Source organism: Pinus tabuliformis, chromosome 4_1, assembly GCF_031772625.1.
Source record: "Pinus tabuliformis cultivar Carrire ecotype Pingquan chromosome 4_1, CPIR1, whole genome shotgun sequence".
Classification (NCBI taxonomy): domain Eukaryota; kingdom Viridiplantae; phylum Streptophyta; class Pinopsida; order Pinales; family Pinaceae; genus Pinus; species Pinus tabuliformis.
This window is the reverse complement of record NC_142303.1, coordinates 737,325,017-737,397,105: the sequence shown is the minus strand read 5'-3', so window position 1 is coordinate 737,397,105 and position 72,089 is coordinate 737,325,017. Positions and strand designations below refer to the sequence as shown.

The window sequence follows — 72,089 nt, the reverse complement described above, 5'->3', positions numbered from 1 at the left end:
ATCAAAACAGGTTGTTTGAGGAGATTCAGGTTGGGGAACAAATGTACTTGAGCATCATGTCAAATAAAATATCTTTGCAGATTTGATCGTGTGTCAAGCTGGCACCTCAATTTTGTGGACCTTTCAAGATACTTGAAAGGATCAGACTAGTAGCCTATCGACTTGCACTGCCTCTAACAGTCAAAATTCCATGATGTTTTCCATGTGTCATTTCTTAAGAAGTATGTTAAAGTTGTTGATCATGTGATTGAATTGGTTGTATTGCAGGTGGAGCCAGAAGGATAATTCCCATTGAAATTGTAGTGTATATTGCAGAGAAATACGCTCATGCTCCAGAACTGAGAAACCGAGCAGGTTAAAGTGCAGTGGAAGCGATGTGGGCCCGATGAAGCTACATGAGAGATGGTTGATTAGATGCAAGCTATGTATCCTTCTCTATTCGTTGGTTGAGCGAATGTTTTTGGTATGATGTTTTTGGTATGTGTATGTATATGTATATGGATGTAAATACCGCCATGAGATGTGTTATAAAGCTCCAATAAGTGGTATGGGTGTCATGTCATTATGGTTATCATGTAGTTATGTTTTCATGTTGGTTTGCTTCTCAACAGGTTGATCATTGTAAATACTGCATCGAGCTAAGTTATAAAGCTCCATAGGCAGTATGTTTTGCTTCAACAGTCTTGTTGGTTGTAGGTGTCATTGAACACCGAGGATGGTGTTCCCCCAAGGGGGAGGGTTCTGTAACAACCCTGGTGAAAATTCCATGTAATAAAAGTTAATAAAGGCAAAATAATAACCATGGTTATGGGACACTTATTCCAAGCTGAATGTTGGGCAAGACATCTTAGTGTGGGTGTTCATTTGGTTTATTATGGCTAAGGAAATTAGCAAAGACAATGGAAAAGGATTTGGAAAGGAAAAATGACATTAATTGGCATTTTATTTATGAAAATAAAGGAAATTAGGAGAAAAGGAAGGTGAAAAGTCACAGGTTGCATGTGAGGAGGAAAATGAAGGAAAATAATGGAAAATGAAGAAAATAGAGGCCACATTAATAAAAAGGCTTCTGAGGATCAGTTCATGGCTTTTGGTCAGTTCAGTTTTGGAGCTCTCTCTCTATTCTCTCGCTCTCACACTCTTGGAGACTTAAAGTTTTCTTGGAGCACTTCAGCATTAGATCAAGAAAGGAAAAGAAGGCAAGAGGAAGCAAATATCAAGCAAGGAAGAGCAGGATCTAGTAGCTACAATGGGATTATTTGCAAGTATCGATTTATGTGTGATTTCCTTACTAGATTTAACATGCATGGTTATGCATGTGTGTTCTTGGTTCTCTTGTTGTCATGGGAATGGGTTTTGCCAAGTGTGACAACGTTTTTCAACCTAGCCTTGCCATTCCCAGATAGCCATGGTGTGGTGGGTTCTTTTGGATGTGGTTGAGCTAGATTACTGGACAGATTCGAAGCTAAGTGGGGTGGTCTCAGGATTATTCACAATGCATATGAATCCCAGGATGGGATACACGATAAATCATGAAGTGAACACCTCGATTGAGCCTAGGAATCCCTTGACTGGTAATGGCGAGATACATGGTAAATATCAGTGGTGAGTACCCTTGATTGGGCCTAGGAATCCTGGGATGGGATACACGGTAAAGCCCAGAGGGTGGAGACCTCGTAGGCCTAGGAATCCCTTGACTAGTAATGGTGGGATACATGGTAAAGCTGAGAGGTTGGGATAGATAAATTCCTCACAGTGTAGGTGGAGAGATCCGGTGGCATCCATGCTTGTTTTTGGCCTAGTGATCCGGTGAGAGTTGGATAAAGCTTGGTATTGTATGTTTATTATTTATGGCCTAGTGATCCAATGGGGATTGTGGTAAAGCTTGGTTCTATTGTTGAGGGTGAGGTGGTGTAGCCTCGGGAAGCCCTGGTTGATTTTGGTGATAAGTCCCACATTCATGCTTGGAATATGGCACGGGGGTGATTGGCTGAAGAGAGACTTGGCTCAGCCAATCTACGGTCAGGTGGAACGTGGTAGTCCCATACCGGGTTGGCTTTTTCATTCATTAATGAGAACTATTTCTCCTTGGTATTTTATGAGCAAATGTACTGGTTCATATGAGACATTTATGGCTGATGTATCCTTGATATTTTTGTTGGTTATATGTTGGTTATGAGCATGTTTTATGACAATGATGATGTATGGCTCTCATCATGTTTTGATTTGTAAATGAATGTACAATGAATATATGACCTAATATATGATAATTCAACTAATGTGATAAGGCATCAATGCTTCTTAGTGATTCTCAGATAAGTATGAGACCCCTATGCTCAGATCTGTTGTTATGACCTGTAGAATGCATATTTCTGACATGTTTGGTGAAATTTTTGTCATGGCTCGTATGGGTCCAGTTAAGTCTTTTTCCAAGTATTTGTGTTTGCATCATTGTCTCGATGTTACTTTTCATTCCTGAAAGTTTCATGGAGTTTTGGGTAGTGGCCTAAGTCCTGGCCCTTTAAGGTGGCACAAAATCCAAGGTCGCGGGCTCATAACTCGCTGAAAAAGACACTAGTCACTTGCATGCCCATGTTGCGAGAGAGACTGGAGGGCCCTAGTCACATGCATGCCCATGTCAAGGGAGTGACTAAGGCTTTAATGCAGAGAAATGTCAGTTTGTCTCAAGGGCTAGTCACCTGAATGGGGTGGATGGCTCCTATAGGTTCTATGGTATGTGCAGAAGGTCACATTGGTTGTGTTGTGTCAGTTCCACTTCCTTAAGTTGTCCTAGGAGGTTGAATAAGATGATAATAGCCTCTCATCATATGTTTACCCCAACGGACTGGTTAACTTGGGTAAATGTGGGAGAAGGGTGTTACAGAAGAGACTCAAAATGTTGCATAGTGTTACATGAAAAAACTATAGTCCAAAAAATGCCTCAGGTTTTCAAGAATCGCATATTGGCACCAGATACAACAACAACAATACAAAATCTTGTTGTATCAACTAAAGTATATCCAATTAGATCTATTGCAACTGTAACTATAATATCATGTCACCATAACAATAGATAATTTGAAATACATATCAAAGATCAGGTGAAAGTGCACATGATACAACAATTGTAAGTCTGTTTTCCTAGTAAATCACTCCTTACTTTATATTGCAAATGTATCGCCAACCATTGCCATGATTTTGTTTTTGTTAACAACTTGCATAGAAAAAAGAATTAGTGTTCAAACATTTGAAATCAATTACTAGACATACTCATGATCTTCTGTAATGGACAACAACTACAACTCAATGAATACCATAGAGAAAATTTCCTAGACATAAAGCATCAGCTAACATAAAAAATCACACCTCTATTTATTTAAAAACATTGTAAAGAATGGCCCAAAAGGATGTCAAGTGCTACGTTCTACAACAACATTCATTGATGTTCTCAATGATAGTTGTGCAAAAACATATATGTTGTCTCTCATCAAATCTATAATATAGGTATTTGGCAACAATTTTTCTTTTTTTCTTTATGCATCTACTGTATACATGAGATTTGATTCAAAGCCTTGTTATTTTGATCACAAGACCGTCATACTACTCAATAATTAGAATTCCTTTCGAAACAAGTGCAAGGAATACTTAGATAAAAAAATGTCTTCATGCCACCCTATCAACAAATCTATAGCAAGTATACAGATACCATGGTTCCAAAATTCCTTAACTTGCACATCTTGTAAGGAAACTACAAAGTCTTGCTATCACTTGAGCGTGGAATGTACATTGGAAACACATGATGGAAAAATAGACTGCATAGTGTAGATGCCACAACTATAACAATATTGTCCATCCATTGTTGAAACAAATTTCCAACAATATCTCCAAAACATTTCATCTACAGTTTTTGCCCTCAGAAAGCTTTATGTACAAGGCATTTTCATCTTGACACTTGATAACATCATCAATGAAATCAAGTCACTATAGACAATCACGCAACATCATCAACTATTCCAATTTTTTTGTTATTAATGTATTTGTCTTCAGAAAATACTTTCTCATAGTATGTTGGCTTATGGGGGCCTGACCCAGGTTCAAGGTTATTTAGCCAAACAAATCCCTACACTACTGGCCCTTTCGGCATCTGCTCGTGGAGCGCGGACTGATGTCTCACCCGAAGTAGTATGAGGGGATACTGGAACCAATTTTCCGCACCTTTGAGATGGACGTGATGTCGATTTAGTCCAACTAGACCTACCTTCGTGCAAGTTGCTTCACGCTCTGTTCTAACCTTTAGTATCTTCACGATCTATTACAATCGGCTTTCGCGCAACCCTAACCAGGGGTTGAAGTCCTTTCGCACTGCTAGGGCAGCGATCTGCGCTATTTCCCCAAACTATGCTAAGTGTCTTACTTATATTCTTAACAAATCTTTAGTTAACTTCGTGTAAACAAATGTTCGTACTTACATTCACTTAACCAATACAATTATACACAGTCATGCATCATATAAGCATTAAAAGTGAAATTCATACCCAATATAACAGATGCATAAAACAGGAAATAAAGACGCAGAATTGATATAAACTTCTCTTTATTAATGCTTCAAACTGTTACAGACTCGACTCGCCTTGTGCGCTCAGCTGCAGGGGTCCGCGCACTCACCTGCGGGCTACTAGGCCTCTGTGCACTTAGCTGCAGAGTCTCTACCTACGCTACGACCCAAAACTAGACTTCCACTTCAGATATGACTCAATTATTCATCATTGATTGGATTTCATCTATGAATGCCTTAACTACTTAGAGCTTTGCTCTATTTATACAATCCCATGGTCTGCGGACCATGGGTATATCTTCTACAGCCGACACTACATTATCAAAATCAAGGGCGGACAACCCTATGACTCTTTAACAAACTACGCACTCCGCGCCCACAAAATGCGAAGTCTTTACATTGGAATTACAAAATTGACCAAAATTTGGGCTTTAAGCCCCAAAACTTCCCTTGGGGGATCTTGTGCCCAAAAGGCCCCCAACACAAACATCGTGACTCACCCTCGAGTCACTCTGTAGGTGCGGAGACCTTTGCGCGAATACCTCCCAACTCTGATTGGATCGCTGCAAGGTCGACAGCGCACTGAGCGGCTACCTGCTGGACTTCCTTGACGCACTATTCGGTGACCGTTGTCACGGAACTACTGCCCTGAATCCTTTCCTGAGTTGCTTGCAGCTGCGCGAGTTTTGCTTCAATGGAGGTTGTAATGGTATATGCCTCATCGATCCACGACTATAGGCGCGCTTTCAAAACTGCCTCTTTATGCCGAGCGACATCTACTTGCTCCTTGAGCACCTTAGCCTGCTGCATCCTCGCAAGCCTCTATGTAAGGGCAACCGTCTGCGCGGTCCCTTTTACCTTGTTATATCTCTGCTACAGCTCGCGCGCCTCTGTCTCTAGGCGCTCTATGTTCGGGTCCTCATGCAGGGTGGTGAGGACCTCGAACGACTTCTCGAACAGCTTCATGTAGTCTATCACTGCACTGTTAACCACCGCCATTGTTGTTGTGATCGCGGTGGTGTGCTGTTCTCTGACCTCCAGCGGAGTTGAAGGCTGAGCCTTCAACTGTAGCTCTGCTATCTGAAGGTTCAGCTCCAGCTGAACCCTGGCCATTTCTGCTTTGGTGTCGCATAACCCTGCTGCTAACTTATGTATGCGCGCCTCCACCGGTTCCTCTGCTTGGATTGCCAACTCCGAGACCATCTGGAAGGCTTCCTCCACAACCTGTACTATTTGTTTGTTCTGCTCCATGGCCTCATTGTGTTTCAGGCTTAACTACTCAATGTTGATGTGCTGCTCACTCATTACCTGTATCGTGCGGCTCCCTCTGGCCCGAAGCTCTGTAGTGACTCCATCCTGCAAAAGATAGAGCGTCTCCTGAGGGAGCGCAACCATGTTTAACCCAACCCCTTTCAAGCTGCTGACCATAGGCCTGTCAGCCTCATTCTCTGTAACGAGTTCTCCATCTGGCAACACTATTGTGTTGGTCACCTTAGCGCGCGGCATTTCCTCGGTCGCTAAAGTGTCGACTGCAAGGCTGGTGGACATTATGTCAGCCTGTGAAGTGTGCACCTGCAACTCCTATATTTGTGTCTGAAGAACCCCCAATACCAACTGATGTTGCTCCTAAACCGCTGGAGGGCCTCCGCTGGTGACATCCCTCACCGTTTCGCTGATATCATGTAGATCCCCCTCAGTGAAGGTGATAGGGTCAAACGAAGTCTTCGAGGCCTTTGTCTTCTTTCGCAGCCCTACCTGCTCTCGTGGTCGTGGACGTTTTAGCTGGGTGGACGTTGTATGTGGGTTTGCGCCACCTTGTTTTGTATCGGTCTTTGGCTCGAGCGAAGGCGACCTTTATCCTTCACGCTCTTCTTCTGTTGTCTTCTGCTGCTCCTCGACCAACTTCACAGCATCGCATGTCACCTGGGCCTTAGCCGCTACTTCTTCCTTACTGCGCTTTTTTGCTAGCTGCGCCATCCGCAGTTTTGTTTCTTCCTTCTTCCGCTGCGCGGCGGACTTCTCTACTTCCACCGCGGAGCCAGCTGGAGTGCACCACTCTGATGGCCAAGACTCAAGGACTGTGAATATCACATCGTCAGTCGCCAAATATGGTAACTCATGCCACATCTTCGTGGGGTGCTTCCGCGCCCTGATGAAGACATGGTGGAAATCTGCCTTGAACTCTGCAAAGCTCTGCAGACTATTGTAGATCGTGGGCGATAACCAAAGCTTGCGATTAATCCCAATCCTGATGTTCATCTCCATGAGCACCCAACAAATCTTGCTCTCCCTTACCCTTTGTGCATCCCGGGTTGCCCACAATGAAGCGTACTTCGCTGCCTCTGGAAGGTCATGCGTAATCAACGGGAACTAGCTATCTTCAAGCAACTCCCATGCCACCATTACTATCGACAGCAGGAGCCATGCATAATGAAATGTTTTTCCCTGCTCCTATGCCTCGTAGTAGTTCACAAGGAACTCACCGCATAGATAGTTTGCCCAGTTGAACTGGACCCCTTCTGCGCATTGCGCTGCTAGTGCAACCACTAGCACGGGCACCTCATCCGCGCGACACTTCTGCATCACTTTTCCTGCCAATATCTATGTCATGACCTTAACTGCAGGGTTGTTGATGCTGGAGATGGCATACCCTCGCTTCTTCTTCTCCAACTTAAATTTCTTTTTCATGGACTCCGCGATGGCCAAATCGTTGCTCTTTCCCTCCAAAATATTTGTTGGATCCTCCCCTGTGCAAGGGAGCCGTGTGATCCTGTGAATCAGATGGTTTGTGATGGGGATGGGCTCCTCCAGCCACAAGCACCCATCATGCACCAAGCAGAGTAACTGCCTGATGACGAAAATGGTCACTGGGGCACGGTGGTAATGCGACACCCAGAGCAGGTTTAGCAACCCTACTTTCTCAACACCTCTGAGCCATTTGCACGGCTCCAACTCTATCATTCCAGCCAGTGCGCCTGTCTTCTGGTGCATTAGTTGCGTGGTCACTAAATGTGGGAACTTCTCATTGTCCGTGAGGTCCCAATCTTCAATACATGAACCTGTCCTAAGTGCGCTCCTTCAAAAATGATATCATCTGGTAGCAGCGGAGTTTGCAGAGATCTCTACATCCTCCTCCTCCACCAGGATTTCTTCAAACTCTTCCTCCTCATTGGCCTTGAAATTGATGGCATTCCCCTTTTCCTCCATTGTGAGCTTGGTCCTCAACGGATTTCTAGGCGAGACGCGCACCGATACCATGGCCTGCTTATCCTTCTTAAGTCTCAGCGTGTGGGTTGATTTAGGGATCTCAATGACTATTTTGACGCTCTCTGGGGCTTCTACTTCCGCAATTGCCTGCGCGGCTTCCTCAGTTGTCATTGCTTCGGTATCCATGACTTCTTCGGGTGCTGCCATAGTGCGATTCCACAATTCTCTCAGTGTCTCTGGTAATTGCTCAAGCAACGAATTCGCTTTCAGAATATCGAATAAGTCTCGGTTCATGAATATCTGAGTGCACAACAACTCAGTTCTCAATTTCCAAGTGTTGTTTGCTGGACAGAATTTGTAATTTATAACACCTTCTGAATTTGAATTCGACCGTTCCCCTTTCGATCCATTAATTCTAGATTGGTGGCAGATTTTCAAGAATCTAGCCCATAAAGTTCGCCTTAAATGCCTATCGCTTGTTCCATTTGGCCTCAAACCAAGCATCACATCGTGAATAGTGACTGTAACAGTCACTTTCCGACCGACCCGTGCGCTAGTGCAGCTACCCTCACGCTGTCACGGACCCTATGACACTTCGCTACTGTGCGCAGTCCTGACATCGCACAGTCCCCGAGCAGAGTAGTTTATAGTCTCACGCCTTCTTTTAGTTTCCTGGAGCACTAAGACTGTGCTTCTATCAGCCAGTCAGATGGTCGGGCCACCTGTGTATGGCTTCAAACGACTGCCATTCACTTTTCCTGGGAAGGGTTCTCCATTTAGCTTAACCAGTTGTACCACGCCACCATCGGTAATCTCGTTAATAACATACGGCCCCAGCCAATGCATTTTAAGCTTTCCATGGAATTTATCAAACTTAATATCATACAACAGCACCAAATCATTCACTTTAAAGGTGTGCAACTTAATATGTTGATCATGCCATGCCTTTTCGCGCTGCTTTTGTACCTGATAGTGAAATCCAGCAAAAAATTGTTCTTCTTTGAGCTCATCCAACTGTGCAAGCCTCTCCTCCAGGGCTCCGCGATCCGTCATACCTGTGAGCACTGCTATGCGTAGACTAGGCATGATGTATTCCATAGGCATTACGGCTTTCACTCCATAGACAAGCCTAAAAGGTGTTTGTCCCGTCAATTTCTTTCATGTCGTCCGATAAGCCCATAGTACTGCAAGTATGCGTAGGTCCCAATCACTTTGTTGTGCATTGCATACCTTGGTCAGCACGGTTTCCAGTACTTTGTTGAAAGCTTATGCATGTAGAATCTACTGCGCAATTTCTCTTACTACATAATGTCTTCCTATCATTAAGAACCATCTACAACGTCACCCCCAAACACATGCTTCTTGACCAGGTATTTTAGCGTGGAGTACATGTGTATTTGTGCAGGTTGGGGTTCTTCTCCATAGGCCTACGTCCACTTGGCCAGATGTGCGCACGGATCATCTTGCCCATCATACTTGTCCGTCAATCGCATCTTAGGCTTCCCAAATCATGTTCGCATCATTCTCCTACATTTGCGCCAATCATTAAAGCTTCCTTTGTGCATACCCCACCATCTTGCGGGCGTAGCGCGCAGTATTCGGTCCAAGGCCTGAAAGCGTTATTTTCCGGCACCTCCCTTTCAAATGCATCCAAGAAGGTATCTACCTCATTTAGACCATCATAAGTAGGCAGATATCTTACTTTTGTCAACGTGCAGCGTAGCGACCTGGTCATCATATTGCAATTCAGGGTAGTCACTTCGTGTAACCGATTTTGCCAACGTTCTATTTCTTCATCAAAATCCGAAGTGCAGGAGCTCTCGCGTTCCCATGTAATCTGCCCATTCGCGGTGGGATTCACCTAGTCTTGGTCTCGCACTGTTATCTTGTAGATGCAGTCTAGATCATCACCACTTTCGTAGTTGTAAACCGGTTCTGTATAGCGTAATCCTTCAGCAGGGTCCCGGGGTACAATTACGCACAGTGATTTCTTCTCAAAGATCATTTTTGCGCTTCTTTAGAATAATTACCCCATTCATGTCAGTAGCCCAGTCAATTCCCAAGAGTGTGGGGTAGGGATTTCTATCATGAACAATCTTTATCACTTCGAAATCTCCCAGCACGCTCGCTCCCTCAATATCCATAGTGATTCCCTGAAACCGCACCAAGGGTATTATTTTCTGTTGGTTCGCCATCCTTAGTTGAATTGGAGACCATTGCAGAGCTGGTCACTCTATTCTCTCCCATGTCTTTTTTGGCAGAACATTTGCATCTGATCCCAAATCCAAGATGACTTGATCCATCTCATATTCTCTGATCTGCGCAATAAGTCTCATTTCACGTCCCGTTTTTGTCTTATGTTTTCCGATCTTGCGGACTACGCGCGGTTCTCCTGGCACGGTCCTAGTGCATCTGTTGATGAGTTCTTGTAACCCTTTCACAACTCTACTGTCGCGCAGTAACTTCATACAGGTTTCCAGGAACGTTGTGAGCATAGATGGGTCCATTTCCAGCTCTGATTTATCTTTTCTTTCTCAGGTGGAAGCATCAGTAAAGCTCTTCTTAGCTTCCATGAAGGTTTCCCGAGCGCGCTCCAAATCAAACTCAGCTTCTTTCATCGGAGCTTTGCGAACCCAAGTACTATCTTCTGGCTATTTGCCTTTATCATCTCCCGTCATGATTCCACTTCGAAGCACAATGTTTACATTCGGGTCTTCTTCGCGCGGCTCAGATCTCATCATCTGCAGGTTCTGAGTCGGGGGAGGCGGCAGTGCTCCTTTGTCGCGTATCCTAGCTATCAGCGTAGGACAATCTTTTGTCTCATGATCAAACAACATGCAATACTTGCACAACGAGCGTGTTGGATTCGTGCAATCACGGGCATAGTGTCTCGGCCCTCCGCAATTGTAGCAAATCAACAATCTGCGACCTCTTGCAGGTCCTCCTCTGCCTTGGCCTCGTCTGCATCCCTGAAATCCTGTCTGCGCCATTCCTACATTCTGGTCAAGGGGTCACGTTTCGACCTAAACTCTGTAGGTGCGGGTTCTATCCATCATCAACTCATAACTTCTACAAGTACGCTCGTCATGTCCCACCAACCTACAAAAGTTGCAGAACAACTGTTGTGAATTGTGCGTATACTTCTGTAACAAGTGGCACTTGTTGGTGGCATGTATCCCTACTATTTGACAGATAGCGCACCACAAAGCAGACTCCATGCTAGGTCCTATTTGAGCTTCCGGCCTTAAAGGCATCAATCCTCCTCCTGCAAGGTAATTTGTAAAAATCGGGCAGTGGTCTTTGTCATGACCCTGACCCTTACATTTCACACACCATACTTCTTCGTGCACTTCTGGTGGGTCGAACCGTCTTGTGTTGTTTCAAACTTTGCATCTCAAGGCACAAATTCTTTAGCTATGCGTGGATTAGTTGAACTCCTAGGTTAGGATCCTGCATCAGGGTCTCATGTAGCCTCATAGAAATCTCTAAGGCCTCTGCCTGAGTTGTTATCTTCTATTGCGATAGCGCACTCCTTAAATGCGGTAGTAGCGAAGCTACAAACCACTCGCGATGCTGTCCATCTGTCATATTCATATTGGTTTCACGGATCGTACATTTCAGCCTCTGATCTAGTTCCCAAGGTGTCTTTCCTGGTAGCATCGTGATCTCTTTGAATCCCACAATCGACTGCGCTTCAGATTTAGGCCTGCTAAATTCCCTATTTAGTGTTATTTGGATATCCGCGACTCTCGCATTTGGGTTATCATTGGAGTACTTAATATACCAAGTCAGTGCACGATCCTGCAGGGCGCTAACCACTGTTGCTTTCTTTATATGGTCATTTATAACACCTTGTGCTTCCCATACAACCCTGACAACGAACCAATATTGGTTTGGATCCTCATTTCCCAAACCTTTGAACACAGGCAACTTCACTGTGTTTGCCATATTGAATCGCGGTGGTGGCGGAGTTGGTACGGGTGAAGATGGAGGTGATGGCGGTGAAGTTAGTGGTGGTGTGGGTGGAGGTGGTAATCATGGAATTCTTTGCCTTATCAAATGGATAACACTTCGCGAAGAGACCTTCGCGAGCTCTTCATCATCCCCTCGTGGAGGTGAAATCAAGGGGTTGTTTTCTGGACCATTCTTTCCTTCGTTCCTGTAAACCTTTCCACTTCGCGTAGCTTCGAACATCAAGGTAACTGCATAACCCGCTTTTCGCACAACAACATTTTAATCAAAGTATTCAAATATTTTACGCACTTACCTCGCGGTCCTTTGAGAAAGCGTCACTCTACCTCGTTGTATCTGACTGAGGTGTCGACCGCGAACTCAGTAACGAATCCTCCTATAATATGATCGAGCCAATGATCAACGGCACACGCGATCTTATCCTTCGATGCTTTCAACCTTCGCACTAGCTCTGGGGTCCACACAATAGGACCGTCAAGCTTCCACCTTCCTTGGTTATCTGCTAGCTTCGCGATCCACTCGTATAGCTCAGTAGGGAAGGATGCGAAAAAGATTTCGTGGATCTCCGTTTACAAGTAATTGTCTAGCCACTCTTCTTTTGACAGTCACGGGTTTATATTCTCTTGCACTGCGAACTCGTGAATTCTTTTATCCAATCAGCCTTCTAGTTCTTTCTTAGTTGGATTCCAATGATACGACATCGCACATCTCTCATGCAGATTCCGGTCCTGGCAACGAAACCATTTGTTGGCTTATGGGGCCTGACCCAGGTTTAGAGTTAGTTAGCCAAACAAATCCCTACACTACTGGCCCTTTCGACATCCGCCCGCGGAGCGGGGACTGAAGTCTCACCCGAAGCAGTATGGGGGGATGCTGGAACCAAGTTTCCTCACCCTTGAGATGTGTTGAAAATGCAACAAGATGATGGAGCTTAGTGAAAAGAAGTCGCCTTCACTAAGTGGGCCCGCAGGCTATTTTTGGCGCAAAGTCTATTTTTAGACTATGTCTATTTTAAGACATATGGATCATGGTCTATGAGTTGCAGGATTCTATTTGTGGATGATTGGTCATGTTGGTAAAAATAGATGGACTTCTATTTTTAGACATATGGGCGGTTTCTATTTTTAGACTGCCAGGCTAAAAATAGAACAGTCGAATATTATTAGCTCATAATAATATTTGGACTATAAACATTATCTTATCCTCTTGGAGCACTTCAGTTTGAGCTACAGATGTGGCACATGCAGCTGTCAGAAGGAAATATGCTTTTCTTATGAGTGAGTTGAGCTATTGCATGGTGGACTTCAGTTAGAACTCATGTGATTGAGTTGGTGGAGTTGATTGAGGAGTTGATGGAGTTGTGTTCAGTTTGACTTAGTTGAACTAGTTGTATTTAGTCTAACTGCAAAATACACTAGTGATGAGTGAAGTGAATTAATTGTTAATTAATTCACTAATTATTAACTCATAAATCAACTAAAGAATACATCAGTTAACTCAGTGCATGGACAGTTCAGTGGAGATAGGTGTTAGAGGTGAGTGAAAGGGCAAGACAGCTGTCAGTTGTGACTATAGTTGTGCATGAGATTTGCACAATCAATGGATTGAGTATTGCCAATGAGGATTGCATGGTTCAGCCAAGGGAAATATGAGTTTGGATCAGCCATTCTCATCCATTCTCATGCAGGATTGCGTAGTGGAGGCAGACAAGCAGCAGAGGAGATTTGAACTTGTGACTTGATTCAGATCTGAGCTAGTTTGTGTGTAACAGGTGGAGATAGTAATGAGTACTTGTGAGGAGTATTGTACTATGTATTGTTACATGTTCTCAATCAATATAATATACAGATAGTTGGGGGTTTTCAACTGTATGCTTTCCCCGGTTACATACTGTGTTAATGTGCGCATGCGATTGATGTTTCATTGTTTTTAATTCCGCAAAATTGATGATCAACGTAGAGGAGGTTATGTATTATGCATGCATTCCACAATAGTGTATAATCAGGATAATCTCTGTGAATAAGTGTCATATTATTCAAAATTTCTACAAGATGGACGTGATGTCGATTTATTCCACCTAGACCTGCCTTCGCGCAGGTTGCTTCACGCTCTGTTCTAACCTTCAGTATCTTCGCGATCTGTTACAATCGGCTTTCGCACATCCCTAACCACGAGTTGAAGTCCTTCAGCGCTGCTAGGGCAGCGATCTCCGCTATTTCCCCAGAATACGCTAAGTGTCTTACTTATCTTCTTAACAGATCTTTAGTTAACTTCGCGTAAACAAATGTTCGTACTTGCATTCACTTAACCAATACAATTATACACAGTCGCGCATCATATAAGCATTAAAAGTGAAATTCATACCCAATATAATAGATGCATAAAACTGGAAATAAAGACACATAATTGATAGAAACTTCTCTTTTATTAATGCTTCGAACTGTTACAGATTCGACTCGCCCTGCGCACTCAGCTGCAGAGGTCCGCGCACTCAGCTACGGACTACTAGGCCTCTGCGCACTCAGTTGCAGAGCCTCTACCTATGCTACGATCCAAAACTAGACTTCCACTTCAAATATGACTCAATTCTTCATCATTGATTGGATTTCATCTATGAATGCCTTAACTACTTAGAGCTTCGCTTTATTTATACACTCCCATGGTCCGCTAACCATGGGTAGATCTTCTACAGCCGACATTACATTATCAAAATTAAGGGCGAACAACCCTATGACTCCTTAACAAACTACGCGTTTCGCGCCCACAAAATGTGGAGTCTTTACATTGGAATTACAAAATTAACCAAAATCTGGGCTCTAAGCCCCCAAACTTCCCTTGGGGGATCCTGCACCCAACATAGTACCTTTCATTTTCTTTTAAAACAATTCAAAACACATTGTTCTTGTACTAAGATTACTTTTCTTTCATTAATTTTTGTTGCAAATTTTGTTCTAGTTACATGTCAACATATTGTTTCAATTGCACTGCAACATTATGAATGTAGTGGTCAATCATGAGCGTGTCTAGCATGCAACTTTGTTCTTCGTAAAAATCTTATAGCAAACGTGCTTTTGTTTATCAAAAGAACAAATCAACGATGAAAAAAAAATTGTTGGGTTCTTTTTTTGGGTGGGAGTTGAAAAACATATACAGTTTGGCTACGTCATTTTATTCTACCATAGTTGAAGTTTCAACTATTGTATTAGCATAAGCTTAGAAAGCTATATAAAAAAAGCAGTTGCATTTCTCTATGTCCTATGCTTTTGGTGAAAAAAAAACCCGTTTTGTTTGCTTGAACTTGGCCCACATGTCTAGCATTATTGCATTTATATATTTCTTAATTCCTATATAGTGCTTACTACAACAATATGCAAAAAGTACAAAGGTAATGACATCGTCACCACTTGGCTCTCGTTAAAATTAAGTTGCACAAATAAAATAATGCAACCCTACTTTAAAAACAAATTTATGAATATTTTTATGGTGCAGTCTAATTTATAGACGAAATGACTTTTTTCACGACCATTTTTCTAGTTAATTTTAATCAAAATCTGACAGAGATTTTTAAAAACTTGAGTTTAAATTGTTTAATCTGCATAATTTGAGTGCCCCAGGGGTTTTTCAGGGTGTTGAATCCATTTATGCATTCAAAAATGTATTTTGAACAACAAAAAATCTTGAAATTGTATTGCCGAATTTTGGTGAATTCCGGTGAAAAAATTATTTTGTCTATAAGTTAGACTACGCCTATTTTTATTATTATAAACTTATAAGCAAATATTCAAAATAAAAATATTTAATTTAAATTTAAAAAATAAATGATATTAAAATCAAATTTCTAGATTGTGTTATTTTTTTTTTCCACTGGAAAAATCCGTAATTTTTCATTAAGATTGGAAAAATTACATATTGTAGATGCTTTACGCATATGCGATTCCCACTGTGTGTATAGCAGTGTTCCATATTTACATAAATATATCGAGCAGAGCACTGTGTAGCTCTCCGAGAGATAGTTCTGTCATATAAGACTGTTTACATTTTGCCATAAAGGCACAAAATTTTGCAATTTTCTGATCATCGTAGATAGACACTGTCTGCATGACAAAAAACAAAAATCCTTTCAGTAATTAAGATTCTGGTGCATGCTGGTATTCTTGGTCTATGTATGGCCGGTGAAAATATATGTATTCATTCTGTCCCTTCACCTCTGCTATCTCCCATATGCCTCTGTCCATCAACGCGGCCTCCTTGGATAGTTTGTCAGCATGTCCGTTATGTTCCCTGTAGATATGGGAGCACGAGATGTTGTTAAAAGCTGCCTTGAAAACTAAAACTTCATTTAGGATGATGCTGAGTGTGTGTATGTGACAGTCTGATATGCCATTGAACCAATTTATTACAGTCTTTGAATCCCCAAAAATATTAATGCTGGTGCAATGGTGGTGTAGAGCAAAATGGAGTAGATGTCTCAAGGTTATGAGCTCAGCAAAATTATTAGATCCTGTGCCCAGGCCCGATTTTACAGTGAAATAATGATGTTCATTTAAATGTAATATGAAACCTCCCCCACAGCTTTGATGATTTGCAGCCCCATCAAAGAAGGCCCAAGGGATGTTTTTATCAATGCAAGGGGGCGGATGAGGATGGCGATCTTTTGGGGGCAGAGGGTCAGGGAGTTCCTTATAGGCAGCCATGATAGCGGCTTCGATCAGTGGCCAGATGATGGGTCTGTTCTCAAAATAGAGCGATTTCGAGCCTTCCAGATCTGCCAGTTTACAAGAATCGGAAGAAGTACACATTTCGATCCCTTATGTTTTTGAGCCCAATTTTCCCAAGCCTCGATCAGGCCCGTTCCTTCCCAGTTGCCAATGTGGGAGATGTGATTTGTGAGAGATCGCCATAATTCTAGTGTAGCATTGCATCTCAGAAATAGATGCTCAGTGGATTCCGATGCGTCTTTGCATAAAACGCACCAAGATGGCCCGTGTAATGCTCTGTGCATTAGGTATTCTCCTGTAGGAACCTTATTCCGCAATACGCACCAGAAAAAAAGTTTTGATCTAGGCGGAGCAGGTAGTTTCCAAATGCTTTGCCACCAGGTCGGGATATGGTCTGGTTTTTTGTGACTGCTGAGTGTGATATATCCGGCTTTTGGAGAATATTTTCCATTCTCTGCCTGGCTCCAAACTAATTCATCTGGACCTTCTCTGATTCTTATATGAGATTCGGTTAGTGCAGATCTGTAATCTTGCCATTCCTGATGCCATCTGAGTGGCAGATTTATTTGATGCGCCGTCTTCCATGCTTGATGAAAGATCCCTGAGTTTCCGTGATCGGCAACATGTGCGATTACATTTATATCTCGGGAGTGTAGGTACTGAATCAGATCTCGTGATAGGGTATGCCTACCCCCGCTGCCAATCCATGGGTCCATGCCTATTCTAGCCAGAGATCCGTCGTTTATTCTCCAGACCAGGTGGTCCCTGATTAGGGGCAATGAGAATAGCAGGGCTTTCCAAACAGTTGAAATGCCTGTCCTATTCCAACTAGGGAGCCTTACCCAATCCAGAATATCTAGTGGCCAGATGTATTTATGGTATGATAAACGAGACCATAGATTCTGGCTAGTTAGCAGCGACCAGCTCATTTTAGCTGCCATTGCTTTTGCAAATAATGGGAGGTCCTTTAGGCCCCAGCCTCCCCACCTTTTTGGGAGTGCAATCTTCTGCCATCCAATCCAAGCAAATATGCGCTTGTCCTGGCTTCCAGCCCAGAGGTATTTGTTACAGAGTTGTTGAAGTCGGGCGAGAATATTTCTGGGAATCCAGGCAAGTGCCATCCAAAAGACTGGGGTTGCTTCCAGCACTGATTTAATGAGGACGAGGCGCCCAGCTCTGGATAGATATCTGTGGCTCCAACAATTTAGCCTTTTCTCCAATTTGTTGACTAACCAGACCCAGTCTGCAATTCTTTGACTCGCAGGTTTGAGCCAGAATCCCAGATATTTTAGGCCCCTGTCCAATGGGTGTATGGTGTAGGGGAAAGCTTGATGAGCAATTTGGGCTTCGTTTACCGAGGATCTGGCAAAAGAGATCGTGGATTTTTGCTGATTAACCATCATGCCAGTGGCTTTCATGAAGAGTTGGAGGATGCGGGAAAAGGTTAGAGAGTCTCTGATGCTACCATCCAGTAGAATGAGGACATCATCCACAAAGAGTAGATGTGTAAGATAGCATTCATCAGAGATCTTGAGGCCGCAGAGGGATCCCTCTCTTTTAGCAGATATGATTTGACGGCTCAAGCCCTCCATGACCATGAGGAATAATAGAGGGGAGAGAGGACATCCTTGACGGAGTCCCCTTTCAGAGTGGAAGAAGTGGGAGGCCGATCCATTGATGAGCACACTATAAGATGGGGTCATGATGCAGGCCATGATCCAGTTGATAAGAGATATTGGGAAACCCAGATGAATGAGAAGCATTTTAATGTAAAGCCAGCTAACCCGATCAAAGGCTTTTGACAGATCAATCTTGAGGAGAATGCACTTTAAGTGTCTAGACCAAATAGAATGCAGGGCCTCTTGGGCAGAGCCGATGGCTTCATGGATTTGTCTATCCTCCAGGAAAGCAAATTGCTGAGGGGCAATGTGTTTGGAGAGGATGGGTCTAAGACGATTTGCAATAATCTTAGAGATGATTTTGTATAGACAGTTACACAAGGAGATGGGACGGTAGTCATCGAAGGAGGAAGGGGAGTCGGTCTTGGGAATGAGGGCTATGAAAGTTGAGTTGATAGCATGATATAAACAGCCCGATGCTCTGCTTTCCTCCACCACCCTCAGCAGATCTTGACCCAAGAGTTCAAAGAAAGTCAGGTAAAACTCAATGGACCATCCATCCGGTCCAGGGCTTTTATCTTTCTTGAACCATTTTAAAGTGCCCTCTAATTCTTCCATGGTGACCGGAGCCGTAAGATCTTCAGCGTCTTCCTCATTTACAAATCTAGGGAAATGATTTGCCACATTTATAATTTCAGCCAGGTTTGTTCCTGGTGGGGATTTGTAAATGCTTCTGAAGTGATTAGTACCGAGCTGGGAGAGCTTATTGAAAGAGTCTGCAAGACCCCCCTCTGGTAGAGGCAGATTCCATATAGTATTTGAGACTTTCCTTCCTTTTGCATAGTTCTGAAAGAACTTTGTGTTTTCATCTCCAGCTTTCAACCATATAGCTCTGCTTCTCAACCTGTTGGATTCCTCCCTTAGCTTGAGGATGCTTGCTTTTTGGTTTTCTAGCTCAATCAATCGAGATTTTTCCTCCCCCGAGATGAATCCCAAATTCCGGTCATCCTGAAGAGCAGAAAGCTCAGCTTCAATGTTGGTGATCTGTTCGGATTCCTTTCGGTTCTTTTCCTTTGCCCACTCGATGGTTTGATGCTTTAGCAAGGTGAGATTATTACAGAATCCTTTTGCCAGGGAGGCCTCTCTGTCAATGGGATGTGCCTTCCAGAAGTCATTGACCAATTTGATGAAACCCTGATCTTGTATCCATGAGTGATTGAATTTAAAAGGGGCTTTTGGTTTCGGGTGAGGCCCAAATATCTCTAGATGTATGGGGGAGTGATCAGATATACCCCCTGAACCTACCCATTGCTTATAATGGTGGAATTGCTGAAGCAGAGGGCCCTTCATCAAGAATCTATCCAGTCTGCGCCCTAACGCTGCCGAGCCCACCCTTCTGTTCCTCCAGGTGGGCTGAGGCTTCTGCATGGGGACGTCAATAAAGTTTTTCTGATCCAGAATGTTCCTCATGAATTCCGTGATGGCATCCACCTGTGCCGAGGACCCCCATGATTCACTGAACCCCAAGGAAAAATTTAGATCCCCCCCAGAATGGTGTGATCATGGGCCAGTAGAGAAAGATTAAGGAGGTGCCTCCAAAAAGTCTCCCTCTGGTGACAGGGACCATAAACATTCAAGATTCTGAGGGATTTTCCAAGCTCCGATGAAAAAATATCAATACCCAAAAACCCCAGTCCACCCCAAGCTGCATCAATTCTGATGGTTCTGGGATTGTAGCCGATAGCGAGACCCCCTGATCTTCCAATAGCATCGGATGCCATGAATTTCCATTTTGGGGCTAGGGCTTGTAAGGAGAGGGTAACGTTCTCAGCCGGACCAAGAGTCTCCTGAAGTAGAATAATGTCAGACTGTTCTACCTCAAAGAGCCTCTGAAGGGCTAGTTTTTTGGGGGGACTAGCCAAACCCCTGCAATTGAAAGATAAGCATTTCATGGGGGAACACTGCTCGGGGTTGGAATTGCTCTAAGGACCCCTTCGAGTGTAGATTGACGACCTGATACTACCTCTGCCCCAGCCCGTTTGATAGCTTTTGAGAGTTCGGTTTTCCTGCCTCTGGTGGTCATAGGTCCCGTCCCTGATTGGATGATTCCCAACCCTACCTGACTACCAGGTAGATCAGCTTTGTGCGCACGGGATCGAAGTGCATAAGGATGGGAGGTCGATTTACGGGGAGATGACAGTGAAGAAAAGGAGGAAGAGGGAGGCAAGGAAGGCTCGACCGAAGAAAAAGTCGGGGGAGGGGATGATATGATGCAGTGTGCAGTTGATACATGAGCTTTTGTAGTAACCAAAGTCGATGAAGTATCAAGTGAACAGGGAGATAGGGTTAGAGAGGTACCCGAGACCTGAGCAGCCCCTGCTGCTGCCCGAGCCCTGGTCATCGGCGGGGAGGACGATCCGAAACCCGTCTTTCCTGATGTCGGCGGAGTAGCTTGAGTAGAGACCTGAGAGACAGGAGAGGGCCCCTGAGGCTGTCGAGTTTTAACAGGGGAGGCACCTCTGGATGGAATTGGCGATATCTTAGGTGATTCCTCCAACTTTTTATTGTGCGGACAATCCTTGAACAGGTGCCCAACCTGATGGCATCGGTTGCAGCGGAACGGGACGCCTTCGTAATCCAGGATCTGAATTCTGCTATATTTTCCCCAATGCAGAGTGATCTTTTCTTCCAGCCCTTCTCGAGTGTCCAGGTGCACTAGCACACGAGCAAGTGTACGCTTCTTTGATTCCACAAACGTGCGGTCATGGTCCAGGTATGTGCCAAGCGCATTGCCAATCTTTATGAGTACATCCTCGTTCCAGTATTGTAGCGGTAAACCTGGCAATCGAACCCACAGGGGTCCCGCCCCAATCTGTTCACGCTCAGGGTCAAAAAGGGGACTCCACCTCTTGAGCAGGACTGGTGCCATTTCGATGTGCCAGTACTTTGCCAAAACCAGGTCCGTATATACTTCTTTTGCGAAATGAAGAGAGAACCATCCACGGGGGAGAACACGGACATCCGGCAATTCTTTTAGCAGACCACCCCAGATCTCTTTTACCCATAGCGTCAGTCTGTTTGCTGAGTATGCTCGCCCTCGCACATGTCCTACCAGAACGGTACGAGCCATAACCGCTACTTCCCCAATGGCTGATGAATCTCCAAACCTAATGTTTATATCTTTTGACGTTACCTTGATGCACCTGGATTTCCGCTTCTTGGTGCGAGGAGCCGAGGGATGATCTACAAAGGGGTTTTGTGTCCCCTCAGGAGAAGAGGATTTTGTGGCTTTTACTTGAACCGCCGGGGTTTCGAAACAGCCGGATGGCCGAAACCCAGACACAGGGGGAGCTGGTGATCCGGAAACGGGGGCTGCCACCGAAGGAGTTGGGAGAACAGTGGATAGGGGCGGGTGCGGATCAAAGGTAAGCTGGTGAGGCGTGTAGGTAGATAGGATATGGAGGGTACCAGGGGATAGGGGAGGTGCTTCCAGACCCGGCGAGAAATCAGAAAACCGTACAGAGGTCGATGAATCCGGTATAAATTCGGGCAGAGAGACCACGGGCGAGGTGTCCTGCGGAATGGAGTCCGAAACCCCCGGGAATCGTGAAACTGACACTGAGAAGTTAGGGTTATCGAAAATGACCTGGTCTTCGAGCGGATCTGCGGAGTAGTCGACGAGGTCGGTCTCCATGTGACCTTCCATCTTTGCTAGCGGGAAACGGAAACGGACAACAGCGATGTGGACGGCTGAGAAAAAGACGCGGGCACAAACAGTGTGTAACGGCGAGAAAGAACGGTGAGTCAGAATAAACCACATGCGCCTGCGGCATCCACAGATGCCCTAACCCTTGTTAACCGAGACCGGCGCGCTCCATCCTCCCTTCGTCCTCAGGTTTTGCTCTAGATTGTGTTATTATATGAAAGAAAAATACTATTAAAGAAATTTATTTATTAAAATATTTTAATTAGATTTTAACTACGTAGATTTGGATATTTATTTTTATCTATGAAACATTTTTGAAATAAATAAATAAATTTATGAAGTTAGTTTATTTGTAATAAATTTAGATGATATTTTTAAAATATTTGAATAATTGAATAATTTGTTTGTTATTTTTAGTTTATTGAAGTGTATTAAGCAAATGGAATTTTTGGAGTATATATCTTATTTCTTGTAGATGATATGTCTACACATATAGGTGGTTTACTTCATCATGCATTGGTTACAACACCAATATGTCACGTCAAAAGTTTGCAAGTGTTATGCTTATACCATTCACTAATGTTAACATCTCAACTTAGAACACTCGTAAAGGTACTATGAATGTTGGCACAACAACTCCCTTGGGATATTTTAGAGACACAGTCTTTATTTTAAGGTTGATTGGTTCATCAAACCATCTAAAAGTGGTCTAAGTTGGAGATTTGGGCATGCTTAAGGTGATCTAATTTGAATATGTCTTCTTGATCTTATGTGAGTTAGTTATGCTTTCAATTACATATAGATGATTCTATGGATCAATTGAATTTCATATGTTGTTCCACATTATTGCACTATGTTCACATGTGCTTGAATGTTGTAATGTCCTTGGAGGCCACCTCTCCTTAGAATTCATTGATATTCACCTCTGTGGTTATTGAGTTCTCCAACATGGTATCAAAGGTATTCATTTAGTGTCCATCCCATTTTTTAAAAGTCACTTTTGGAACTTGGTGCTAATATATGCTCTTGACAAATCAAATCTTATTTTGTTTTGACTTGTAGATTGGATTAGGGTTTTTCATAATGATTAATGAGTTGTAAGCAAGAACCTTTGGTTTTGGATGGCCATAACTATGGCATGTGGGCACATGATATGAAAACATTGTTGAAGAGAAAGGTGCTTTGCCATTTTTTAAAAATTATGGTTCCAAATCGTAAGAATAATTAACAAAAGTTCATAGTTGATAGGGAGAAGTGCAAGGTTGTAATAGTTACTCGATCCAAAGATTGAAGTTGTCCAAATCCAATTGCAAAAAGAAATAAACGAAAGTTAAACATATTTGAGAGTGCAAGAAATATATTAAAATTCATAGCATTTGGGGTTGAGTGATTAACAACTTTTATTGTTTCTAGCCAATAATGGAAAGAACAATAGTTATTTCCAAAGGCTCATGTACCTCTAAACTTGCTCAAAAAAGTGCTTTGCCTTCTACCTCTAAATATTCCTCTATCACAAAATTAAGAAAAATGAGTCACTTTCAACGAATGCAAAGCAAGGAAAGGCTAAGAAAGATTTGTGTGAATAATTCCTTAGTTTTTAGAATACGTTAACATTGAGGGATTTAGCTTTAGAATTGAAATTTATCAATACTATATAGGTTGGATATTAATTAATAAATTTTAGAAATGTTTATATTCGTGGATTTATAAGCCTTGTGGAGCTTGTTTTTTTAGGACGATTGCAATGTCATTTGACAAGTTGTGTTGAAGGATCGACAAAATTCACACTTCAAATGTTCTTGCCTTGTGAGATCACATAATTCATCTTCTAGCAATGCAAAGATGAAGTGTCAACCATATAATTAAACCCATTATGAGAGGGAAAACCTAATAGCATTGAGGAAGAACCCCGAGAAATTTCAACCAAGACCAACTCGATAACCTAATAGGACCTTCACTACCTAGGGTTAAGGTAGCTAGATTATCTATATCATTTTGTTCAATGGTTTTGCGGGTTATTAAGGGTAATGCATGGGAAAAAGTTAAGAGATTATTGGTGTATTCTATATGATGTTTTGATCAATTAATGGGGAATTTGTGTCACAAGGGTACTAATGAATACATAACTTTATAAATTTGAGAGGAAATTGAAGAATTGAAAATGATGAGTTGCAAATCCATGTTTTAATATCCTTTTGAAGATATGATCTTCATGTTGCTAGTGTTGTGTATTTCGTTCCTTGATCTTTTGATGTTTTTTCTTTGTGTTTTTTGGGTTATTGAAAATATTACCTCTACTTTCAAAGTTTATAGTAGAATGTTAAAAGGGATACCATCATATATTGGTTTGGAAGATTTCAACATTGTTAAGCTTACTTCTCCCCCTATATTCACATTGACAAAACAATCATGTAACCTTTCTAAACCATTATTTTCACAAAAACCCTATTCTTTATGCTTGAGTGATGTGAATCATATTGCTTGGCGGTGGCACTTAAAATTACACACTGTAAACTTTGTGAGAGACCAATTTACATTACCCAAGAAGTGAATCATGAAGTAGAGTAAATCCTTATACATATTCTTGGATATGAGAATAATCATGATTCAACTAGATAAACGAACAACCTAAAAAAGGGGCAACTTTCACAATAATAGGAAAAAAATTTAAAATGCCTAATATATCTTCGAGGCCAAATATGACATGCATTCAAAAGAGGCGTTAACCATAGGCAGTCACTTCATTTTGTTGCTTCTTAGAATTCACAAATATTTCTATACAAAAAGCAATCTCCAAAATCTTAATCTCAACTTTGGCCCACCAATTGTTATCAATTGTAGATATGTGGATAGAAGGAACACCTTCGTCTATCAAACTTCCATGAAGTTGAGGCCAAATGTTGAGATTCATGAAAACCTCCATTATATACTAAAATAAGACTTCAAACCTTCATACGAACAATAGTGGTAGGTTTTTTCCTTTGTCAAAGTTATCTACAATTTCACATTTTCTTGTCTAGTTTCACATATGATATTGTTGCACCCTTCTATAATTTTGTCACTAGAATTTTCACTATTTCTCAATGGAAAAGTCTTTGGTGCTTGATTTGTACCTCTTGTAAATCAACTTGGAAATATTGTAGAATGAAAGACCAAACTTCTCTCCCACCTCATAGTGGCATACAATTGGGAAATTTTCTCAATGAAACACCAATCATGGGTGCTAAAGCCTCCTGCTACCAAAACCCCTCTATCAGCACCTGAAACCCAATACAATCTAATTTTTATGTTAAATGGTTGGGTGTAAATTATGAATGGTTGCAAATTGTGTACTTTGCTATTTCATTTGTTTAGTTTCATTTTGCTTTAAGTAATGTGTGTATGTGTGTGTTACTCTACATAATATATATCCTAAATGAGATCTAATATGGAAAGGATAAGATATGTGTCTCTATAAACATGTGGTCATTATTTTAGATCTCTATAATTGTACTATGATATAATTACCATTTTTTTTGTGAGATGCACATCCTAGGAAATCCATTGCGCACTTTACCTCATTATGAGGATGTTACATAAGGTAAACTAAGGTTTGCAATTTTTGGCAACCTACCTCGATGATGGCATTTAGTGAAGCCCATGATATCTATAGAGATAGAACCTAGACACTTGATCTTGCAATATCCTATATGTAATTCACAACACTCAACCACTCAAGCTAACTCAAAAGGCTAACTTATACATTACTTATTGTTCCCCCATAAAAAAAAAAAAAGAAAAAAAAATTGTAACACTTTATTTATGAAAATAAACAAAATAAAATTTTGTAAAAACACAAGGGTGTGCATTTGAACAAAAACTACTCGGAACCAAGTAGTGGCTACAAAGAGGGCCAAAAAACCCTAGATGACCAAACCAAAAAACCCAATAAAAAATTGAGATACATCTCAAAGTTTTCTGAAAAAATCAGAAAATATTACAAAAATAAATTGGGCAAAAACCCAAGAACACACAACTAAATGACCACAAATCTAGCCCAAATCTCATAGGCGTGCATGAGCACAAGACGACAACAAGAAACTGGAACCAACGAAGTCATGAGCAACACCAACACAAAAAACATTTGCAGACCCTAGCCAAAGGAAACCCGCATCAACAAGCGACGATGGTAATAGATCAAAACCATTAGAAGAAAGAGCAGTGATGACAGTAAATCCCAACGAGCAAAGCACAAAGACCTAAGCGAAAAACCCCAACACCCAAGCATGCAACAATCGCTAATAAGAGCACTAGCAGGGGGAGGCAACGACGCCATCAAAGAAACCCACCATAAACCCCCAAAATGATCCACGCAGACACACCAAAGGAGCTAGATCGACAGACAATAAAGGTGAAAACCTTGGCTACACGAACATGCCAGAAAAAGAAGGTGGCACAAACCAAAGGGCAGAGGCGACTAAGGTTCCCAACCGTCAAGCCCTCTACTCCTTCCATTACTCCATGCTACAATAATTGGCGCATCCAACTTATATATTACTTTATATGTAACTAGATAAATATAACTATTTTTATATATTATATTTTGTCGTGTATACAATTATATTGTAAATGAAATTTGTTTGGGTAAATGAATAATAAAAGTTCTTTAATTAAAAAAAATACAACCATATTTGTAACATAACATAATGATATTAATTGTCTTCAACAAAAGTAAAGTAATATGTGACCTGAGAGTTTGATTTCATAACTAATTATATTATACAAACATTTATAATACACGTTGGAATAGAAATGCTAAATACATATAAATAATTCAAGATAAATTGCCCAAAAGATTTAACTTTGTGGTGATTGTATATAGTATAAGCAATAGTTTTACTAATATATCGTATAGTACTTGTCCAATACTTATTATTACGTTATTTATTAGGAAAAAGTTTCAAATTAAAAAAAATTAATCTTATTTTTTTTCTTTAAACCTATCGCATTCAACTTAAAAATTATTAGAAAGATCCACTCAAAAGCCCGGGTATATGGACAAAACATCATTCAATAGGGGAACCACAGAATGTAGGTACTTTCTTGGATGAAGCTAACCCAAGAGTGGGTACTCTTCCATCCAGGACACCCAACATATACCTGTTTCGGTTATTCACGCCCCTAAAAATTAACCATTGGTGAACTGCCGAGCATGCTCCATCATCACCATTAACTTTTGAAGGGTAGGGAGTGTTCCATTTATATTCGTAGGCACGCCATTATTAATCAGCGACCATATTATAAATTTCCCGATCTTAGGGTCGTGTCGTGATAGATAATTCGAATTTCCACTTCGTGTCTTGTAATGGATCGATTTCATTCGGAGGTGTAACTGTGCATGGCGCTTTATGTCTCCACTTCTTCACCGTCAACCGCAATACAAATTTTCTATTGAAATTCTCAGAAAATTTCTTCTCAGCAATCTCATGTCATGAAACCCTAAACTCTTATAATTTTACTTCATTATTTTCGTATACAAAAGAAGTTACAATTACTGGATATCATATCAACAATTCGACAGGTATTGATGTTTTACTTTCACTCATAATACAAAGAAGTCACAATTACTGGATATCATATCAACAATTCGACAGGTATTGATGTTTTACTTTCACTCATCTGGGTGTTTTATGTTTTTGCTGGTCAACGAACATTTTTGTGTGTTTTATTTGGTCGCATCCGGGTTTGATTTGTATCTTTGTTTGATGAACATTGATGGAATACAGAGCATTTATGCCAGCTGGATGGTAGGAGAAAATAGAGAGACTGATTGTAATAGCAGAGGTGGGATTCCTACCAGTACAAATATCATTTGCATGGCCGATGATACCGATTCTTCTGTATCCAGGGTATCTACCCTTTGTCCTTTATCTGGCGTTTTTTTATTAATTTTATAATTTTTAAATATTCCATTTCTGTGTTGTCTTTTCTGCCAGGACCAACCCTTAGATTCGATGTATTTTGCATTTTTCTTTGCTTTTGCAGCAAATTTTCATCTCGATTGGTATGTTTTTCGAGTGCTTTTGATTTTATTACGACCATTCCTTTTTTCTTATTTTGATATAGTGCTTCCTTTAAACTCGCCATTACAATTGGTCGGAATACCCTGTGCACCACAAGCAGCCCGTTTACACTGGTGAGACTACCTCAAAGGATGAATCAGTAATAACAACCATTTTCTTTCAGCTGTGCTGCAGTGAAAGAGGGGTGCTCTTCTCTCAAACTCACCCAGGACTTGCACCTGACCCCAACTGCTTAGTCGTGCATCAAGGACAATTGAACCTTGATGGTGGCCTGACACACCACTCTCCTGACCTTTTAACCACCACCTCTTAGGAAAGGATTGCTAACATTCTGGGGTTCAAATGGCAATAGGATGCACTTTTGCTCCAAAAGAATAGCAAGAGTCCTGTTTCTCAATTATGCCATTCTTGATGCGGTACTCAATAGTAGCAATCATCATTTTTAGTATAATAGAGTGATTTACTGGCTTGACAACAATTAGCACTGAATTTGATTCCTGTATCAATCTTAGTTTATGGCCCATCTAAAATGATCATGGATCTGCAGGATGCTTCTGTTTTGGAAAACCAGATAACAAGGTTGGAGGATGAAACAGGTAATTCAAACACTCTTAACACAGAGATTGCAGAAGAAAATGGCATCTCGGTAGTGACAAAATTCCTCATCAAGGATCAAGAGGAGGAACCCTGTTCGATACAATCGAGCATTGAGACAGAAAACGCAGAAGTAATAAGGAAAGATGGTTTGTTGGTTGTAACTGATAACTGTAATGATCAAGCCCAGGCAATTTCATCAGAAGAGTTTGAAATGGATTTTGTTGATAAAAAGAGTGATGATATTTGTAGAAAATGTAATGCAAATGACAGAGATTTTCAAGCATACATCAGAGTTCAAGAGGGCCCACCTGATGGAGGAGGGGTAGGTGATGTGAGTATGGAGAATCTCGTAGTAGATATTGCTACTGACTTCACAAATCATGCTTCTCACCAGGTAATATTCATCCCGCTATCTTAATTTACTGTCATTGCTTGCAGACAAATAAAATGTTTGAGATCTGGCAGAAAATTAGTACATTTTGCTTTTTGGAGTCTATTTACCAGATTGCCATATTGCTGAGTTATTTTGACTGCTAGGTTCTTATTTGTTTCATTTATGCAATGCAGAATAACACAGGCCACTCGGATAAAGTCATTACTAACAAAGACCTTACTGTTGAAACAGTCAGTCAGAGTAGTGGTGACATAGCTCTAAATACATCAGTCAAATCCGGCAATGAATTCGCTTATGAATGGTTAAATGAGGATTCTCTCGTTGACACACAAAACACAGAGGACCATACACACAGGAAATATAGAAATGATTTATCAATGAAGGAACCTGTTGGAGTCATGGTAAGTGAAGGTGCTGGTAGTAAAGAAACTTCCAATAGCTTGGCCAGCATAAATGATAAGTTTGAAATGAAGAGAACTCTCACTGTTAATACAGATTTAGTTTCCTCTGATAATGGGTTTATCAACACATCTCCTGAAGATTCTTCTCGGTACTCTGTTGAGTGTGACAACGGGATTAAATTATTTGTTGACCTGAAAAATAGATCGCTCATTGAATTCAGGAAGGCTGAGAATTATGAATTCTGCTCACCTGAACAAAAACAGGAGTGCAATTCTTATGGAGAGCCTCTGCAGCTACAACACATGAAGGGCCTTAGCACCTCTGAAGACATTTACAATCGAGCAGAGAAGAAAATGTTGTCAAATAAGGCAGTTTCATTAAATCCACATGATAGTTTTGGAGATAGCCATTTGAGCACTCATAGTTTAGGTTGTGCTGCTTCTACCTCTCCCAAGAATATGTCAAAAAAGATTGAATCATCAAGAGAGCTTAGACGTGCATCTTCAATAATAATACCTCCTCATGGTGCAAATAGGTGCTTACGACCCCGTATGTCTCATGGCTCAAGAATGTTGTCGTCTACCCTCTTTCCTCATGGAGCAAGTAGGTTTTTATCACCATATTCAACAGGTGGCAATTGCAGACAAGGGGCTTGTAAAGAGCAACAGGTAACTGAACATTGTCTAAACCATTGTTTTCTGCATGTATTAGAATGAATTCTTCTTTTAAGCAATACTATCATTTTGTATAAAGATTAAATCATGTCACCAGCTTCTTGGCATTATGTCATCAAACATACAAAATATGATTATTGCTATATTTTAGGAATGTTAAAGTTGTCATCGTTCTTCCATTTCTATAATGAGGATGGTTGTCTTCGAGTAAACTTATCTAAAAGTATGCTGAAGCTATGATTGCAATAAATGACAGATTGACACAACAATGGAAGAAACTGTCCTGAAAGATACTTGTGTTGAAGCCAGAGCTTTGACAGGTCTTCCTATTAATATCCTTGGGGTGCCAGATGTTAATTTAGATCATGAGCTGTTCAATACATCTGATATGAAGAACTTAAAAAATGAACCAAAACAGCCTTGGGATTTGCCATCTGAAATGGAGAAGGTATGTTAGTTTAATTTCTGGTGTTGATGTTGGAGCCATACTTTTATTTTCTTATTGTATTGTCCTTTATTTATAATTAAGCTGAACTCATAGATGACATCCATTAATGTATAAATTGTTTGTACATAGGGCTGTGTGGTTGCTTTCGTTGTTTTGTATGTTTATTCTTTTGTATTTTCTCCAATTTCTGTCTTTGGTCCTAGAAAGCCTTTCACTCAACCAAGCTCTAGATGAATGACTGTTCTGGTAGTGAAACAGGAGGGATTCCAACTTAGAGAAGCCACATGTCAAACCTAATCCTCAAGCAATACTAAACCACAAAAGCTAATGTTGCAATATGTGACCAAATTAAGCAACAAACAATCCCCCAAAACAGTGGAAGGTCACATCAATGACAATGCCATTTTTGCATGGAAGAAGTTTCAAGGAGCTACCAATGATTAAAGAACAGATTTTGGGTGTTGCCAATAAGGGAGTCAAGACATTAAGAACAAGCATTTTGTGAAAATCCAAAATGTTTAAACTTTAAGATAGGGTTATTGAAGGGTGATTTGCAACTAGAAAGTCATTTTATTTCGTTAACCTAGTCCAACACGAAGGAGTCAAATTAGGGTTGGAGATTCTAGTGTGTGTGCAACAAGGATTTTTGGTTCTAGATAAATTAAAAAGATGCTTTTTGGGGGCTCTAATAGAAATTTGCAATATGCAATTTTTTTCTTTGAAATGGCTTTCCTTTTTATACTAATTTGTTTTCTTGTTACAAGAATATGGTCATGAAGCCTTTTGTTGTAGGGCCTTTATCTATGCTTATCATGTGAAAGCAGGATTAGGTCATTGTCACTAGGGAAAAGGGTGTTCAATACTAGATTTTAGATGGAGTTGAGAGAAACTTGGGTGAGGATCGAGTCATTTGTCATGGATGGTGGATGGATATCCACCATTAGCTAATAATCAACATTTTCTCATCTTGATCCAGGTGGATATTGGTGGCCACCTGCCAAGTCCACCTGGACCCCCACCATTGTTTCTCTCAGCATTTTCAGTTTCCTTAATTGTAGCACAACTTATTATTTTTAGCAGTTTTTCGGGTCCTGAACTTCCGGAGCCGTTTTGAGGCCCTAAACGACGTTTTTTTTGGGAATCTGGGGCAACATGGGTCCATGGACCAATGTTGCCTCCCAAAGTGGCAGTGCTCGGATAGATCTTTCTAACGAGCTATTGTACGCGTCAAACGGAGATCGTATGCCAAAGTTACGACCCCGGGAAGTTGGTGTACCAATTTACCCAAACGGGGCCCACAGTTTGGCGTTTCATCTTCTAGGGTTAGGTTTTGGAATGTTAAGGGTTTTCCATTGTTTCTCAACAATAAATAGGCCTTCGAGCCTCATTGTAACACAGTTCAGAGGCATGTAGCCACCACATCTCTCCTCAGAGATAAGCTACCATCGCCCTAGCTAGTTTATTTCCATTATTGTCTGTAAGCATATTTCGGTATTTTACATTAACGAAATGAAGTATTATTTCCGTTGCATATTTGTGTTTATGGTTATCTATGTAATTTGTTGCGTTCCTGTTTAAGTCCGGATCAGTGGTATCAGAGCGGTCTGCTTTTTCTCTGTTTTTCTTTGCATGTCCCCAACAAGGTCGGGATATAAGGAGTTAGGGCTTGAACTGGTCGAACCTTTGCAAGACTGGCCTCGCAAATCCCGACGGCCTCTCATGGCGGATGAGAAGAAAGACGAGGGGGCAGGAGATCCCATCAAAATCTTGCTCGAAGAAGCCCTCGAGCGACAACAGAACGCGATGATGGACAGCTTTGCCCAGATCCTTCAGCGGCTACCTAGAAGCGACACATCGGCTTCCAGCAGCTACTTTGGAAACGCCACGCCCTTTAAGGTATAAGTTAATTTTGAAATCCCCATATTCGAGGGTCAGAAGACGCAAATGCCGTAGATAAATGGTTAAATTTGCTAGAGGGTTATTTTTCTGTTCATGAATTTTCGAGTCGAGAAAAGATTGTTTTTGCTCTTCTCAAAGCAGCCCCCCACGTTAAGCACTGGTGGGTAACCTACTGCGAGCAGAAGGATGAAAGTACTGGCTCACTTTTTTCAGCCGCACCCACCTGGAATTCTTTCCGGGATGCCATCAAGGAGCAGTACTACCCTGTCGGAAGCTATGAGGATGAATACATAAAGTGGACCACGCTGCGGCAGGGAAGGGACCAAGATGTGCCAGAGTTCACCAATCTTTTCCATACCCTTCGCACAAAGTTGGGTATCAAGGATTCAGAGCAACATTTGATACTCAAATACCGTGGCTGCCTGCACAAGTACATCCAGGAAGAAATACAATTCCTGAACATCTCCTCGCTCGGCGCAGCATACCGATATGCTGTCAAGGTTGAGCAGAAGTTTAAACAAAAGAAGCGAGACTTTGGATCTGCGAATCCAAAGCAGGGGAAAGGTGCCCCTAAACCACAGAACAAAGGACAAAGCCAAGGCGGGACAGCCCAAGACAACCCGCCGAAGCTGCAAGCAAAGAACAGCGTCGCGAAGCCGAAAAAGGACACGGGAAAATGGTGTGAGTTCCATAAGAGCTCCACTCACAACACAAGTGAGTGTCGGGCCAAGCAGTCACTGGTGGCTGAGCTAAAGGTTTCAGAATCAGATGCATGTTCCGACTCTGAGTCAGAACCCGATAAGGGGAATGACAAAGGGAAGCAGATCATTGATGCAGATCCCAACGCCACTGTTGCTACCGCCAAGGTCCAGAAAAATAAACCCGAAGATCCAGAGGAGGAGCGTCTCTTCCACTCCCAGATGTGGGTAAAGGGCTCCCCGATACAGTTCATTGTTGATAGCGGGAGTCAAAAGAACCTCATTTTGGCAGAGGTCGTGAAGTGGTTGGGCTTACCGACCACAACACATCCACAACCATACACCATTGGGTGGCTTCACCAAGGACGAGATCTTCGCGTGAGCCAGCAGTGTTGCCTTCCATACAACATCAAGCGCTTCACAGATGAGGTATTGTGTGACATTGCTCCCCTTGAAGTTTGTGATGTATTATTAGGACATCCATACTTGTGGAAGCGACATGCTGTGTATGAATCAAGGCCCTGTGCTGTTATTATTACATTGGGAAATAAGTTGTACAGGATACCAGAGGTAGCACCACCTACTGCCATCTCTTTGATTACTGCAAAACAATGCAGTAAGATCATTTCCAAAACCAGGAAATTTGTTTTCCTGATGATATGCCCTCAAGGAAAGAAGAAGACGGTGGCCGCGGCCTCCAGACGGGGTCCCTTTGCGCGACAACTACAGATGGACAAGGTTGTGGAGGAGTACGAGGACATCTTCACCTCCCCTGCAGGGGTTCCTCTACACTGTCAGGTCAAGCACTCCATCGATCTGACCCCAGGTGCGCCGCTGCCCAATGGACCAATTTATCGGCGCTCCATTCTTGAGAACAATGAAATCAAGAGGCAGATTTAGGAGCTCCTGCAGAAAGGTCACATCCGTCCGAGTTCATCGCCTTGTGGGAGCCCGATCGTGTTGGTACAGAAGAAGGATGGGACGTGGAGACTCTGTATTGACTATCGGGCGCTGAACAAGATCACTATCTGTAATAGGTACCCGATCCCGTGGATTGATGACCTCCTGGACCAACTAAAGGGGGCGAAATATTTCAGCAAGATCGATCTGAAGTCAGGATATCACCAGGTACCAATTGAACCCTCTGATGTGTGGAAGACTGCCTTCAAATCCAAGGAGGGCCTTTTCGAATGGTTGGTTATGCCTTTCGGATTGACGAATGCTCCTGCAACCTTCATGAGGCTAATGGATGACATCTTGCGGCCATTCACCAACTCCTTTGTAGTAGTATACTTGGATGACATTCTGATCTTCAGCCAGAGTTGGGAAGAGCACCTCCACCACATCCGACAGGTTCTCCAAACATTGCGGCAACACAAGCTATGTGCTAATTTGGAGAAATGCACTTTTGGCATGACCCAGGTTCAGTATCTGGGATACATCATTGATGAACAGGGGGTGCATGTCGATCCAGCCAAGATCCAAGTCATTCGGGATTGGCCATCTCCAACCACTCTAACAGAGCTCCGCAGCTTTCTAGGTCTTGCCAACTTCTATCGCAGGTTTGTGTTGGGGTTTTCTCATATTACTTGGCCCTTGAGTCAAGTCACCAAGGGAGGGGTGAAAGCAAAATTCTTTTGGTTTGAATCTCAACAGAAGGCATTCATAGAGTTGAAGGATTGCCTCTGCACGGCACCAGTGCTCGCGTTACCAGATTTACAACAACCATTTGAGGTCGAGACAGATGCCTCTGACTATGCTATTAGGGCAGTCCTTACTCAACATGGACATCCAGTGGCATATCACAGTGAAACACTTTCAGACACAGTCCGGAAGTACCCCACTTATGATAAAGAGATGTATTCCATTGTACAGGCCTGCCGACAATGGAAGCATTACATTTTGGGGAAGGAAACGGTCATCCACACAGACCACCGACCCCTGCAGTTCATACAGACCCAAGGGAAATTGCAGAATGATCGCCATCAGAAGTGGTCTACATACCTGCAACAGTTCCACTTGAATATCAAGTATAAGAAGGGCAGCACCAATAATGTTGCAGATTGCCTCAGTCGACCACCGATCATGGCGTTAACCACTGTGCTCAACTCTTGTGGGCACGAGACTTCTGATTGGCCACTTCTCTATAAAAGCGACCCAGAATTCGGCCACACATACCAGACACTCTTGGAGGGTCGACATGTTCCAGATTTTCACCTCCAGGATGCCCTGTTATGCCACCTGGGTCACCTTTGTGTTCCTTCGCATTCACTAAAAAAAAAAAGTGACCTTATCCACATACCTAATCGGATTGAAATATTTGTATTTCAATGGATCTGGGAATTACATGAACTGGTCTATAATTCCGTTGGTTGATAATAGACTCTGATCAATAATACATGTGACATTCTTAATCAAATTATAAATATCCTGATCCTTATTTATGATCCATCCGGAAAAAAGGTATGGTCTCGACCCATCAGTCCTCTCTGATCGAATCCAAACTGAATCTCAAGCGAGCGTGCCAAGATGATTTGGGAAGCACACTAACAGTCGGGCTGCTGGGCATTTCGGGGTCGAGAAAACAGTGGCAGTACTGCAAAAGTATTTCTATTGGCCGAATCTTCGACAGGAGGTTGGGAGGTACATCAGATCATGTACTGCCTGTGCCATTGCCAAACCGACCATCAAGAAGCATGGCCTCTATACCCCGTTGCCTACCCCTAGTCGACCTTGGGAATCCATCTCCATGGATTACATTTCAGGCCTTCCTTCCACTAAGCATGGAAATGACTGTGTTTTTGTGGTCGTCGACAGGTTCTCAAAGATGGCCATTATGGCGGCTTGCAAGAAGAATATCACAGCAGAAGCCACTGCTAAACTCTTCTTTGAACGAGTGTGGGTGCACTTTGGGATCCCACAGTCTATCATCTCAGATCGGGACAGTCGGTTCCTCAGCACATTTTGGTCCAGTCTCTGGTCAATGCTGGACACCAAACTCACGAAGTCCACGACCTTCCATCCTCAAACTGATGGCCAGACAGAGGTTGTCAATAGGATGATTGTGCACATTCTGCGCATGTATAACTCAAAGCATCCACGCACATGGGATGAGAGCCTCCCCTATGTTCAGCACAGCTACAACCAAGCTCTTCACAGCTCCATTGGCCATAGCCCTTTTCAGGTGGGTTTGGGATTCCAGCCACTATGCCCCATTGATGTGGCCATGCCACTTGCAGCTACTCACATAAATTCAGCTCATGTCTAGTCCGAAACAGATAAGGCCACCAGCTTCATTAAGCGCATCCAACATATTCGCCAGCAGGTCCATGAAATTCTGGAGAAATCAAATGCCAAGTACAAGCAGCGACATGATCAACATCGGGTGCAACACAAGTTTCAGGTGGGCGACAAAGTCTTGTTGCATTTGCAAAAGGAATGCCTTACTGGAGCCTATCGGAAACCGAGACCACTCCGATATGGTCCTTACACCATTACTAAGGCTATGGGAGACAATGCATTTGAGCTCAACATTCCCCCATTCCTTGGCCTGCACCCAATGTTCAATGTGGACCGCCTTCGACCATACTTTCCACCATTGCTAGACACATCCGACATTGCAGAACAACTCACACCCACAGAATTAAATCCAGATTGCATGGAACAAGCTACAACTGATCGGATCATGGATACACAGATCAAGAACACTCGCCAACAGAATATCCAACTGTATCGAGTTGTCAAAGTAGGCCAACTCCTTCACCAGGGCAAGTGGCTCACGAGGGAACAAGTTCAACAAAAGTTTCCTCATCTCATGGAGGAACTCAACGCAATGGGGACCATTGCTTCCTAAGGGGGGAGGAACGATCCAGGTGGATATTGGTGGCCACCTGCGAAGTCCACCTGGACCCCCACCATTGTTTCTCTCAGCATTTTCAGTTTCCTTAATTGTAGCACAACTTATTATTTTTAGCAGTTTTTCGGGTCCTGAACTTCCGGAGCCGTTTTGAGGCCCTAAACGACGTTTTTTTGGGAATTTGGGGCAACATGGGTCCATGGACCCATGTTGCCTCCCAAAGTGGCAGTGCTCGGATAGATCTTTCTAACGAGCTATTGTACGCATCAAACGGAGATCGTATGCCAAAGTTATGACCCCGGGAAGTTGGTGTACCAATTTACCCAAACGGGGCCCACAGTTTGGCGTTTCATCTTCTAGGGTTAGGTTTTGGAATGTTAAGGGTTTTCCATTGTTTCTCAACAATAAATAGGCCTTCGAGCCTCATTGTAACACAGTTCAGAGGCATGTAGCCACCACATCTCTCCTCAGAGATAAGCTACCATCTCCCTAGCTAGTTTATTTCCATTACTGTCTGTAAGCATATTTCAGTATTTTACATTAATGAAATGAAGTATTATTTCCGCTGCATATCTGTGTTTATGGTTATCTCTGTAATTTGTTGTGTTCCTGTTTAAGTCCGAATCACATCTTCAATGGGTCCCTTCTTCCTCCAAGTAATTAGTTGTATAAAAATTGGAGGGAGGGGATTCTCTATGGTTCGATGTAGGAGGTGAAATATTCCACTTCGTATAAGCAATCACGTATACAAATCACGCATGTTGTCTAAAGATAGGGTATTGGTTTCGAGTAGGTACGACAAATTTTTTGGACCCCATGATATGTGAACATGTTAATTAATGTTGGAAGGATCAACTAAATCTATGTGAAAATGTTTATGTGCAAGCACCATACCTTCCTAATTATTTATAAGTCTTATGTGATGAAGGTCATAGTGTCTATAAAATAGGATATGTTATTTTTTATGCTTTCTATGTAGTTATTATCCCAAATTGGGGCTGTTGAGGAAAATGAGAATGAGGATGTGAATTTGAGTGCTTAATGATGACTGAAAAGTAGACTACAAGTATATGGTTGCATTTATTTACCTGGATAGTGGATGTCATTCTCTATATAGATACATAATCCTTAGACTCAAAAGGGATTATGAGACAAGTGGCAACATGTCAGGATGGGACAATATGTCATTTATTAGGTGGATACCACTTTGGTGTTTTGTGATAAGGAATGTAGAAACACCATACACCATAGGTGGAACAAGATAAGCACACCTCTCTACACGGTAGCCTATGCATTAAATACCAATGACATGTAAAGAGGGGTTGGAGAGTGCCTTCAATTGATGATTAGGGGTTGAACTCTTTTTGTAAAGATGATTTCCCAATGAGGCATTCATTCACTAGTGAGGTCAATGGCATATGGACCCATACACTAGGGTTCCATTCACATTATGGTGTGCCCTGCCCAAATGGCATTTTGAAAAAGGACGAGGTTGGTTGCAAGCCCTAGGTGTTTTTTTGTAGAATAGATACTCATCAGACTTGGAACCTAAGATGAAGGAAGTTTGTGTTATCTTGTGCAAGTTGCAAATTCCATAAAGAAATATATATTATTATATTGCTAAGATAAAGGTAGGGTGCTTCAATAATAGTTTTTCCTCTTTTGTAGAACTCAATTAAAGTACAATAAATGGACAATAGTTTAAGATTGTGAAATATGCATATAGATGTAGTTCTAGGGCTTTGATAATTTATGTTTGCTTATTGTCCTAGATTGGTTGTTTGATGCAGGGCTTTCAAACTTCCATTTCATACATCTTACCATCAACAATCATAATAGAGGAGCTAACCATGGTTCACATTAATAAAATGAACTTTACAATTACTTTCCTTACAACCAACGACTCCAACCCATCTAACCTCCCCATTATTTCTTGTTAGAAATAAACTACATGTAGTTGTTGGTGACATTTTCAAAATTATTAACAGATCTAGCACACTTGAGTGTTCTAATTAAAATGCAACCTCTTATTTATATTAATAACTGAAAACAAGATACATGCTCATACAAGACAAACTGAAGCCCCTACCAATAGCATGTACTGTTGCTCAATAATAACTAATCTAAGACATTGAAGCCCACTTGCGAATCCTGAATGGATCCACCACACAATGTCATCACAGGCTTTTCATCCTAGGATCAAAGTGGAACTGGCCACGCCATGTTCTCAACAAACACACAACAAGATAGACAAACTCAGGATGATCTCAATGTCTAGCTCCTATCCCCTTTTATAGGCTTGATGGACTCTCTAGAAACCTTATTTTATTATTTTCCCCCGAAAAACAAAGGAGAATACTGTGGGCAAATACCATGGGTAGATTCTGTCCATTTTGACCATATCCAGAAAACGGAATATTACAAATCCTCTCGCCCAAAGATTGCTTGGCCTCAAGCAATCCACTGTTATCCACAACATAAGCATCTGTACATTGATACCAGGATCCCTTACAACCCAGTGTGTTATTCCATGCCTCCATTGTAAATGATCCTGAATGGATCCTTCAATACTTGGATCCAAAAACAATTCTCCAGCCAATCCTTCCCTCGATAAATTTACCTGGATTCCAAACAATCCTCTGGCCAACCCCGCCCCCAATGGATTCTCCTGGATCCTAATGCCACCTAAGTCTTGGGACCTATGGGTTATGATTCCATCTCAACCCTCCATCACTGCCCGTGCTTAAGGGCCCAAGCTGCAATATGCCCTTGGCTAAGAGTATCCCATCAATAGAGTTCCAACTCATAATCTCTCACCTATCCATCTTGTGAAGGATATAATGCAGGAATGCCTGCACATGGAATAATTCTTGATATTGCCTGATGCTCAACTTATGTTGCTCCACTCAATCACCCAACATGATCCATTTGTAGAACTCTGCTCTGCTATCCTCAATGTATAAAGGCGGGTTGGTAGTGTTGCAAGCCCTATCTATGTACTCTTGTAGAGGGCTGCTCTGGAACTCCCAACTGTACTCCTCTTGCTGCCTTGTGAGGGACTTGAGTCGTTCCTCAATGCTAGACAGCTTGGTCATTGACTCAGCACATACTCCTTTGAGCTATTCAATTTTCCTATTCTCCTGTAAGATAGTGTCTCGTACTTCCCAGACTCTCTGCTTCAACATCATTAGATTTGTCTCGAAATGCATGATCTTTTCCCGAAAGTCCTATATTGGCAATTCTGGTGCTCTGTTGAATGTCTCTGTACTTGTCTGCACTAGATGCCCAATGACCACAGCTTCAACTTGATCCTTTGACCGACTCTCTAGGAATGGTTCATTTTGCACATTATGTCTATCATGCAGCTCCTCATGGTCATGCTCATCATGCTGGTTCACTATCGCTGACTCCTCACTCAAATTTCCCTGGCCTCCTCCATCTATGAAGACAATATGTTCATCCTCTCCAATTGTCGAGCATAGATGCATTGATGGACTTTTATCTATACTTGATTGTTCATATTCTTTATGGACATCCCCCTGGAGACCTGTGGACTTAGTTGTATAGGAATCTACCTAATTAATACCGTTAGGTAGAATTTCCTCATGCACTTCCAAATGCTTGTCATCCTGCAAGTCTCCTTGAATAATAACACGTTGTTGCTCACCATCCTAAAGATAAATAGACCCAACTACAAAAGACTCCCCATGATCTGAAGGAATCTCCTCTTGTTCTGTCTTTGTTGCCTCCTTCCTCTCACCTGGACATGAATGGTTAAGGGCCCAAGTCCCCTTGCGGATAAAGCATAGTCCTCTCCTCAGTTCATTCTTGTTGCAGGTTTTGTTCATTCTTTCTCCATCAATCCTTCTCAACTCCGTTCTAGTCAGCACCCTTCTAAGCAATTTTATGTTTTGGATGACCAACTTCTCAACTAGATCACAAGCAGTTGGTGATACAATTAGTTCCTTTCTCCAAATGGTCAACAATTTGGATCTTAGTATCTTGCAGATGTTGACATCTCCTTCTAAAAACAAGGACATAATCTTTTGCATGCTTGTTTTGACACAATCTAGATGAGCTGATGTAATGTTGGTGTAAATTTTTTGGAACCCCTGAAAGATTAAGTCCTCACATCCTAGATTCAGCATGAATGAGCCAACGCTGAACTCTGCCATGAGTTTTAATATATTGCGCCACTTCTGGAAACTAGGAAGGATGATGTTGTTCAACCCTTGCAGGGCTTCCACTATCAACTACAATATCTCCCTCATGAGATCATTATTGTAAGGCAGTAGTGGTGATGTTAAAGTTATGATCCTGCTGAGACAAGAAGCAACTGTAAGTCTGACCTCTTCACAAGGATGCTCCCAAAGTTTGGGTTGTATTAATGCAAGCATGGATGGCTTGAGAGCCCAACTGAGTTTCTTCCATTCTAGCTGCCCCACCTTGGACAGACATGTGTCTAATTCCTCCAACTTATGAAGGTCTATGTCTGACTTTGTTTGTTGCAATTCAGATCCAAGTGTGAAGAGCTTAGCCCCTCTTCCCTATCCTTCCTTCACTTCCCATGGGCGCTTCTGCTGCAGAATGGCATAGACTCTTTTTGAGAAAGGCTTGTTGCTTTGACCATTATTTTGGTCTAAGGTGGTATTGCTATGTAAAGGACCATATATTTTCACTAGTTCATCAAAATGTTTTTGGGTATTTTCCAAGGTTTCTTCAAGAATATGCAACAATATTGATATCCCTTAAGCAAAATACAATCACACTTGAAATTTCCTAAGGCACAATGATTCCCTAACACACCATAATTTCCTTCTTTTCTCTTTCTTGTATTCACCAATATCATTACACATCACCGAGTTGGTATGTCATGAGTTATATATAGATATATATTATTTGTTTTCCAATATAACCCTGTACAATTTGATGTGTGCAAGGTTGAGTCACGTTTTGGGATTTTTCAACCAATCCTATAAAACCTTTTGCTTTGTGCCAAAGCGCAATAGATGTGGCTCATATGGACTCAACTCTACACGATTAGAGGCTCAGCTTTGGGGACAAGTTTACCTATTGCATGAGAGTTACGACCTTATTCCTCAGATATGTGAAAGCACACACTTGGGACTTGGTATTGTAAGTGGCATGTAGCTTCAGTTTTGCACTTCCATCGAACCTCCACAATGCATTCTCCCCAACACAGCCCACGTAGCTAGAGTAACCTGCTTCAGAAGCTGTAAGATCCCAAGGAAAAACTCAGCTTCTCAGAGATTTAATCTGCGATGAGGGATTGATTTTGGCCTTTGAAATTATTCCAATTGTTTGACGACCCACGATCTCTGGTGCACTTGTGCGTGGTTGCTGCCTACATAAAATGGAGACTGACACTAGCCTCCTGGCCTTAATAGCCAACAATTAGTGGTCTCGTGCTCCTGCAAAATCGACCTTCGATATGGAGCCTCTAAGAAATGTCACGTCCTTTCGTGCAAATACAACTTCACCCGAACTTCACTCCTTGATTGACTGCAAAACTTAGATGTGGCTCGATAGTGGTCCTTTTAAAAAAAAAAATCAATTGCCTTTATGTTGCTGCCGTATAACAATTTTCTCCTCTAATGTGGGATTCGCTCCATTGGCATAAATATGCTATGGCACAAAGAGCATGAATGTTTTGACCTTGGATAAGTGGTGTTGTAGATTTAGGTCAACGCCCGTCAAATTAAAACTATGGCTTCGTCCAAGGTCTTCACCCACATCCGGTTCAACTGCCCTTGTAGGATAATCATAGTCGCTTGTTTTGATCAAAGAAATTGATCTAATTACTAGATGCATAACGAACATACATCGCCCCTCCTTCGTTTGCGTGAGCGGTAGGCCCTCGATCTTTAATATATACGCGTCACCCCTCTAACATTGGTATAATGCTTCTCGGTCCTATGTGACAGTTTCTAGCGTAGTGTATGGCCTTCCACGATTCCCCCCCTCGCTTCGTTGATGCTAGCGCGTGTAGACCTGGGTCTTTGGCCCTGCGATCAAACGGTGGATGGATTTACAACACTCGTTATAATGACCTCCTTGTGCCCATAGATCAGTGGATTCGACTGCAGTATGTTGGTGCTTGTTTCTCTTAAACAATGATTCTCAGCTCTTAAAACAGGGACAATCAACAGTTCTTTGCAGACCCTTCACACGTCTGTATACACGAAGGCAGGAGATTTCATGAGAAAGACTGTTTGGTAGGTATGGTTCCACGAGTCGAGGTTTGGTGGATGTGTATGAGATTGGCTTGTATGATAGGCACACCGTGGCCTGACCTATTGGCATTGTGCCCCTCGCAGTAGGTGATGATGAATTCTCAGACCAATTTCTGCACAATGGATGGATGAGCACATATTGAAGTTGATCTATAATAAACCCTCAGGCTGGCAAGATGCACAATAATGATACCACTATAAGATCCCAAACGTCAAAATTATTAACAGATCTGGCACACTTGAGTGTTCTACTCAAAATGCTTACAATCAAAAACAACAAACACCAAAGGGATCTGAAAATGCAGCCTCCTATTTACATTAATCACTGAAAACAAGATACATGCTCATGCAAGACACACTGAAGCCCTTCTAATGAAAATGCTCGCAATCAAAAACAACAAACACCAAAGGGATCTAAAAATGCAGCCTCTTATTTATATTAATAACTGAAAACAAGATACATGCTCATACAAGACACACTGAAGCCCGTACAAATAGCATGTACTGTTGCTCAACAATAACTAGTCTAAGACACTGAAGCCCACTTGCGAATCTTGAATGGATCCACCACACAATGTCACCACGGGGAGTTTGTCCCGCGATCAAAGTGGAACTGGCCACGCCAAGTTCTCAACAAACACACAATAAGATAGACAAACTCAGGATGATCTCAATGTCTAGCTCCTATCCCCTTTTATAGGCTTGATGGACTCTCTAGAAACCTTATTTTATTCTTTTCCCCCAAAAAACGAAGGAGAATACTGTGGGCAGATACCATGGGTGAATACCATGGTAAATACCATGGGTAGATTATGTCCATTTTGACCATATCTTGAAAATGGAATTACATAATTGTTGGATCCTTGCCTTTTGTTGCCCCTTGTTTGCTTCCTCGGATTTTGCACAATTGGATGAATGTCCTTCTCCACCCAATTTGTAAAATCTCACTATCTCACTCTCTTGTATTCACTTGATGTGTCTTTTTCCTTAGCCCAACTTTCCTTTTTTAAGTTTGAGTTATTGACTAAATCCACAAGACTAATCTCCAAAGTGTCTGAGAGTTGAGATTAGGTCTCAACTTCACTTGAGATCGGCAGTTGAGATTCATCTAATTCATTAACGCATACAACCTTTGCATTTCATTAGATTAACTCACTTTTTTCTTATAAAAACAATTATTTTAATTACTTCTTTAAAGTAATTTGCTAAGGTTAAAGGTCCTTGGATGACTTTCACATATCTAGACACTTAGACCTGTTTGGATGTACCTGTTTGATGCTATCATCATCAACACAATGTTCATGACCTATGCTCTCATTGTGGGTATATACCATCAATCTCATAGATTATACAACTTCAACCAGTAGATATCAACCCTCTTGGGTATGTCTTCTTTGTTGATCTTCAACAACTTCATGAGCCTTTTTCACATTAGTGCTTCAAAATGTAAGGCTTTGACTCCCCATCATTGGAACTTTGATTTTCTTGGTGTGCCCTTTACTTGCTACCAAACAACGATTGTAGATCTCCATGTCTTGAATTGCAAGGTCTAACCAACTTATTATGAGAAGCCTTCATACACTATTGTGTAATTTGCATATTCCAATCCACAAGTTGTCATGGTTCATCCAAACTTTGTTTTAGAGTGGGTATATGCCATCAAGCTCATAGATTGTACACCTTCAACTGGGAGATATTAATCTTCTCGAGTATGTCTTCTTTGTTGATCTTTGTCAGCTCCTTAGAGGCTTTTTCATGTCATCACTTCAAAATGTATGGTTCATGTTACCGCTCAAACTAGCAGGGGTCTTAGGAGGGGGTCCTATAGGGCAACTACTAGGTCAAGGAAAACAATGAAGTGATAGCCCACTGTCACCTCATCTAAGGCTCCCTCTTCTTTATGGACTTTCACTGATGGGAGGAGACCCGGTATAATGAGGATCACGAAAATGAATGGATCAATAATTGGGTGAAATGTGATCCTAGAAGCCTATTCACAAGAGAGTCTCAAATATATGGCTAGCTTGCTTGGAAAGCAAGATGAAAGGCTCTCTAGGAAGGGCTTAGGAGAATCCCAAGGGCTAGGGTTTGAGTATATGACTTATCAAAGAGATTCCTAGACTTAAGATCCTTTTGGAAACTTGGTCTTTGTGGAATTATCTTCAAAAGGTCATGGGACCAAGTGGACTCAAAATTAGGTCAGGGGATGAAATTTATCAACTAACGGTGTGCTTGACCTAATTGAGTGGGGGAGAAAGGGATTAAAGGAGAATTTTTCTTTGAATTTGATGCAATAATCCCATTGAGGTCACTAGCCAAGGGAAACCTAGGGAAAAAAATAGTCCTCGAGCTAGGGCTTGCAATATCTCAAGATCCCATGTCAGATTTGCTTCAAATTTGGAGGGCTTCTAGAGCAAACTCCAATAGTTGTGGACCAAAATTCGAAATATTTGGATGGCTAGATTGTGAGATAAGTGATGCCCTAGGTGACCTATGTAGGTTAGGCCTAGAAAGAAAGAGAGAAGGTGAAAAGAGATGCTTTAAGGTGATTACCTATGGAGGACCAATGCCTAATCCTTTGGGAGAGATGGAGTCATGGAAGATCAAGAGTTTGGATTTATTTCCACTTGTCAAGGAGGCCTAAAAATCAACTTCGTTGGGCATTAGGGCTTAATGGAATGAGCTTCAAGGTATTTATACTTCGTTCGACAATATTTGGTGACTTATCAAGACAAAATGTCTCTAGGAACATTGACTCATTCAAACATGGCCCATACATGATATATCACTATTTAGAGATTCAATTTCCACAATTTCGTTCTAAGAAAAGCAGCAAATTAACCCTAGAATAATGAAAATCCCAATATCATGAATGCAACAACATAAAGAATCAAAATAGCATTAACATGGTACTTACATGTAAGAAGAATATATCCAATCACCAAGATATGCCAATCATAGAAGCTCCAAGACAAAGAAGATTAACCAAACATCGAAATTCATCCATTCATCCCAAAAATCTCATCCTCAAGAGATAGCAAAAATTTCACAAGTAGATATCATCCAATCCCAGTGATGATGCTAAAATGAATTCACATCACTTGTATTTATACACTTCTAATGAGTTCAATTTAGCTAATTAGGCCTACATTAGCCCTTAGAATAAAATAATGTGCGAAATAACAAAATTTTGGTGACAAGCCCACCAAACTAGCTCATAAACAAAAGAATAAGCCTTTGAAGAGGTCCAATGATCAATAGTACATGTCGTTGGGTCTTCTAAGAGGCATAATGAAGTCCATAGGTGCCATAATGAGAAAAAGGACTCTGAAAAGTAGTGGACTAGGGGTTGGCCCCTTGTTCTCCAAATAATAAACCTGTGGTGCTCCCAATGGGTGTGGGGGCACACAAGTGTCCTCATGGGTCCCCAAATAGATTGAAGATGCATGTAGACCATCTGCAAGAGCTTGGATGGTGGTGTAAGTGATGCTACATCATCATGCAGGTCCTGGGTCGTCTGCTAAGTGCATGATACAACTATGGGGCTGACTGGGCATGGTGAACTGGGTGCATCTTCCTCGTCCAATAGATGAAATTCGAGCAATATTTAAACATCTCTGGGGATCCATGGAATGTTGTCTACTGTTGTGGAGGCCCATGGCTCTCTACACACACCCTACATGTGCCAATGTGCCCTCTGGAGAGTTAGGAAGTGGAGACCATCTGTAATCCTACATAAGATCCAATGCGTCCCCTTGCCTTCCAGTACAACAAGTCATTTAAAGAAATCGAGTTAAAGAGCTTACAAACCATGGACAACAGGTGGGCACTTCATAATGGCATGCCCTTCCATAGTGGGCTTTGGCATGTGCTAATGTCTCCAAGCTCCAAGGGGGGTTAACCAAGTGCACTATTAGGTGGTTTCCACTTTTAAAGGGGATGATATGTCCAAGGTACATCCTTCAAATGGTGGTGGCATGTGACGGAGTGATGGAACAAAGTAGGGGATGGAGGGGGCAATCTTGGGTCACATGCCAAGGTACAAGGATAGCTAATAAAGGGGAAGCCCACACTTGGGTATATAATGTATAGGAGGGAGAAATTGTGGTACATGAGTTACCCCGCCCTTGATTTTTCCATCCTTTTTTATATGCCTTTTGCCTTTTATGTTTTTTTTCGGTTAACTACTCGGGGATCAAGGATTAATGAAGTCCATAGGTGCCATAATGAGAAATAGGACTCTGAAAAGTAGTGGACAAGGGGTTGGCCCCTTGTTTTCCAAATAATAAATCGGTGGTGCTCCCAATGGGTGTGGGGGCACACAAGTGTCCTCATGGGTCCCCAAATAGATCGAAGATGCATGCAGACCATCTGCAAGAGATTGGATGGTGGTGTAAGTGATGCTACATCATCATGCAGGTCTTGGGTCGTCTGCTAAGTGTGTGATACAACTATGGGGCTGATTGGGCATGGTGAACTGGGTGCATCTTCCTCATCCAATAGATGAAATTCGAGCAATATTTAAACATCTCTGGGGATCCATGGAATGTTGTCTACTGTTGTGGAGGCCCATGGCTCTCTACACACACCCTACATGTGCCAATGTGCCCTCTAGAGAGTTAGGAAGTGGAGACCATCTGTAATCCTACATAAGATCCAATGTGTCCCCTTGCCTTCCAGTACAACAAGTCATTTAAAGAAATTGAGTTAAAGAGCTTACAAACCATGGACAACAGGTGGGCACTTCATAATGGCATGCCCTTCCACAGTGGGCTTTGGCATGTGCTAATGTCTCCAAGCTCCAAGGGGGGTTAACCAAGTGCCCTATTAGGTGGTTTCCACTTTTAAAGGGGATGATATGTCCAAGGTACATCCTTCAAATGGTGGTGGCATGTGACGGAGTGATGGAACAAAGTAGGGGATGGAGGGGGCAATCTTGGGTCACATGCCAAGGTACAAGGATAGCTAATAAAGGGGAAGCCCACACTTGGGTATATAATGTATAGGAGGGAGAAATTGTGGTACATGAGTTACCCTGGCCTTGATTTTTCCACCCTTTTTTATATGCCTTTTGCCTTTTATGATTTTTTTTCGGTTAACTACTCGGGGATCAAGGATTAATGAAGTCCATAGGTGCCATAATGAGAAATAGGACTCTGAAAAGTAGTGGACAAGGGGTTGGCCCCTTGTTCTCCAAATAATAAACCTGTGGTGCTCCCAATGGGTGTGGGGGCACACAAGTGTCCTCATGGGTCCCCAAATAGATTGAAGATGCATGTAGACCATCTGCAAGAGCTTGGATGGTGGTGTAAGTGATGCTACATCATCATGCAAGTCCTGGGTCGTCTGCTAAGTGCGTGATACAACTATGGGGCTGACTGGGCATGGTGAACTGGGTGCATCTTCCTCATCCAATAGATGAAATTCGAGCAATATTTAAACATCTCTGGGGATCCATGGAATGTTGTCTACTGTTGTGGAGGCCCATGGCTCTCTACACACACCCTACATGTGCCAATGTGCCCTCTAGAGAGTTAGGAAGTGGAGACCATCTGTAATCCTACATAAGATCCAATGTGTCCCCTTGCCTTCCAGTACAACAAGTCATTTAAAGAAATTGAGTTAAAGAGCTTACAAACCATGGACAATGGGTGGGCACTTCATAATGGCATGCTCTAACATAGTGGGCTTTGGCATGTGCTAATGTCTCCAAGCTCCAAGGGGGGTTAACCAAGTGCCCTATTAGGTGGTTTCCACTTTTAAAGGGGATGATATGTCCAAGGTACATCCTTCAAATGGTGGTGGCATGTGACGGAGTGATGGAACAAAGTAGGGGATGGAGGGGGCAATCTTGGGTCACATGCCAAGGTACAAGGATAGCTAATAAAGGGGAAGCCCACACTTGGGTATATAATGTATAGGAGGGAGAAATTGTGGTACATGAGTTACCCCGGCTTTGATTTTTCCACCCTTTTTTATATGCCTTTTGCCTTTTATGATTTTTCTTCGGTTAACTACTCGGGGATTAAGGATTAAGAGCATGATATGTAAAGTATAACAGTGGATACTGCCTTTGAGGTGGGGTGATCCATTACGCACCAGGGGTTGGGACAATCATGGGTTACTGAATGATAAAAGAGGCTCATCTAGGGCCTATAGGAACCAGGGTGATGGCTATGAGAATGGGGTAGAGCTCATGCATTGGATTTTGCCCACGTGCTAATTGTGTTTGTCTCAACCATCTTTTGCATTTTGTGGTACATTTTCCTGTTGAATGTGGCCAATTATGCTTTTACTTTTCTTTTCAGCGGCATCAACCTCTGAGGCACCATTCCAGGCCCGACCTAAGGTGTGGGCAAGGGGAAGGGGAGGCTAACCCTATGTGGACCCAGGTGGGAGAAATGATGAATAGGGTTATAATGAGCGGAGGGGAAGTGATGTATGTGGATGAGGGAGCGGGACCACACGACCAAAATCGGGGTTTCCCATGAAGTACCATCCCGAGAACTAAAAGGTCAGTAAATGAGATCCCACGTGACTAGGGTCCAAGGGTAACGTCCAAAAGAGGTCTAGGGGACAAGAGCAAAGACCTAGCCCATTCTTTCCACCGAATCCCCCTACCAATTCATGCCCAAAAGTTTCCATGATAAGTAAACTACAATACTAAATTACCAAATGACAAGGCATACCTTTAGGTTTGGGAGACCCACCTTTAAACATAAGATCATGACAGATGGGTGAGGGACCACATGGCTGGCTTAGGTGACAGAGAAGTGGCACAACAAGCTAGTTGGTGGCTGCAAGGGGCTGCTGGTTGCCAGCTGAGGACCATCTTGGAGAAAATTTTCTCCTAGGGATATCACCCACAAAATGGTGGATAACAGTTCCCACCATGAAAATACTGATTTTCCCAATGTTTCCTTACGCTTGCTACCAAACAACAGTAGCACATCTCCATCTCTCGAATTGCAAGGATTAACGAACTTATTATGAAGATCCTTCATTTGCTATTGTGTAATCATCATATTCCGATCCACAAATTGTCATGGCTCTTTCAAACTTTGTGTTATGGTAACACTTTAATCAAGTGTCGTTAGGAGTTGTTACCACTTGTGTCATTTTATATGTTAGATATGTGACCCACATATTATTAGCTATTGTGGTTAGGGATTTGGTGGTTAAACCACAATAAACCGTGATAACCAATTGAGGATGCTATTTAATAATGTAGTGAGTGGATAATTAATGCGTGGGAGATGTAACATTGCAATATCATCAATATTTTTTAAAATTTAAAATTTTTCTTTCTTGACCATTATCTGTGAATGCATGTACCCCAAATTCCTTCATGTTGGAGGCTGTGAATTGGAAAGAACGAATATTAATTAAGATGTCTGTCTCCAAATATAAATTGCATGCAAGTTTAACGATTGAATTATAAATAAGAAGAAAAAAAATTGAAACTTTTGAAACTTAAAGAAGGGAAAATGTAAATGACGAACATTTTGATCACTTCAAGAATATCAGAGATATATTTGGAGAAGATGAACAACATATAGAGATTTTTATCCAGCAATAGTAAAAATATAGTTGGTCCGCAGAAACATACATGCAACATACAATTCAGGCAAATGCAGACAGAACATGCAAAATTAAAGTCAGCATGATTTGCCCAATGCCCAGAGCAGTGGTAAATCTATTAAGAATAACAATGCTATTAATTTTAGGTTAACAAGTTCTTTGCTTAGGACAATTACTTCAAAGGTCCATATAGCCCATTTACAGTCCTTTATATTTCCATTAGCAATAAATAATGTTGACAGTAACTGGAGAAAGAACATAAACGAAAAATGTCGAAGACAGGCCAAGACAAGAGAACACAAGAATATGGCTCAAGCAAGGGAAAAACCCCAAGATGGGGAAAACCCTTGATCAATTCTTCTTATTATTAATGTCAAATGTTCAGCAAAGAGAGAGAGTACAATAATACTAGGTCAAGATTGACTTGCCAATTAGGAATTGCACTATCATTGCCCTCAATCATAGATGTACTTATGAAGCTGACAAGATATACCTTCTTAGGTTGGTGACATACTGTAGAAGAAGCTTGGACTGGTTAGGGCTACTTCCAGTCTATCTAGGAGCTGCCATAATTTGACCAATTAGGTCAACCATCCAACTAGCATTCAAGGCTACATAAATACATCAGATCTTAGGTTGTAGAATATTGTTGTTGCTAGCTACTCCTGGTTAGAGCATGTGGCACACTGCTTCTGCCCTTACGTATTCACCCAAACAGCCTTCTACAGCTACGACTCTCCTCCAAGACAGTCAGTCCTCTATCAGCTACAAGACAGGGCTTAGTCCAGCGCCCAAACACACCTTGACACCAATCTGCCTTCACCAAAATAGGTTTGCGGTTTACCTGAGCAGGTATTTACCCTCATGGACCACTCTTCAGCAACATAATGTTTGCAGCTTGCCTAAGAGGAACTTCTGAAGGCACGACCTACCTAAGAGAGGGTTTTCACATCATAAGAAATATATCTAACCAACCCAGCTTTGCCCTTATGCCTCGATCAACCCTAGGGATAACTCGGACTTGTAATGGAAGATAAACATGCTTAGAACAGTTCATACATAAGCCCAGACTTGCCTCTAAGAAACTCGGCCTTCTGCCTAGGAGACTCAACCCATCAAACAACCCTGCACAAACATCAACCTATCCCTTCTTCCTTCGCTAGAGACACCTTCCTTTTGCGGCCATTTTAGAGAGAAGCAAATGTGTGATTGATGTGTCCAAATGAGGATGAAGGACACCTATATATATAACAATTTGCCCTTATGGAGGTGAAGCCAACTTTGACAATTGGAGGCAAAATTGAATTTCAAATTTTCAATTTTCCCGCCTTATTAAGGTTATGACTTGTAGAATTTCTTTTAAATAAATAAATATTTTTCGTTATCCAAATTCGATGTTCTTTAGGTCGATTTTGGTCCTCTCGAAAAGAGGAATTCAATGCCACAATTATCTTCCTCAAAGGAGTTGTCCAAATTGGGATTTGTCCCTAGTTGCCAATTTTAACACTCCCTCTCAACTAGGGAGAATTCCACCTATCAAGCCAACAACTATGTCACTGATCATCATGCCATTATGAACCATCTCTGTATCTCGATTATGCTTTGCTCTGGTCTGTTGAACACTGAAATAATAATGAAGAAGAATTGATCGAGAGTGAGTCACAAGACCTCACCACTTTGCACTTACAAAAGTTAGTGCAGAGGTAAAACCTCAATTAAACTTGATCCCAGATCAAATTGAAGAACACCAAGCATCCTAGTCATAGGGAGTACGATAGTACCCGATGCGCTCATCGATAGTGCTATGGTCCCTAACCACTTTTCCCAACTCATTGGCCAGATGAGAGGTACTTCCCATGTGTTCTAGATTACATGGGTAGGATGATACTGAATCAATAACAGGGAAAGAATTTATCACATCCTACTTAACCACACGTAGGGAAAGGATGAACCACATCCTACAATCACATATCACAACACATGCAAAACAATGAGAGTAGGGAAAAGATGAACCATGTCCTACATGCATGCAAACCAACAATAGTAGGAAGGATCCTACACGTGGGGAAAGGATGAACCACATCCCACCGACATGTCAACCACAAATCGTAGGGAATAAACATCCTACATGTGGGGAAAGGATGAACCACGTCCCACTGACATGTCAACAGATGCCCATAAGCATTTCTCACTGGGGTATCCTCAGGAGAAGGTAAACCACTCATCCTGCTCATGTGCCATAGGAGAAAGTGAACCACTCGTCCTATGCATATGTCATCAATAGTAGGGGAAGGTGAACAACTCACCCTACACACATGTCAATCGTCACAGGGGAAGGTGAACCACTCACCCTATGGTCGCTCATAGCTCAAGAAGTACCCTAGGAGCTACCAGAGCTCAATGTTCAACCGGGACCCTCCTAGTAGGGTCTATCCATGACTCCTAGTCTCTTTCTGAAGAAAGATAATCTTGATATTACTAAGAGGCTATGAAAGGATGATAGTTTGCTCATCCAACCAACAATGATGGAGCTTGGAAGCTTTGCAATCTACCGCATCAAAATAAAGTGGTACCCAATACTTGGAGTTGTTGTGGAACATGGATTCTCTGAAAAATAAATCCCACTCGAGAATATCACAGTTATACAATGGTCGATTTCAGCATGTGCACAAAAGGCTCATTGAAGAGCTTCTTCAACCAACTGGCTTCATAACAAGTCATACTTGCTGCTATATACATTCAGCCTCAATAGTGCTTCTAGAGCAACCGAATCAAGAGATATAGCACTAGATGTGCTCTTTCAATTCTTTATACTGCCAGCTCAGACAACAATAGGCTCATCCATAGATAGATTCAAAGTCTTTATAGCGAGGCATATGATAGGTGTTTGTCAAGAACACCAGGGATATATATATATATATATATATCCAGACCAACAACTTCTCTTTCTCATTAGACTTTTAAGTACAGTGAATAGTGCATCAAGGCTAGGTCTTCCATCTTGAAAGTCAATGTCCTCTTACTTTGATAAATGAGAGTGCAAACATCTCCAATAACTGCATATTTACAATATTTTGTCCATAGTACCTTCTGAACATAGGGAGAGTGACCTTGCCAAAACATAGACATCGAGCAATCTGCAACCTACTACTTTTCTTGTTATTATTCCTTTGGACATTGAGGCCAGGTCATCCAACTATTCTGACAGGGATTTTATAGCTCCCTCTGAAGCCTTGCTTCAGTTGGTCATTTAGCCTTCATCAACCCGTTCCTTATCTTATCACCAAATTTCCAATGCACTTGGCAGTCTCTTTCACGTGATCTGCCTGACAAACCTTAACAGCAGTATATTAGATGACTGCTGTAAGAGAGGATGCCATACACTGTTTCTACTTGAAACTGTTTCTGAAGTAGTTTAACTGACAATAGGCCAGATCTTTTGCTGTCACACTCCCTTGATTATGACTCTGATCTTCTGCAGTAGGTGATGATATTTGATAACAACTCTTGATAATTGTATATCAAAACAATGGACTACTACCAAATCTCCAAAAATAAAAAATAATAACAGAATTTCTTGTATGCTGGTAATTTTCTTGCCGCATGATACACCTTGGATCAGGTCAGCTCCAAAAGAGCTCATACATATATGAATACGTATATTACTATCAAAACCACACCTCAGTAGTCATGAATTTTCTTCTTGAAGGCTGATTATGAATTGATCACATTCAGGTCTGTAATAATTCAGAGGTTCCATAACTTTATTGGATATAGAGAAATGAGATGAATATGCTGCAGATGTAATCACTTCAAAACAGATTCTTACTCTGTCAACCAAATTGACATCCGTTGTGATGAGATGCCCTAGAGGGTGAAGGGTCACAAGTACCTTTGCTATTCACAAGTCTTTTGATGTTGGAACTGGTGCTCTGGAGAGTCTGTCAATGAAGAGCTTGTACCTGATATTCTTCGATCTTCCATAGAGAAGGCTTCATTGAACCTCTGCTCTCCTTGCAAAGATGGTTAATAGATGAACCTTCCGAAAACAAACCCTTGCTCTTCCTATGATTCCTATGCACGAGGTTATAGAGACATGTTGAGATCACTGAGATCGTAGATATAACACGTTTCTTCTCAAACCTGAAAGAGGATCAATACTGTTGCAAAATGTACTTGGTGCCTCAGGATTACTGTAGGAAGAGAATCTTCGTAAGATGATAAGATCAAGAGATGTTGGAAGACTGATGCTATAGAAGATCATCAAGACTGATTTCCCAACCAGGCTAGTGATATTAAATCTGACAGATGGCTTACAAGAATTTAATATCTGAAGTGGCCACTGAATTCATTAATCAGAACCATACGATATTAACTTCAATGAGTCATCAAACCCTTATGCATAGCATACTGGAGCTGAACCTCTGTGCAATGATTGAGACTGTCTGTCCTTGACAGAGATTGCCAATCTCAAAAATGGATTGCATCAGATGCTCAACTTCACTTCTCCGGATTTGGACCAGATTTAGCTTATATTCTTAGAGTCGAAAATACTCCACAAGATAACTTTATGAGCAAGACTTTATTGAATTGAATATGACTCAGAAATGCTGCAAGCCTGCAATAAATATTAAAGCCATACATGACTATAATACTTCTGATCCTTCATCAATACATAGCAAGTTATGTTGAACCAAAACTGATACATGATGCCAAAAGGGGTCATCCAATCATTACAGTCATTCAATATATATTATAGTGCCAGGGCAGACAAGACCAATCATTATACTATATAGCTTGCTGTAATAATCAACACTGATACCATTGAGATGTGGATCACATCAATATAAAAGATATGGATAGAAATACTAAATCAAATTCCTTACGAAGTAAAAGGCATGAAGCTGTGAACATGCAAGACTGTCATAGGGGAGGGAATAGCTCAAACACAGAGATGCAAAGAGATATCTATAGTGCAAGCCATAGTCCAGAAGAGAGTGCAAGATCCTGAGGTAAACGACCCATAGATCTGAAACAGATGCGAGCTATTGTTCTTAAAGATTGGTCACTAGTATGAATTTGAATCACTATTCATATCAGCACTGCTTTCTTTGATAAGATGCTCCGCCTTGAATGACAATTTGACATGCTCCTCAGACTTCTGGCACAGAGATCATGGGAATTAGTCCTTTACATATTGGACTCTAATTGAGTCTCTGATTAGGGCTATCAAAATTAAAGGTTCTCCCTCTGCTTCCATTCTTTCTAATTTGAAGATTTCAAGACCCTCTTCTTTTATAGTCACAGCAAATGTGCATTCCACAGTCTATAGAGTCTTGTCAACAACGTTCTTCCAGTGATTGCGTTCTTCTCCACTCTTGCTTGGGCTTGTCCTCTCCTAGATCTGATACCATGTCAATTTTAGGTTAACATGTTCTTTGCTTAGGACATTTACTTCAAAGATCCATATAGCCCATTTTATAGTCCATTATATTTCCATTAGCAATAAATAATGTTGACAGTAACTGAAGAAAAAACATAAACGAAAAATGCCGAAGACAGGCCAAGACAAGAGAACACAAGCATATGGCTCAAGCCAGGGAAAACCCTTGATCAATTCTTATTATTATTAATGTCAAATGTTCAGCAGAGAGAGAGAGAGTATAATAATACTAGGTCAAGATTGACTTGCCGATTAGGAGAGGCACTATCACTGCTAGATGTACCTCTGTTAAAATTGGCAACTAGGGCCAAACTCCATGTGGGTCATCTTATTTATGGCAGCTGATATTTTTCTTGGATTCCTCTCATCGAGAGGTGTAGGATTGATCTAAAGATCATCCGATTCTGATAAGTATTCATGGAGGTATGAATTTATTTGTGTTATGGACAATTCGTCAAGGTCGACCAGCAACCAAACTGCCCCCACTTGTGCCCCACATTTTAGTATAAATACAAGTGCCTTGCAAGTCATTTGTACACACAACTCTCTTGAGATTTCTTCTTCTCCACTTGTTTTGGGTTTTAGTGGAAAAAAGAATCTCTAAGGGAAAATCGCAGTCCTAGAGGATGATGCCCTAGCTCATGAAAGCCCTACACATAGATCCAGGGCATTGTCATATTAAGAAGCGGACATGCCCTAATCCTCTTCGCTGTCATAGAAGACGGCCCTTGTCTAATACGCTGTCCAAAGGGAGACCCTCACCGTTGTCATGAAGGAGATTGAAGTAGGCTCCCTCGCTGTCCTATAAGGGTTTACCATATGCCCTAAATTGTTGTGCATTCAAGCCCTAGCCCTAGCTGCAGGTCTAATTTGAGGCCACGGCATGGGAGGCTAGGGCAGCATGGGTTAGAGGACTGTTTCATGGGTTGAAGAAAGTCCGAAGTGCTGGTTGGAGGGTTGTGGGTTTGTTCATGAAGGCCGGGACAGGGAGGATAAGTTTCAGGGCTGTTTGAGGTGGTTTTTGGGTGGAGAAGCCTTGGGAGAGGCAGCGTAGATTGCTGTGGTTAGGCCGCAGGCCCTACCTCACTGTTGAAGGGCAGCGTAGGGTATATTGAGGGTTGTTCATGCCCAGAACAACATCAAGTCAGGTGAGCATCTCTCCTAGTATAGGCCGCAGCCAAGGAGGGTTGTTTGGGTGACTGTTTAGGGGCTGCCAATATGCCCTAACCAGTCACAGTCACAACAGCTATATTGCAGACCTGAAACTGCAGTAAGACATAGTGATAGTACAGCAAGATGCATGGGCAACATGATGCGGTAAGGTGCATAAAGAAGCATGATAAATACAATGATTGTTGTAGGCAGCTTGGATGCAGTATAGTGCAGCACATTGGTACAACTTGGTGATGATGAGCATGATGTGAATAGTGCAACAGCAAAAGGTATTGAAGCAGCATGTTGAAGTGATGATACATTGCAGTATACATTGAGCACAGTGATGGGTACAGTCATGATTAGTGAAGCATGATGAGATGCAGCATAGTGATGATGTGTGCAACACGGTGAGGTGCAGCATGATGATGAGGTGCAGCACAATGATAGGTGCAGCATGGTGATGGAGTCACCTTGGAGAATCAATTGAAGCAACATGTCTTGAACTGAGTTCAGCTATTTCATGTATCATCTTCTTAGAGATGATCTCTGCTCTTATTTAGATAAGTCAAAGTGTTGACTTCTGTTGTATATGTGTTGTCTCTCTCTCTCTGTGCTGAACTATTGAAGAACATATAAGAAGGATTGATCAAGGGTTTCCCCACATTGGGGTTTGTCCTTGGCTAGCGCCACATTTTGTGTCCTCTTGTCTTGGCTTGTCTTCTGCGATTTATGTTTATGTTCTATCTGCAATTTACTATTATGGTAATGTGATTGCTAATCTGGCAAAGATATTGAGCTAACTGTGAAAATCGAAATATATTGCTCTAAGCATAGAACATACCTAAAATTAACAACTTTTGAAGCTGACAAGATATAACTTCTTAGGTTGGTGACATACTATAAAAGAAGCTTGGACTGGTTAGGGCTACTTCCAGTCTATCTAGGAGCTTCCATAATCTGACCAATTAGGTCAACCATCCAACTAGCATTCAAGGCTACATAAATACATTAGATCTTAGGTTGTAGAATACTGTTGTTGCTAGCTGCTCCTGGTTAAAGAATGTGGCACACTGCTTCTGCCCTTATGTATTCACCCAAACGACCTTCTACAACTACGACTCTCCTCCAAGACAGTTAGTCCTCTATCATCTACAAGGCAGGGCTTAGTCCAGTGCCCAAACACACCTTGACGCCAATCTGCCTTCACCAAAATAGGTTTGTGGTTTACCTGGGCAGGTATTTACCCTCATGGACCGTTGTTCAGCAACATAATGTTTGTGGCTTGCCTGAGAGGAAGTTTTGAAGGCACAACCTACCTAAGAGAGGGTTTTCACATCATAAGAAATATATCTAACCAACCCAGCTTTGCCCTTATGCCTCGGTCAACCCTAGGGATAACTCGGACCTGTAATGGAAGATAAACATGCTTAGAACAGTTCATACATAAGCCCAGACTTGCCTCTAAGAAGCTCGGCCTCCTGCTTAGGAGACTTAGCCCATCAAACAACCTTGCACAAACATCAACCAATCCCTTCTTCCTTCGTTGGAGACACCTTCCTTTTGCGGCCATTTTAGAGAGAAGCAAATGTGTGATTGATGTGTCCAAATGAGGATGAAGGACACCTATATATATAACAATTTGTCCTTATGGAGGTGAAGCTGACTTTGACAATTGGAGGCAAATTTGAATTTCAAATTTTCAATTTCCCTGCCTTATTAAAGTTATGACTTGTAGAATTTCTTTTAAATAAATAAATATTTTTCCTTATCCAAATTCAGTGTTATTTAGGTCGATTTTGGTCTTCTCGAAAAGAGGAATTCAATGCCACAATTATCTTCGTCAAAGGAGTTGTCGAAAGTGGGATTTGTCCCTAGTTGCCAATTTTAACAAATGCCTATTAGACAGCTAGTGTAATAGTCAATAAATTAGATCTTATGAGATCTTGGGTCACACAACTTAAACAACCATGGCAATTATTGTCCTATGTTTGGATGTCAAGCCACCTCTTGTGCCTCCTCAATTGCGGAGACTTGTTTTCCTTTGACGATTAGATTGAGAGAAAACACGGGTATTTAATAGCAGTTTTGATGTATTCAATGTTTGACTATACAACAAGCTTATTCTCCGCAATATTTGTACAAAGCCAATACATAGTTTGCACATTCAGAACCATATGCAGGTTAATAGGTTTCATGTTTTGTGTAATAGCACTCAACTGTGAAACAACCCTCTATGCAGTGAAAATCATTTGCTTGTTTACCATATAAATTTTCTTCAAGCTGACTCTCCAAATCAATAGTTGTAGTCACGTGGCATGATTTTCTATTGGTGTATTTCTTGGGATTTCCTTCTTTATGAGACTGAAAGAGATGCATAGATGCATGCCTAACAATGAACAATGCAATTGACCTTTTGTATATGCATATGTTGGTTTGAGTTAGATATAGCATTGATATTGAATTTACCTTTTGTCACACTACTTCTCATGTACAAAACATTTGCTTGTGTCGATAGGTGTCTGTTAATTCTTGCACTAATTTTCTAAATGGGTTTACCATTTTATCTGTTGAGATTTCTTATTATCTTTTCCTTGTAGCTAAAACGTTTTGAGGTTTTGCTAGTTTATTAAGGCATCAATGCCCTGTGTTCCCTGTATGTCGTGTTGTTAAAATTGGCAACTAGGGTCAAATTCCACTTTGGACAGCTCATTTGATGGAGATGATGATTTCATTGAATTCCTCTTTTCAAGAGGACCAAAATCGACCTAAAGATCATCAAATTTGGACAAGCAGAAATGTGTTTTGAATTTATGCCCACACATGTGCAAATTGTCAAGGTCGGCTCATCATGTAGGCTCATGAAGCCGAAGTGACATGTCTCTTGGGCTTCATGAGCCTACATGATGATGCGGCCGACCTTAACAATTTGCACATGTGTGGGCATAAATTCAAAAATATTTTTGCTTGTCCAAATTTGATGATATTTAAGTCGATTTTGGTCCTCTCCTTAGGTCTAGGCACCACTTCCCAGACATCATTCTTCATGATCTATTCATATTCCTCATTCATTGCATCCTTCTATACTTGGTGCTTTACGACTTCTTCGAACATGCATGGTTTAGCTTGAACGATAGTACTCATAGTAGCCAAGTACCCTTGATACATGTTCGACTTCTTACTTTCATGAAATGTCCCTCTTGAAGTAGTATGTCTTTCAGCACCTTTGAGAGTATCTTTGAGCCATAGTGGTCATTTCCTTGCGCTGGATCAATAGGAGCCATCGAACCATCAACCTCGGGCATAGACTCATCTATAAGAAGTTCATCCTAATTTTCATAGCATCATCATTGTCCTTTCTTGGAATAGGAAGATCTTTGGCTTTCCCAAGGGCAATATCTTCATCAAAGGTGACACCTTGACTTACTTCTACATCTCTTTGACCAGGCACATAGATTCTATATGCCTTTGAATTTTCACCGTAGCCAATGAATATACCTTTCTTCCAAGATGCTTCCAACTTGTTTCTTTTCTCTTTAGGCACATGAAAATACACAGGACAACCAAAAATTCTAAAATGAGAAACATAAAGTTTCTTACCAGTGAAGACCTCCTCAGGTGTCTTGAAATCGAATGCTTGATGCGGGCATCTATTTTGAACATACACAGTAGTGTTGGCAGCTTCTCCTCATAAGAACTCGGGTAGACTTTGATCACGGAGCATGGCACAGGTGGCTTCTATGATTGTTCGATTCTTCCTTTCAGCAACTCCATTTTGCTCAAGAGTGTATGGAACAATTGTCTCCCTCTTAATGTCATCCTCTTTGCAAAAGTCATTGATTCATATTCAGTTCATTGTGGGTCCTCAATATCTTGATCTTTTTCCCTATTTGATTTTCCACCAATTCTTTGAATGAACGAAACCATTTGAACGCTTCATCTTTCTTCTTCAAGAAATAGATCCATGTTTTGCATGAGAAGTCATCCACAAAGATTGCATAATATAGGTATCCTCCCAATGATGTTACAGGGAACATACCAGACAAGTCAGAGTGGACCAATTGGAGAATATCAGTGGTCTTGCTTTCACTAGAAGGGAATGGTCCCTTTGTAAGTTTCCCAGTTGCACAACCCTGACAAACACCTTCATGTTTCATCTTGAACTCAGACATCCCTGTGACCATCTTCCTTACCCCAGGTAAGGCTTTGTAATGTAAGTAGGCGAACCTTTGGCGCCATAGCTCAAATTGAAGAGAAGTATCGCTCGCCAATGCTCCCAAATGACTTCCTCCAACTTGATAGAGACCATCAACCCTAAATCCAAGAGTAAATGCATCTTTATGGTTTCTTTGCCAAATACGTACCTTTCCATCAATGAATGCTACTTTGAAGCCTTTATCTTCCATAGCAGAGATAGACATCGGGTTCTTCTTCAAATCAGGCACATAGAATACTTCTTGTAGATGAATGGTTTTCCCTTGATTCAAGTGAAGAGTGACAATACCTATCCCTTTCACGGGGTAGGTGGCATTATCTCCAAATATGATCTTCAAATTAGTCTTATTTTCAACCAAATTTGAGAGGGCCTCCTTGTACCTAATGAAGTGCCTTAAGGCTCCACTATCAATCAACCAATGATCCAAAGTATGCAAAGGAGAGCATTAGATAGAGCGGAAATAAGATAGAATTCATCTTGTTTTTCTACAACATTACTTTCATCATACCCGATATTTCTCATCCTTTTGGTTGGTCAACCATTTCCATTTCGAGAAGCGGGAGCATTCCTCTTTGCTTTGTTGAACCTGTTGTTCCTTTGATTGCCATTTCCTTTAAAATTGTTGTGGTTGTTGTTGTCATCACCCCTTGGAGAATTCTTCTTGTGAGGGCATTCTCTAGCATAGTGACCGAACTTGTTACAATTGTAGCACCTTCCTTTTCTTCCTTCTTTGTATCCCTTCTTGAATCCTTGACCCTGTCTTCTTGAACCAACATTATTCTTCCTCTTTGCATGAGCAGAGAAAGCAGTAGGTTCGTTTCCATTTGAGGGCTTGTCTCTCTCCATTATCCTAGTCTCTTATTGAGTGCTTCTAGCCAATAACTCATCGAAACTAGGTATCTTGTCATTGTTTAAAATGGTGGTGACAAATATAAGGCTAGGTTCGTAGCTCGTGGCTTCTCTCAAAAAGGAGTAGACTATGACGAGATATTTACATCGGTTGCCCGATATACCCCTATCTGATCTATCATTGCTATCGCTATCAATTAAGGATGGAACCTACATCAAATGGACGTCAAGACTGCCTTCTTGCATGGCTCACTTAAGGAGGAAGTCTACTTGGAACAACTTCAGGGGTTTGAAGTACAAGATCGAAGGACAATATATGCGGGTTGAGGAAAGCCCTCTATGGGTTGAAGCAAGCCTCTAGGGCTTGGTGTGAGAGGATTGACAATTATCTTATGAATCTAGGATTTGCGAGGAGCTATGATGATCCAAACCAAGGTTACTTAGGAGCGGGAGTGGGGAGCGACATTTTCAAAAGCTCTCGTTCAAGAACAAATCGGGAGCAAATTTTTATATAATATATATTTTTATATATTTTGATGCATATATGTCAACAAAAGCATGTAGAATGATGAATTAGATATAAAAAGCATAAAAACGTAGATTGAACCATATAACATCAATCGTCTAGAAGTTATAATTTTCATCAACCACGTCCACAAGTTAGTAACATACAACACATCGAGTCTCGTGGTTCATCAATCTTAAATTTTCAAGCTTTCAAAATTCAATACATAACATTTATCATCATTGATCACCAAAATTATATAAAAATTCAACATGAAATGAAATGAAACAACTTTCAACTTTCACGAAGTATCATATTCATAATTCATTACCAATGAGTTATAATTGCCAACTTCAAACTTCAAACTTAAATTGTCTATATTGTTTACAAAAAATATCATAATAAATATGAAAGAGTCAATAGTTATAAAAACTACTAGAAACTAGAAAAGACGAATAAATCTATTATCTATTGCTAATGCTTGGGCCTCTTGTCGCCACAAGAAATGCCTAATTTTTGAATCTTGCTGGAAAATTGGGATCTTTGTCATTAATATCAACCTCTAAGCATTAATCTCTAGAGGTATCTTTGTCATTACCTCTAGATCTGTATATGGATCTTTGTCATTAATATCACCCTCTAACCATTAACATAAGGTAGAAAAAACATAGCTTGTCAAGTCAAGATTTTGTTTGAGTGATGGGTACATTTTTAGTGGGGTCATGATAGAAGAGTTCAACAACTAATGTCACTAACATCAAGGTACATAGAGGGATTGGTGCTCTTAATTAAATACAAGTTCCATACCCTAGCACATGACAAAATCCAATGGAAACATTGCAATCCCCCCAATCCTGAAAAACTAATAAGTTTGTTGGATTTTGAATGAGATCTAAAATTCTACTTTCTCCATATGAAATCCAATGAGGTCAGAACCACTCTCAAACATCCTGAGTCATTTCATGGTAATGTTAAAAGTTTAAGTAAAAATATGAAAATGGAGATTAAGGAGAATGTCACTTTTACTTTAAGAATTTAACATTACCATGAATCACATGTCAATACTAGGGCCATAGGCTTGATCATTAGGTTGCTCCATTCAAAAATATTGTTTCTCTGAAAAAAATTTGTGTTTGGAATGTTTTTGCAAAAAAGGCTAGGTAGTGAAAAAAAATTAGGGAACGCGCTCCTGAAATTTACTCCTTGTGGAAGCAATTTCGGGAGTGTGTTCGAGGGGGGGGGGAAGTTGCTCCCTTGTAACCTTGATCCAAACCTATACTTCAAGGTTGAAAAGAACATGCCTCTCATTTTGGTCCTTTATTTTGCTAATCTCTTTCTAACAGGTGCAAATCCTCTCATTTATCAATGCAAGAGGGAGTTGATTTTTGAGTTCGAGATGAGAGATTCAAGATTGATGCACTATTTCCTAGGGTTGGAGCTTTGGCAAAAGCCAGGTGAGATTTTCCTTTCTCAAAGAAAATACATTGTGAAGCTAATAGAGAGATTTGGGATGGTGGATTGCAAGTCTGTGTTTACTCCAATGGAACTCAACCTTAAGAAGCTATGTGGAGTGTTGTTGGGCCCAAACCGTTTCGAGTATCAACAACTTGTGGGGGCCCTGATGTTCTTGTTAAACTCCTGACCAGACATATGCTTCATTGTGAATACATGGAGTCAATTTATGGTTGAGCCTCGTCACATACATTAGATTGCTGCTAAGAATCTCTTAAGATATCTCTGCGGCACAATCAACTATGGACTGAGATACACTGTCGGGAATTTGAGGCTACATGGATATATTGATGCTAACTGGGCTGGCAGTTTGGTGGATCAAAAGAGCACGTCAGAATGTTGCTTCTCATTGGGGTCTGCTTCGATTTCTTGGATGAGAAAGAAGCAGAAATCAGTGGCTCTAAGCACTGCCGAGGCTGAATACATTGTAGCTAGTAAGAAGCTCTTCAATGAGCTATTTGAGCACGTGTTGGATACCACCGTGACTATTGTGACAACCAAAGTGGGATTCGCCTTTCAGAGAATTTTGTGTTCCACCACTGTTCCAAGCACATTGATATCAGGTAGCACTTTATTCGGGATATGGTACAATGTGGAGCAATAAGGCTCCAACACATCAGGACCATGAGCAGTTTGCTGACATCCTCACAAAACCCTTGGGGAAGGTCAAATTCTTAGCTTTCCGAGAGAGACTTGGAGTCGTGGAAGGACCCTCCCATGAGGGTCCTGCTTGAGTTGGACATTGAGCTCTGGGAGCTCCTAGGGGCTTGGGGTACTTCTTGGAGATATGAGCGACCACAGGGTGAGTGGTTCACCTTCCCCTACGATTGATGATATATGCATAGGATGAGTGGTTCACCTTCTCCTATGGCATATGAGCAGGATGAGTGGTTCACCTTTTCTTGCGGATGCCCCAGCTAACATCCTACCCATGTAGTCCGAGACTCATGGGAAGTACCTCTCATCTAGCCAATGAGTTGGGAAAAGTGGATAGGAACCATAGCACTACAGATGGACACATTGTGTACTACCGTACTCCCTATGTCTAGGATGCATGGTGCTCAACAACTTGATTTGGGATCAAGTCTGATTGGAGTTTTACCCCTGGACTGACTTTTGTCAGCGGAGAGTGGTAAGGTCTTGTCACTCACTCTCAATCAATTCGTTGTCATTATCTATATCAGTGTTCAACATAGTAGAGACAAGATACAAAGATGGTACATGACGGCAGGATGGCATGATGATCGATAATGATAGATGGATTGGCAGGTGGAATTTTCTCTAGTTGAGAGGGAGTGTTAAAATTGGCAATTAGGGCCAAATTCCACTTTGGACAACTCATTTGATGGAGATGATGATTGCATTGAATTCCTCTTTTCAAGACATGTCACTTCACCCTCAACGATTTGTATAAATAAGAAAGACCTCCAATCTCATTTGGCACCTCATTCGCTCACACAATCTTCTCTCTCCTTCTCTGATTGGTTCGTACAACTTATTGGGCACATCTTTTCTCTCACATGTGTGGCAAGGAGGATGAATTTCAAAATAGATTGCGGGGCTGAAATTTCACGCTTCTGTTGCAGGTTTGACCAGTGTTGACCAACAATTTGACTATGATTTTGGGTCAAAATTTTAGTTTTGGAGAGCTGCATCTGCTGGCACAAAAACCGAGATATTTTGGGCACATTCACTGAGGCTGACTGCAGGGTTGACTGCAGACTTGAAGTGTAGAATATGACCAGGTTTGACCACTGGTTTCAAGACTTTTTTGGGCTGACTTCGACCGCTTCTGAAGGCCGAGTTTGACTGCCTCTAACCAAGCTCCAAAGAGGATGTTTTTCTGCTGCATTGACCATCTTTGACTTTCTAGTTAGGGCATAATTTGACTGTTGTTGACAGCATATTTGACAGGGCTTTTTTCACTTTGATTTGGCAAGTCAATTTTGACTTTTGTACTCTCTCTGCTGAACACTTAATATAATAACAAGAATAATTGATCAAAGGCTTTTCTCCATCTTGGGGTTTTTTTCCATGGCATCCTTCAAATATGGCGTTCTCTTGTCTTGGCTTGTCTTCTGCATTTTATTGTTCGTGTTTTATGTACAGTTACTGTTAATGTGATTTATGGTTAATGTCATTGCTATTGGAAAACTAAATTGGAAATTGTCGTTGGGCTGCTAAAGGACATTGAAGTAATTGTGATAAGCATAGAAGTTCCCTGTAGTATGATGATGACATCCCGTATCGAATAATCTTCCATTGAAGACCACCTTATTGCTGTACTTTACAACAATCATGTATTTTCTAGAATGTTTACCTCACCTGAAATTTCAGTGTTGCGTTCTCTGAAAACTATCATTATATGTTAGGTTGCATCTACCAGTTTCAGATGCAATGGGTTTACTTTCCTGAATAGTTTATGAGATTTAATATGGATACATCTTGAAAGCATTTTGCCTTGACATTTGTTCCACTGGTGTGAATGTATAGGAGGGTTTGTCTTGACATTTGTTTCCACTTGTGTGAATGAATATATAGAATCTTGATAATCGATAAATTCACAAATGGCTGATTGTATTTTATCCTGCAAATCTATATGCACAGGTTCAACACAACAATGAGAAAGATCTTAAAAGGTACGGGTGACTCAACGACTCTTTGTATTGCAAGTTTTTATTATACATATACTTTCCGTGGAACATTATTCACAACTATTTATTTCTTCCAGATTTTCCGAAACCCAATATCTTGAAAAGGAAAGTAAAGAAATAAATTTCTCAAAACTGATGGAAGAGATGGAAGCCAAAGAGCAGGGAATCGTTCCAAGGTTCAAGCATGTCTACAAGAAGTCTCCACCCTTTAAGAAATTGCGATATATGAAAAATTTGGCTAGGATATTCTCTTCACGAAAAAGTATTCTGGATAGCAAAAGGTCACCTTGCATGGTGTCTTCTTCTCCATCTGGTGCAAGCAATGCAAGCGGTGATTCAATATTTGCTGCAAGGGATGATCACGGAGCTGGAAATCAATTTAAGAAAATTTCAGGCTGGCCATTTTTAGCCTTTGGTAAGAGGCGATTCTTAGAAAGAGCCTTGGCTGAATCTATAAAGAGACTACAAATTCAAAAAATGCTACGGTCTGGAATCTATGATGGAAGTGTTGCCAATAAAGAGGATACCAAAGTTCACAATAATGAGAAGACGAGGGAGATATCAAAACCAATGGATCATATTACTTTGAGCATGGTTGAGAATGGAAACGAGGTGTACAATGAAAAAGTGAATAAACAACAGAAAAGACGCCACGAACAATTTAAAACATCTTTGTTAGGGAAGTCCAGAGAAAAGGCAAAGGAAACAGCCAAAAAAATGGCTCTGTATCACCGAAATCAGATTTTAAGATTAAAAAGGGAAAATGCATCAACAAACTTATCTGATACTAATGTACATGTATGTAGCCAATTTCGGGGAGAGGATAATGATTTGAATGAAGAATCAGCATGACATTTTATTATCCTTAAAATATATAGTTTATAGAGGAAAAGAAGAAACAATGAATGGAATACATATGTTTTGTGTTGTTTGTCACGGTTAACATGGAATTATTTTCATCCTTTTAAATTCCATTTGCCATTTTGCTTTTGGCAAAATAAATTGTTCGTAAGTTTTCCAGAACGTGTTTGTTCACCCTTCACAATCTAAGTGTATGGATATCAAACATTTCTTATCCTGTATTTCTTAGTTGAGTAAAATTCAAAATATCCTTATCGGGGAAAATTCTCTTAATATGCAGCAGGATATGTACTACATTAGTTAGTGAGGTGCTCTATCTATAGTTTTATAGTTTAGTTATAGTTTAGTTCCCTGTATTTCTTAGTTGAGTAAAATTCAAAATATCCTTATCGGGGAAAATTCTCTTAATATGCAGCAGGATATGTACTACATTAGTTAGTGAGGTGCTCTATAGTTTTATAGTTTAGTTATAGTTTAGTTCAGAGATGAGATGTGTAAGTATTAAATGTTCAACATTTTTTATATTGTAATTTTGTTTTTATTAATATTGTAATTTTGTTTTTATTAATAGAATTACAAATAAATTTTTTAGATAAAAGGAAATCATAATATATATATTACATTAAAATATATCACATATAAATAGTATTTATAAAGTAAGATTCATTAATGATTCTATAACTATATCTAAATTTAATTAATAAGCACATAACATTTTAATACCTATAATATACCAATATTCTTAATTATGAATATAACTTCTAAATAGGCTTTGTTACAATACTATGGTTTATCAATACCATATACTAAAACCATAATTCATTTCAAAATCAATTATTTTATTTTAATTTAATTTTATAACATTTTTTAAAATTAAAACTTAATATTTACAATAAACTTACAATATAACAATATTCTTAACCATAGATATTCACCCCATTTTAATATGAATATTATTAACTTGTAAATACCCTTTGTTACAATGCCATGGGCTAGGACCATGGCTTATCAATACCATACTCAAAAACCATAACTCATTTCAAAATATTTAGAAAATATTTAATTTAATTTAATTTTATAACATTTTTTAAATTAAATCTAAAAGAAAAAAAGTATAGGGGAGATGATGTGGTGTAAATGTTTGTAAACATTTACATGTCTACCCAATGAAAAAGTAATAAAAGGTTGCCCTCCAGCCTAGTATAAAATCCTATAAATGCTATGGGCTAGGACCATGGCTTATCAATATCACTTGCCCAAAAACCATAAGTCATTTCAAAATCAAAATATTTTGTAAATATTTTATTTTATTTTAATTTTGTAACATTTTTTAAAATTAAATCTAAAAGCAAAAAGGTACAAGGAGATGATGTGGTGAAATAATAAAAGGTTGCTCTTCAACCTAGTATAAAATCCTATAAATTCCATGGGCCAAGTCCATGGCTTATCAATACTACTTGCCCAAAAGCCACAACTCATTACAAAATCAAAATATTTAGTAAATATTTTATTTTATTTTATTTTATAACATTTTTTAAATTAAATCTAAAAACAAAAAGGTATAGGGGAGATGATGTGGTGTAAATGTTTGTAAATATTTACATGTTTGCCCAATTAAAAAATAATAAAAAATTGCTCAATCAAAATAAAATAAAATAAAATAATTAATAATTATTATTATCAATAAAACATTTTGAATTGGTCAAATTACCTAAGAACTAAAATGAAAATAAAATTAATTATAAAAGTGTAAAATTAATAATTATAATTAAATTAATTATACTGGATAATAAAACTAGTCTAGATACATTTAATTTTGGATCTACCAAGCACCAAGAGGGATCAATCTTGAGATGCAATTCTCATTTAGAGTGGGTTTCTTTGAATATTATACTATAAGTCTTTGTTGGTGGATTTTTTGTGAATATTTGTATAAAACTTTATTGGTAGATTTTTTTTGTGAATATTTGTATTTACATATATAGCCTTTGTAAGCTGCTTAAAGTGACATGCATCTTCAAGAATTGCACCATGTTATGAGATATCTCCAAAATTTGCAGTCATAGATGTATTTCCTTGTCATGATATTGGATTTTTAATTATTGAACTATACTCGGAGATTTAAACTTTACAGTCATATGTATATTAATTGAACTATACTCGGAGATTTAAACTTTACAGTCATATGTATATTAAAGGGATATGTATTTTATGAGATATCTGCAAAATATATTTCCTTCATGATGTAGGGTTTTTAACTATTGAACTATCCTCAGAGATTTAAAATTTGCAGTCATATGTATCTTCAAGAGTTGTACCATGTTGTAAGATATCTCCAAAATTTGCAGTCATAGATGTATTTCCTTGTCATGATATTGGGTTTTTAATTATGGGATTATCTTCAGAGATTTAGACTTTGCAGTGATATGTATCTTCCAGAATTGTACCGAGATATCTCCAAAATTCACAGGCATAAATGTATTTCCGTGTCATGATATTTGGTTTTTAATTATTGGACTATCCTCAAAGATTTAGACTTTTTCATGCTCTGGGACGAGAGGCTTTAGCAATATCTTGTTCCGATTAATGTGTACTAAAACCTGTTTTACTCATATTTTGCAATTCTACATGCTTTAACATAGCAAAAAGATCTGCTTTCGCTATGAATCCAAAGCGAATGTAAAAAGCCCGGCTTGAAAAGTCTTCTTGGATATAAGCTACACGTGGAATTATGTAATATTATTAAGTCGTCTTCCATGAGATTCAGCACAGCATAACAGTATGAGATTTTCATCATATTTTTATGTGAAATTATCCCATAAGTAGGTGTCTTTTTTAAGCCTCTGTTTACTACAAACGTAAATTCTGGTGTGATGTGAGATACAACAAATTCCGGGATGCTCCCTCCAAAAAAAGTAAACGATGGTAACTATTGCGTGGATAAACATGAGGACGTGTGAGGCTTTTGTCGTGTGTAAGCCGCAGTCACAATACTTAAGTTGTTTCTTCTATTCGCGAGCGAAGAGACTTAAAAGATGTGGCTATTCGGACTACCTATCATATTTAAATGGACATTTCCTCCTGTGGCTTGAAGGTGAGTGTCTGCTTTTATCGGGGTAAATGATATCTTCATTTTCTAACGACCTCGTTTGCAAATGAAAAAATTCTTCAGACACAATTTAATTGTATGGAAATATTCAGAACCTAGTGTGCTTCTTCAGACATCAATGTAATTGTGTGGAGATATTCGGAACTAAGTGTGCTTTTTGAACTTTTGAAGAATTTTTATTTCGAATGGGAGGTATTGAGATATTGAGAGCGCAGAAACTTGCCTTCTTTACGTAAACTAGTTCAGCCATATAATAATAATGTAGTTCAGCTATATAATAATAATTTAAATGGCAAATAAAAATTTATAAAAATTAACTAAATTATAAATTTATTTAAATTATCATTAAGTGTAAAAAAAATTAATACATAAACCAAACTATATATGTTTAAAAAAACTAGTAACAATATTTTTTTACCATAGAAATTTTTAAAATTAGAGAGACTTTGTTAAAATACCACGGCTTATCAATACCAGATGCCCAAAAAACCATAAGAGATTTCCTATGACACTTGTTCATGTGACATATTTTTTAATTAATCAACTTAATTAAAAAGGAAAAACGACATAACTACATAGATAAATTTCAACCTTTTATTTGTGTATATTATTAACTAGCATACCTTGAAGTAGGGGAAAATAAATGTAGAAGTGAATGATAATGATATGTTGTTTAAAGATAAGAATTATTTTTTAATTGGTTCATGAATAAGTAATAGAAGATATATGGATTAGAGTATGGATAGTGTAATAACATGATCTTTCAAATGGTTAAGCACACTTCTACATACTTTAGACAATGTGAAGATAAGGGTTTTTTGAGTTGGTCAAATGGCATGAGTAGTGATAAGATTGGTGATACAAATTCTTACTATTGTCAAATTTTGGACAATTATAGGGGCCCTCATAAATAGGTCATGGCAGAAACTGATGTTAAAGGAGTGTAGAAGCAACATGTGGTTTGCTTGGCCTCCAAGGAAGGTTTTGGGTCCATAGGAAGAAGAAATGATGTAAGGTCATTGGAAGTCGACGAACGATGCATTCTTAGTTGCGTGGGAATATATTGTAGTCAACCAAATCCTTGACCTTTCACGATGCACTTTGGCACGAAATTTTATTGGCAAGAGGATAGGGATGGACTACCTT

At 40.6% G+C, this 72,089-nt stretch overlaps 1 protein-coding gene across 2 annotated transcripts; it reads left to right on the top strand.

Annotated features, from left to right (window-relative positions):
* Nucleotides 1–26,865: 26,865 nt before the first annotated feature.
* Nucleotides 26,866–67,844, top strand: LOC149178260 (uncharacterized). 2 transcript variants are annotated; one of them, XM_089420297.1, is made up of 8 exons: nt 26,866–27,244; nt 27,338–27,410; nt 27,543–27,665; nt 28,387–28,830; nt 29,004–29,900; nt 30,163–30,354; nt 66,927–66,958; nt 67,051–67,844. In XM_089420297.1, exons 3-8 carry the CDS (start codon nt 27,561–27,563, stop codon nt 67,823–67,825), a joined length of 2,445 nt encoding a protein of 814 aa, XP_089276423.1. In that variant the 5' UTR covers nt 26,866–27,244; nt 27,338–27,410; nt 27,543–27,560; the 3' UTR covers nt 67,826–67,844. The 2 variants fall into 2 exon arrangements, with proteins under 2 accessions (XP_089276423.1, XP_089276425.1); XM_089420299.1 differs by lacking the exon at nt 27,338–27,410 and having other exon boundaries at nt 26,866–27,337.
* Nucleotides 67,845–72,089: the final 4,245 nt, after the last annotated feature.

Bases quoted from the DNA above. Each gene is read 5' to 3' on its own strand.
- LOC149178260 (XM_089420297.1), top strand. From the start codon at position 27,561: ATGGTAGGAGAAAATAGAGAGACTGATTGTAATAGCAGAGGTGGGATT. The intron at 29,901-30,162 runs GTAACTGAACAT...AATAAATGACAG, and splicing joins GGGCTTGTAAAGAGCAACAG to ATTGACACAACAATGGAAGA. The intron at 66,959-67,050 runs GTACGGGTGACT...TATTTCTTCCAG, and splicing joins AATGAGAAAGATCTTAAAAG to ATTTTCCGAAACCCAATATC.